Source organism: Pteropus medius, unplaced genomic scaffold, assembly GCF_902729225.1.
Source record: "Pteropus medius unplaced genomic scaffold, Ma_sr-lr_union100, whole genome shotgun sequence".
Lineage (NCBI taxonomy): Eukaryota > Metazoa > Chordata > Mammalia > Chiroptera > Pteropodidae > Pteropus > Pteropus medius.
The window spans coordinates 13,669,606-13,741,694 of record NW_024351729.1 but is presented as its reverse complement, the minus strand read 5'-3'; the positions used below and the strand labels follow the sequence as shown (position 1 = coordinate 13,741,694).

General features: G+C 36.5%; 1 protein-coding gene across 6 annotated transcripts; it reads right to left on the bottom strand.

The window, feature by feature from the left end:
• Nucleotides 1-37,316: 37,316 nt before the first annotated feature.
• Nucleotides 37,317-63,397, bottom strand: ZDBF2 (zinc finger DBF-type containing 2). 6 transcript variants are annotated; one of them, XM_039844551.1, is made up of 7 exons: nt 63,106-63,397; nt 58,495-58,547; nt 57,702-57,777; nt 56,441-56,545; nt 54,928-55,008; nt 50,414-50,541; nt 37,317-46,329 (listed from the first exon to the last, which is right to left on the bottom strand). In XM_039844551.1, exons 5-7 carry the CDS (start codon nt 54,937-54,939, stop codon nt 39,231-39,233), a joined length of 7,239 nt encoding a protein of 2,412 aa, XP_039700485.1. In that variant the 5' UTR covers nt 54,940-55,008; nt 56,441-56,545; nt 57,702-57,777; nt 58,495-58,547; nt 63,106-63,397; the 3' UTR covers nt 37,317-39,230. The 6 variants fall into 6 exon arrangements, with proteins under 6 accessions (XP_039700485.1, XP_039700481.1, XP_039700483.1 ...); XM_039844547.1 differs by lacking the exon at nt 54,928-55,008; XM_039844549.1 differs by lacking the exons at nt 54,928-55,008; nt 63,106-63,397 and adding an exon at nt 61,964-62,987.
• Between the last annotated feature and the right edge of the window lie 8,692 nt (nt 63,398-72,089).

The following is a 72,089-nucleotide window of genomic DNA, read 5'->3' as shown; positions in this document are numbered from 1 at the left end:
GTCGGTAGTGGGCAGTACAGTGCAAGAAGGACCAGCTCTGGGGTCAGCTGGACAGGGTTTGAAACTTAACCCTGACACCTGTCATTGGGATGGTCTTAAGCAAATCACTTAACACCTCTGAACCTTGCATTTCTCTTTTGTTAAATAAAGAAAATAAATCTAGCAGGATGACGTGTTTTTAGGATTTAAGATTATAATCTATGTGAGATATGTATACATGGTACACAGTTCCCCTAGGAGCCATGAATCAGTATCCACTAAGTCAGTGGTTCCCAGACTTTATGGAACATAACCACCATAGTGACAACTGACTGTGTTTCCTTCCAGACTTTTAATATACAAAATTTTTTTGCAATGTTTTTGTTGAGATTTATATTATATATTACCCAAGGTCAACTTCTTCCTCTCCTGATTAGCTTCTCTAAGGCAGTGGTTTCAAGCAGGCTGTACATTGGAATTATCTGGGGAACTCTCACAAAACACCGATGCTCAGACCGCATCCCCAGAGATCCTGACTCAATTGTTAGAAGGTGGGACCCAGGTATCGGTAGCTTTCTAAAGCTCAGTGAACAACCTGGGGTGGAACCTCTATTTAATCTATTTGGAGAAGAAACTAATGGTCTCACTGCACTTTGGAGGCAGCCAGTTAGCAGTTCTCTCTCCCTTTGAAGGACTACTGCCCATTCCCTGCTCAGCACTGGCCATGCCTCATTCCTCCGCCTGCCAGTGCTAGGAACTCAGGCCTCATGTCCTTCCCAATGCTGAGGTGAGAAAGGCCCCACAGCTCCTATGCTGAATAGCCCCTTAATCTCCCTTCACAGTACCACACAGGCTGGAAGAGAATAGGAGCTTTCTGGAAGACTGGAGTTAGTGAAAGGGAATTGCAAAACAAAAGAAAAGATGCAAACCATGTGCCAGATATGACTCCTCCAATGGTCCAGAAAAAGAACCATTGTCACCAAATGAATCTGCATGTAGACCCAGATCCCTGACCTCCTCCCGCAGGCAGGCCATAGGACACACCCACAGGAGAACACTTCTCAAAGTCTGAGTTCTTCAGTCTATAATAATAACCCATGAAAGATGGAAAGGGGTCTGTCTATCCTTGTGAAGTAAAAATATGCCTCTTCTTTCTTCCTGATAGATTCAGCAGGTAACTATTGAATCAAAGGCACATGCACGCACACACACAAATCCTCAGGTAGAGTAGTCTCAGTTCATACCAAGGAATTAGAGAAACATTTTCCTAAAAGAGTTAACATGGTCCCCATATAAACTGAAGATAACATTTACCCTAGTATGCAAAGCAACATCAGCCTCACCACCCCGCAACAGTTTCTTATACGCCTGCTTACAAAACCTTCCCAGAGGTCTGCCAGTGGTTAACTGGACCATTTCTGTGCTTTTTTCAAGCATTAGAGTCACCTGCCTCCAATGACCACACTCTAATTCCACGAAGAAAGAGCAAAGCCTTGAAAATACCTCTTTCTTTCTTATTACATCAAATCATTTTCTTAGGCAGAGCATTTCCAAAACTAGCTTTTATCAGTGGTTAAAGGCAACATGAGGTTTATTTTTCTCTCATGGAGACCAGTTTCCTACCTCACCTCAGGGTAGGATGATGGAGATGAAAGTAGAAAAGGAAAGGTTTTAACTCTTTTTCTGTATTTTATGTTTTTGTATTTTTAATAGAGTTTTGCAATATGTTTACTGGACATTATTGCATAGCCCTTTCTATGCTATAAAACAGTGACATTATTTTCGGATGCTAAAAAAACATTTCATTGGATATTCCACAGCTACTTAACTATACCCCTATGTGTATGTTCATTAATTTTGTTTCCAACTTTTCATTATTCTAAACAATGCTGCATTAAATATCTCTGTATATAAAGCATGTTGCTTAGGACTACTTGCTGAGGATGGATGCTGAGAAAGAAAAATTCTGTCACAGACAGGTAGTTTTTTTAATTTTTGATAAATATTGGCAAACACTTTTCAAAAGACATATACAAACTTGCACCTTCGTATTACACTTCATTGAATGGGAATAATTTTTAAATGAGGAAAGGACATGACCAGATCTTCATTTTAGAAAAATTAGTCTGGCGTTAAAAAAAAAAAAAAAAGCTTAGAAATGTAAGTCTGGCTTCATATCCAGGCCTGGTTTGATGGAGTTATAGCAGTCCAGGTATAGATGGTAGACTTGGTAAAAAAAAAAAAAAAGCTAGAGAGAAACCTTCATTAAGTGACTTGGCCATCAGACAACAAGGAAATAAGTGAGGTCCCTGTTGGCCTTAAAATCACCATAAATAAATCACAATGTTAAAGGGAACCTGAAGAGTTATCTCCCTTTCTACCACAATTGAGACATCATACAGTGTCTGCTATCATTAGTTAGAGATTACTAAAGCACATAAAGACCCTTGAGAATGTTTTCTGTTCACATAAAGTTACATTACGCAGATATGTGATGTCCATGGATATTAGAGTAGTAAGAAGCATACAAAGAGTCAGATATTTTCTATAGTAAAGCTTTTGGTTTAAAAAAAATTTTTTTTCCCTCACTTTTTTTCTGATTGCAAAAATAAGCCATGCTCACTCTTCTACTTCTAATTGTGTTAATTCTACCATGTTCTAGAGAGCTGTAATGTCTTTTTGATAGTCCATACAGCTTCAGAATAAATTTCCCTCAAGAGCATTTCAGAACCTAAAAATAGTAGCTATAGCACTAGAGCTGTCTTTCACTTGAGTAAAAAATGTAACCTTTATAAATCATTTTAAATTGTCCATTTACAACTAACTAGAACTTATATCTCTATTTTAAAGTCATTAAAATTTGCTTTTTAAATTCAAATACACAACATATACTGGTCCAAACCTTGAATCTTGGATATATTAACTCTAAAGCAATAATTTCAACCAAAGAGAATAATAACCATCTAAAAATCATCAAAATGATAATAAGCATCAAAAGAAGAAGAATGCTTATTTTATGTAGTTTTACTGAATTTGGTTTATCTTTCGCACTATGGAAACTTGCCTTAAGATTAAAAAAAAAAAAAGTTGTCAATGAGGAAGACATGCAACAACATTTCTTAGGATAAATCTTAGATATTACTCCATCTATCATGTCTTACGTATCTGTCTAAATTGGTTCTTGTAAATGTGGTGCTTTTTGTAAAAACTGAAATGATTGTTTTTACAACTAGCTACCTCATTTTTGCTTTGCCCCACTGTTATAGAATCTGCTCATTTGAATATCCTTCAAATGTTCGTCTCATTTGAAGATACACCAAAAGCTATGGAGTGTTGGGCACCTTCAAGAACATAGCCATCTTCTTCAGCTAATTTTCCACAGACTATAACTTGGGTTTCCTCTAATACCAACTCTAGTTCGTATTACACTGAAGAATAAGAGGTTAGGGGTTTTTATTGACCATTCTTTTGACTATCAACTACCAAGGAGGCAACGTACATATACTGTGTCATAATTCTGAAATACAAAAATTGCTTTTCTTGACAAATATACTAAGGGTCACACTTTATCAGATAGCAGTGGATAATTGCCCAGGAGCCTATGGGAGGAATTTTCACTTAAAAACAAAAAACAAACAAACAAAAAAACCATGTTTCCCAAGATAGAAATAGAAGCAGAAATGGTCAGCTACCATTGAAATTTCTACCTATAGTCCCAGAAGCATAATTAGTCAGCTTCCTTTTGTGGACCTCGTCTAACCCTGTTGTTTTTGTTGAAAGCCACTGATGTATAAATCATGTGTCATACAGGCCTTAACTGCCCAGCACTACTCTGTTATCCTAGTTGCTCCCCACTGCGACCCAGATGTGCCGTTCCCAAATGAAAGTTACTTCCTAATTTAAGATAAAGAGAAAAAATTGAATAAAAATAATTTTCTTAGCAATTTTCAAAATTTAGCATAAAGAGTAGATTCAGAGGAAGAAAGACCTAATCTACAAGCTTGCTCCTAATCCATAGGTCTCTGTTCCCCACACAATCCTATTGCCTTCCAAGTCTTGAGAGGTTGGCAGTGGCCAATAGATACCTTTGGGAGTTGGAGGTGGTAGTAGACATGAGTGAAGAAGCAACACAGTAAGCACAGTATGTTAGCTACTCTCGTCATCGGGATTATTAATGTTGGCTTTCTTATTAACAGAAAATGCTGGATAAGTCTCATCCCTTCTCAGTAACACTGGGACATTCTGGAAATTCTGGGCCATTGAAGGAGACCCCAGAGTGTTTCATCTCAAGTAGATGTCAGCGTTCTTAGGTGCCTCTAATCTTCTTCATTGACAAGTCAGAGCTTCTGGTGGTTTTCTCATGAGAGGCTGTTACAGCTTTCTTGCTGCTTCTTTAACACCAGCACCACCAGCTCTCTGCTCTACCACAGTGTGGGCACAACTAGTAGGCACAACTTCCACAAGAGCTGCCATTCTCATCTGTTGCTGCTGATATGGTCTTTGCCATTTCTATCAAGATGGCCAAAGGTGATCCATCACCGGGATTACGGCCATTTTACGTGGCTCATTGAAGTATAGTCTGACTTCTCTTTTACAGGTTATTATCTCGAAGAAATAGTGAAACATGTCCCTAAGGCTGGATCAGAACACTTTCACATGACATCATGTGATGCCTCCCTCCCTACAAACCCTAAATCTTAACTATTAATCCCAAAATGCCTAATGAGTCTTCATGAGAATAGATGTGCTGGAGGTTTTTTATGAGATAACAACATTTATTTCATTATTATACAGATTACAGTTCTTCCCTTCATCCTCAGAAATATCCTCACTGTGTTTACAACCTGTTTATAATGAAAGTATCAAAGATGACTGAGAAGGAAACTCCATGGTTGTCTTAAATTATAACACAGTGTGACAAATGAAAGAATACCTTTGAGACAGGCAGATGAGGTCAATGTTGGCATTTTTCAGAATAACAGACTTCTGGAGATAAATGTAAAAAAAATGAAAAACAACAAGAAATGATCATTTTTAAGAATCCAAGAACATTCTGAGAAGTTAATAATAGATAAAAATCTTTGAGATAGAGACATACTTAATAAAAGTCTTAAAATTATAATCCAACTTCTTTGAATATCACTGTCTCATTTTCATGCCCATTGAAACATTTTGAACTCCCTACAAACATTCTGTGATGAGAAAGTGAAACTTTTTAACTAACTTTTTTTTTTTCAAACAATGGAACTTCTGGAGTATTCAGAAACATGATAGAGGCAAACTTGATGTGAATGTGGGCAGAGAATAGAAAAAATATTTTCATTTAAGATTTGATAGTTATACATCTTAAAACATTTAAATTATCTCAAAAAAATCATAGTCTGACAATATTGGATGTTTTATGAGAAAATGTGCCTCACAATTTTTACCTCTCTGATCAGACATTAGAAGCCTCAAAGTCTGTAAATCTCCCTGTGAATCTCCTTTTTAATTGTTTGGTCTATCCTGTGAAATCCAGAATAAAATTCCTTATCTTTCTGGAGTAGAGATTCTCTGAAGAAATGTGAAGAATAACTAAGTCTTGCTTCAGAGTTGGTGGGGGCCATAACAGAAGGAGAGACAACCACTACCTGATTAAATATACAATGTGCTATGGAAATTCTGAGGAAGGAGATATGAAAGGTTTGTATGGATAAAGTAAAAGTAACATCAAGAATAGTGAGCAATCTTACTAAGGCAATAAATGGCAGTAGGTACCAATCAGTAGTACTAATATTTGTGTGTTTCCAGAGACCTTCCAGAGAATGACTTGATGTAATGGCTATCATGATAAGGATTTTAGGTACAATGTCAAACTGGAATGGCAAAAATTGGGGAGCAAGTGGACATTTCAGTATCTCTTAAATCACACCTTATGCATAGGTGACTGATAATTAAGGAGAGATAAATAAGGAAAACTTTTTTGGATCAGTCATATATTTAGCACATACTTACATATCAGGCATTCAACAATTAGTAAACATAGGTTCTAGTTTCAAGAATCTCACAGTATATAGCTATCATATTTTCATCTTGTTTTATTCCTATAGAAGAATATAGCTGCTAAATAGCTGCTGAAAAGCTCTCCAATGTGACCAAATTACTATGCTCTAGAACAGGCTGGTCTCTTAGCTAAAATATAGCTGAGCTCCTTTGAGCTCCAAAGATCTATGACCCAACCATGATCTGAGAAGTTTATATGCCCAAAAGATGATTATGATAATTGTGTTTACTGTAAAATATGTACATCCTGTAGAAACTATATTATTTCTAATTATATTCCAACCATTTTATATCTTTTCCAAAATAGAAGTAATATCCCAATTGGAAGTAACTCCAATTAGCTCAGCAATGAAGATATTGAATTAAGCCAGAATAGGGAACAAGACAGAAAAGACAGTTTCAGGAACCTCTCATTTAAAATGGAAATGAGATGTTAAGCTGAGGACAAGGGGAAGAAAATTTGTTCGAAAGACAACATTTCAGTTATGATAGCTTTAATGTGGTGCCATAATGACAGACTTCTAACCTGTGATTAATTTAACCAGTCACATGAGTCAACCTGCCAGTTATGCCAAAATGAGTTGGCCTGAACAATGAATTCTGAAAACTGGTTCCAGCAGAAGTGAGAGCAAGTGAGAAGAGAGGCAGAGAGAAAGGGGAGGGGAAATTAGTTAGGAGAAAGGTAGGCCTTGAATATGAAACAATTCTATTCTCATGTCAATTCACTGGCTTTACTTCAGCACAATGAACTTTTCAATATAGGCTTCAATTCAATGTGCCTCATAAAGTGAAATGTATTCTAACTCCCAGTAAGACATTGCTTGTTTAGATTTGAAACCAATTGTTCATAAATTCAAAACTAGTAGTCATCTACCTATATGATATAATTTGAGAGATACTGAAAGGTCCATTTGTCTGCAAATCTTTACACTTCCAACTTGACATAGGACCTGAAATCCTCACTATTATAACCCTTCCATTAAATTACATCATTCTCTGGAAGGTCTCTTAGAAAATTTAAATATTAGTACTTATGCCTGGCACCTACAGACCATTTTATTATCTTCTTGCCTAGATAGGCTTCTATTGAGTGGGGCTGAGGCTTTTGAGTTGCCTGGGATAATTCTGTGAATATGTGAGGCCTACAGATTTGGGCCGATCTACAACTGACTAAGCCAAGAGCGTATGCATATTGATAAACATGTGGCTCCCTAAGAGCTATAAGTAAAGTACGTTTCCATCTCTTTTAAAAATTAAAGGAAAGACTGCTTGTGAGTAATCAAGTCTTGCAGCAATAAAAATAAAGGAACTACAACTACATATATAAATGTGGGCGACTCCCATGGACAAATGTTGAGCAAAAGAAGTCAGACATAAAAAATACATATTGTACAATTTCATTAATATAAAGTTCGAAAATTGGCAGAAATATAGTATTAGAGGGCATGAAGATAATCATGACCTTTGGAGAGATGAAGAAATGGCAATTAGGAGGGGACAAAAAAGGGTCTTCTAGGGCACTGGCAATGTTCTATTTCTTGAATTGAGTGATTTTTCTGATGTACATACTTTGTGATATTTCTTGATAATTCATTTATTTCATTTACTTTTTTGTTATATAATTTAATGCAATTTAAAATGTTTAAGTTAAAAAGTGAACTGCATATATAGAATCTCAAAGGGCCTCAAATAGCCAAAACAATCTTGAAAAGAAAAGAAAATTGAAAGACTCACATTTCCTACAAAACTACAGTAATCAAAACAATTTGGTGCTGAAATAAAGACAAACATAGAGATGAAAGGAATAGAATACAAAGCCCAGAAATAAACCTTCATGTATTTGATCACAGAATTTTCAATAAGGGTGCCAAGAACACTCAATGAGAAAATGACAATCTTTTTAACAAAATAGTATGGGGAAACTGGATATCTACATGCAAATAAATGAAGTCGGACTCTTACCTTAGACCATATACAAAAATTAATTTGAAATAGATCAAGGACCTAACTAAACATAAGAGCTAAACTATAAAACTAAGAGAAAAAAGAAAACAGAAAAAATTTCATGACACTGAACTTGGAGATGATTTCTTGGACCAAAAGCACAGGCAACAAAAGAAAAAACAGACAAGTCGGACTTTATCAAAATTAAAAACTTGTGCATCAAGGGACATTATCAAAAGAGTGAAAAGGCGGAGAGCTGGTCAAGATAGCATAGAAGGTAGATGCTGTGCTAGCCTCCTCTCACAACCACATCAAAATTACAATGAGTCTACGGAACAACCATCATTGGAAATCACCTGAGGTCTAGCTGAACAAAAGTCCTACAATGAGGACTCACATGAAAGGCCACCTTGAGACTGTTAGGAGGGGTGACGACGTGCAACAGGCCAGTCCCACAACTGTGTGGGAGGGTTATCTTGGCTGCAGAGTCTCCCCCTAGTGGAGCAAGGGGTCCCAGCTTCATACTGGGCTCCCTATCCCAGGGTTCTAGTGCCAGAGAAGAGAAGTCCCCATAACCTCTGACTGTGAAAACCAGCAGAGACTATGGATGAATAGACGGAGGGCTGTAGGAGCCGCAGACATTCCTCTTAAAGGGCCCATGCATTAACTTACTGCTGACACATTCACTTCCTGAGCTCCAACGCTGGGGAAGCTGCTTGAAAAGCACCAGGGACACATGGGGAGGAACTGAATTGTCTGGCTTCAGTCAAAGGCTAGAGTGGTGTCTTTCTCCCAGACAGAAGTGTGAGCAGTATCCATTGTTCCTTTGTTGAGCTCTCCCTCACTCCCAGCATGTGGATGCATGCAGCCACCATATCTGAGTCTCTATCAACCTGGTTAACACAGGTTGGTCTACCCAGGTGATTACCTGAGACTCTGCCTCTCCCAACCTGTGGCCAACCCAAGCTGCTTCCAGTGTCTTTTTTTCATACAAATGGCCTGTCTTGGCTCATGTCGCGGACTTAACTAAAATCTCTCAAAGGCTCACAAAACCCAAAGAAGAGGCATCTGGCCTCAGCTTGCCCCATACCTCTTGCTGAGCAGCCCCAAACCTGACACTAGTGGCAGCCAACCTCAGTTCCTGGCTTGACCTCTCGAGGTACCAATAAGCCCAGCCCAGGTGGCAGCCATCTAAGGATCTCCTGATAACTCTTACCAAGTGGCCCTGGAAATGCACAGGCTGCAGCTGAACTTGGTCTACAGCTGGGCCTCTCCCAGGAAGCCCTTGGGCCAGCACACCTGGTGGCTTGCTTCAACCAGACCTGGAGCACCATCCAGGGCTATATGTGAGAAGGATACCCAAAGGCCAGACTGGCAAGCACTAGAGTTCTGCTAAAGTGAATCCTGCTTCAGGGGGTTGGCCCCTCACCAGCCAGTCCTCACAGCCAATTAGACCAAGAGTCAACCCCTCCCATCAATATGCAAACAGCAACCAAGGCTCAACTACACAACCCACGCAAGACACACACCTTGAGCACCTCACTCAGGTGACCAGGGAAGACTGTGCCACTGGGATCCACAGGACACCTACTACATAAAGCCACTCTACTTAGACTGGGAGACTTAGCAGCCCTACCTAATACATAGAAACAAACATGGGGGTAAGGGGCAGGGAAAATGGGGAGACGAAGAAAAATGTCCCACATAAAGGAACAGAACAAAGCTCTAGAAAAAGAATTCACCAAAGTGGAGGAAATCAATATACTATACACGGAGTTCAAAGCACTGGTTATAAGGATGCTCAAAGAACTTAAGGGAAGAGTAGATGTACACAGTGAGAACTTTAACAAAGAGATAAAAAAACATAAAAATGGAGATGGAATACATAAAAAGGAACCAGTCAGAGATGAAGAATACAATATCTGAGATGAAGAGTACATTAGAGAGAATAAACAAATTGGACAAAACAGAGGATTGAATCAGCAATTTAAAGGATGGGGTAGCAGAGGACGCCCAATCAGAACAGCAACAAGAAATAAGGATCCAATAAAATGAAGATAGTTTAAGGGGCCTCTGGGACAACATCAAGAGTAACAACATTTGCATCATAGGGATACCAGAAGGAGAAGGAAGAAAGCAAGAAATTGAAAACTTAATAGAAGAAATAATGACAGAAAACTTCCCTAACCTGGTGAAGGAAATAGATATACAAGCCCAAGAAGCTCAGCGAGTTCCAAACAAGATAAACCCAGATACAAAGAGGCCCACACCAAGATACATCATAATTAAAATGCCAAAGGTTAAAGTCAGAGAATCTTAAAAGCAGCAAGAGAAAAGCAGTTAGTTACCTAGAAGGAAACTCCCATAAGACTGTCGGCTGATTTCTCAACAGAAACTTTGCAGACCAGAAGGGATAGGCATGAAATATTCAAAGTGATGAAAAGTAAGGACCTAAAACCAAGATTACTCTACCCAGCAAAGCTATTATTTAGAAATGAAGAACAGATAAAGAGCTTCCCAGACAAGGAAAAGCTAAAGGAGTTCATCACCACCACACCAGTATTACAACAAATGTTGGAGGGACTTATTTAAGAAAAAAATATGTATCAAAAGTATGAATAATAAAATGGCAATAATTACATATCTATCAACAAATACTTCAAATGGAAAAGGATTAAATTCTCTAGTAAAAAGATAAGATGCCTGAATGAATAAGAAAACAAGACCTTGTATATGCTGCCTACAAGAGACTCACTTGAGATCAAACAAAACACACAGACTGAAAGTAAAAAGATGGAAAGAGATATTTCATAAAAATGGAAAGGAAAAGATTCTGGGGTAGCAATACTTATACCAGACAAAATGGACTTTAAAACAAAGGCTATATCAAGAGACAAAGAAGGACCCAGTAATCCCACTTCTGGGTATTTATTCAAAGAAACCTAAAATGCTACTTTGAAGGGACATGTACATCTATATGTTCATTGCAGCACTATTTACAATAGCCAAAATATAGAGGCAACCTGGGTGTCCATCAATGGATGAATGGATAGAGAAGTGGTACATATATACAATGGAATATTACTCAGCCATAAAAATAAATAACTAAACAAACAAACAAACAAACAAATAAATAAAATCTTTATGTCTGCAACAACCAGATGGACCTAGAGGGTATTGTGCTAAGTGGAGTAAATCAGATAGAGAAAGACAAATGCCATATGATTTCACTTACATGTGAAATCTAAAGAACAAAATAAATAAAACAGAAACAAAGTCATAGATACAGAGAACTATTTGAGGGTTATCAGATGGGAGGGGGTTGAGAGGATGGGTAAAAAAGGGGAGCGGGATTAAGAAGTACAAATTGGTAGTTACAAAATAGTCATGAAGATGTAAAATATAGCATAAGAAATATAGTTAATAATATTGTGATAACTATGTATGGCATCAGATGGGTACTAGATTTATCGAAGTGACCACTTTGTAAATTATATAAATGTCTAATCACTATGTTGTACACCTGAAACTAACATGATATTGTATACCAAATATAATTGAAAAATAAAAAATTTTATTTAAAAAAGAGAATGAGAGAAAATATTTGCAAATGATAAATCTGACAGGGGATTGATATCCAGAATATATAAAGATCTCGACAACAACAGCAACACCCAAACCCAAGCAATCTGATTTTTAACATGGGCGAAGACCAAGTGACATCAGCAGATGACGGAATAGAAGTTTTCTACCATCATTCCCCAACAGAATATTGATTTTTGACAACCAACCACAGATGAAAACACCTTCATGATACTTCAGGAGTCCAGAGGAGTAGTTCCAGCACGCCATTGGGATAAAAATCCAAAAATAAGTGCATTGAAGAGGGTAAGAAAAATAATTTCACTTTACCCATGTCAGCACAACACAGTACCAATAGAGACCCTCTCAGTCTGCAATTTCTTCCTAAAAGAGAAAGTGAGAGAGTAGTATGTGAGCACATGGGTTCCTTAGCCATGTAAAACACTGACCAAAAGGCCCACTTCTTTTTCGCTCCACCCAGAATACTGAGGTGGATCAGCACAACTGAAAGACTGGAAAAAGCTGGGAGTGCAGCAAGCAGGGCTCAGAATTCATCAGAGGAGCACAGATTCTACTAACCTCTTCATGAATCCCAAAGAAGCCTGCCCACCCACCACTTATGACACTTTGACTGTAGACCTCCTCAACCGACGCATGGGCACCTCCAATGCTCCAAGTGCCTCACGCACATGCCTTGCCATGGTACGCTCCCTATGTGCACCCTGGGGATGGCAAGAGTGAGTCTTTATAGATAGTATTCAAGCCTGTGAAGAAAACCAGCCCAAATCTGCTAGATCGAGATTGGGAGAAGGTGCACAAACTTTAGCAACTCAGGGTACTGTCCTAGAGAAAATAAATGAGAGGCTCTCAGCACCAAGCCTGGCTTTGTGGGATTGAGAGTAAGCATGCAGTTTTAAGAATTCCCCCTCAAGAGGGAATGATAGGTATAAAATGAGCACATCCCTAGAAAAGATCTGAGAGAGCCTCAGAATCCCTAGCTGGGCTGAAAGTATTTCTCTACCGAAGCCAGTCAGTAATACTAGAGATGGTGACTGCTTCTTCAAACATGAAGACAGCAATGCACACTTTCAGGGAACATGAAATATCAAGAATGAATGATACCACCAAAGGAATACAATACTTTTCCAGTACCCAACTCCAAAGAAACAGATATCTACAAATTGCCTGTCAAGTAATTCCAACTAACTGTTTTAAGGAAGCTCAGTGAGCTACAAGAGAACACAGATAGACAACCCAATGGAATCAGTAAGTAATATATGAACAAAATGAGAAGTTCAACAGAGATAGAAATCATTTAAAAAGTACCAAATAGAAATTCTGGAGCTAAAGGATACAATAAATTAAATAAAAAATACAATCACGAAGGTGGTGACATAGGTTGTTCCTGACTTCAGTCCGCCTTACAAGAAAAACAACTAACGACTACCCATAGACAAGAAACCATTGTGAAAATCTCCAAATACAGGGATGAGAGTGAAGCACCCCCTCGAACCACAGAGACTGAGAAAGACCACATAAGGAGGGTAAGACGAGGGGCTTCACTCTGACGACATTGCCCCTCTGCCAGGCTGGCGCAGCACCACACCAAGAAGAACTCCTGGCCTATGGTTTCCCCAATGAGGAAAAGAGACCCCAAGGTTGACATCCAGCTCTCTCAGCATTGTGGGTCACTTTCTGGGAGGCCCACTCAGGTCTTGCTTCACAGGGATCTTGAGGGGAATCTGTAGGACTTGAGTACTGGAGATCAGATTGTGATGGCAAAAGGAACAAAGCTTACAGCAACCAGCACTTGGACCTTGGCAGATCAAGTTCCTACTTGCATCTTAGCCCAAGTAGAAATTCCAACCACAGGCTTTTCACCTGTGCAAGGGCAAGACAGTGGCCACATCTGGCTAGGAAACTTGGTGAACAGCTCTGCCTGATCCAGACCACAAACAACAAGCCTTGCTGGCCTTGAAACCTGTTGTGCTGCCCCACCTAGGGAAAAAATGCTTTTTCATAGCCCTGCCTACTGCTGAGGGTCCCCCACACCACCCTGTTCCTACCAATTGGGAAGCCTGACCAGGGAATCTGGGCAACTGCAGAGCCCATCCTATAGCTGCACTTGGGCAGAAAACCAAGCCAGCATTCCCATCCAACTATTCCTAGCCAGCAACACACCCCCTCTCCTCAGAGCTCCGGCAGTGGTTTTGCCCCAAAATAGACCCCATAGCAAGCCCTACCTGCCCAAGGACACTACCAGCTGACCTGTCCAAAACCTCAGACTGACTAGTGAAGGAACTTCTCTGCTAAAACAAACCTATAAAGTCTGGAAGAGGGAACTGTTTACTCAAATGCACAGATACCTATATAGGGAATTAAGGATTACGAAAAATCAGGTGAACATGACACCACCAAAGGAAACTAATAAAGCTCCTATAACTGACCCAAAAGAAATGGAAATCTATGAGTTTTCTGACAAAGAATTCAGAATAATCCTCTTAAAGAAGTTTAGTGAACTTCTTCAACAGCAGACTCGACCACACAGAAGAAAGAATCCTGCCATTTGCTACAACATGGATGAACTTGAAGGGCATTATGCTAAGTGAAATAAGCCAGACTCAAAAAGACAAATACTGCACCATCTTACTTACATGAAGAATCTGAAAAAGTCAAACTTATAGTAACAGAGTAGAATGGTGGTTGCCAGGGGCTGAGGGGTAAGGGAGATGGGGAGATATTGGTCAAAGGGTACAAAGTTTCTATTATAAGATGGATATGTTCTGGAAATCTAATGTACAGCATTGTGACTATCATTAATAATAATGTGTTATATAATTAAATTTTGTTAAGAGATTACTCTCAAGTGTTCTCACTTTACATACATAAAAATAATAACTATCATTTATTAGGTGAAGAGATGGATATGTAATTAACTTGATTGTGGTGATCATTTCATAATGTATATATATTTTAAAACATGTTGTACACCTTAAATTTATATACTTTAATATGTGAATCATACTTTAATAAACCTGGAAAAAAATAGGCAAATGACTTGAACAGACATTTCTCCAAAGAAGATAATACAAACGGCCAATAAGCACACAAAAAGATGCTTTATATCACAAATTATAGAAATACAAATCAAAATCACAATGAGATACTACTTCATACCCATTAGTATGGCTATTATTTTTTAAAAAATAATAGAAAATAACAAGTGTTAGTGATAATGTGAGAAAAATTAGAACACTTGCCCATTACTGGTGTGAATGTAAAATAATGCAACTGCTGTGGAAAATGTTATGGTGATTCCTCAAAAAGTTAAAACTAGAATTCTATATGATCAAGCAATTCTACTTCTGGTATGTTCCCAAAAGAATTAAAAGCAGAGACTCAAGCAGATATATGTAAACCCATTTTCAAGCAGCATTATTCACAAAACCAAAAGGTAGAAGAAAAAAAAAAAAAGTAAAAGAAATCTCAAGTGCCTACCTAAGATGTGGTACATATATACAATGGACTATTATTTAGTCTTAAAAAGAAAGGCAACTCTGAAACATGCTACAATGTGGATGAACACTGAAGACATGATGCTAAGTGAAATAATCCAATCACAAAGGGATAAATATTGCGTGATCCAGTTATATGAGGAACCTAGAATAGTCAAATTCACAGAGACAGAAAATAGAATTACGGTTGCCAGGTATTGAGGATAGGAGAGAATGGTGAGTTATTGTTTAGTGGGTGCAAAGTTTCAGATGGGGAAAATGAAAATGTCTGGAGATTGGTGGTGGTGATGCCTGCACAACATCGTGAATGTACTTAACGTTCCTGAACTGTACATTTAACTTTGGTTCAAATGGCACATTTTATATTATATACATTATCATAATAAGAAAAAAAAAATACAACAAAACATGGCCTGCAACTGAGCTGTCCTCTATGCCAGCACTTCCCCAAAATAAATCAGGACACTAGACTAGTGCCTGGCTAGTCACATAAGAATTAGTTTAGGAGTTTGGGCTCATATCAAAATTCTAACTTCTAATATCCTAGGTGGAGCCTGAACATTTTTTTCTGTTCCCCAGGAGATTCTAAGGTGCAGCCGTGTGTGAAGACAGCTATTCTGCAATGTCATCATATCAGATTTAGAGGCAAAAAAGAGATTATCTTTTGTTTATAACAGACTCAACTCTTAGTGTACTAATTTTATATAACGAAACAGAGATTTTTTGGTTTTTTACATAATGCTATATCAATATTCAAGAAAAGCCCCAAATTGAATAAATCAAAGTTTGAAACGTTGGCTTCACAGACATTTTTTAATAAAAAAAAAATGACATGTCAAATGAATCTTTTAAAATTAAGTTTTTAGACACATTTTTCTCAACTCATTCTGTTAACTTTGTGTTGAAATTTCTTAGATGTCCACAGAATACTTCCTAAGCAGCAGGGAAATGTCATCTCACATTTTGTCTTGGCAAATGCTGGCGTTTATAAAAATGTCTGATTCTTTCCTCATGGGCACATGACAACTTATATTTTAAAAGTCAGCATCCACCTGAAATAATCAGTGTCTCTTCAATGAAAACACTACACAGTAATTATATCCCATTTGCATCTACAGATTCATTCATTATTAACAACTTTGTGATCTTACATTATCGACCAGCATCTTTTTGGAGCTAGAAAATTTATTTAATTACATGCTAAATCAAAAGCTTAAAGATGTCTATGGGCAATTCTTGATAAGTAGTGACACATGGTATCATAGAAACTGAACTGAAATCCAAAGACCTGGTATGCTAGACCGTGTGCCACCCAGAGCCCTTCTTCAGGACCAAACACTCATTGTCTTGGATGAATGAAAGAAAGTGCCCTTAGCCAAAAGGTTATGCTTCCTCTCAGTGTCATCTCACAGACAATTACTGGTGGACCCAGACCTCTTGCCTCAATCCTCACATCTCTGCAGGTCCATTGCCACAGTTTCCTGGCTAAGGCTTGCCTATGACACAGCTGCATCACATTTCAACCTCTCTCTGCCCAACCCCGCTTCCCTAAGTCCAAAGAGCTAGCGCTAATAAATCCTTGGCAACAGAATCTTCGTTGCAGTCTGTTTCCATGGAAACCAGACCTGCATCACCTATTCTCTCAACCAGCTCTGTAACCATAGCAAAGTCACTTAATCATGCCACCCTCTGTAACTGAACAAGTCTCGCTGGGCTTACGGCTGCTAGAAATCTTCAGTGCCACACCCAGCAATGTTCTGCAGTGGCAGAGCCCTGTCCTCAGGACTGCTGTGACCAAGTTTATATATTTTACAACCTATCCTTTTGTATTCCACCCTCTTTAAATGGCAAGGAGGGGAGAGTCAGTATCACTATGAGGTTCCTATTTGAGGTTCATCAATTCCAAAAGAGCCTATGGCCTTTTTCTGGAGAGAAAATGTCCTGGGACGGGGTTTGCTTAGCATGATCGACTCATCTGGGTTTACCGAGGACTTCTCCAGTTTTAGCACTAACAGTTCCAAGTCCCAGGAAGCCCCTCGGCCCCAAGCAAACCTGAACAGTTGGTCACCCTAATGTGGCTTCATATGTGCCCTGGTCCTTGGACCTGCATGATTAGTCATCATTTTGGTCTGGCTGCCTGACCTGTACACAAAGCAGAATGCAAGTCCCAACCCATAAGGCTAGGTCATACCTCCTGCTGGACACTTCCATGGCTTTTTTCTCTTTTCTTCATAAGGCTTATCAGAACTGTAGATAGCAATGCAATTATTTGTCTAACTTTTGTCTCAACCAGACTGCAAGTGCCCAATGGACCTGTCTGCCTTGTTTATGGTTATATCCTTAGTGCCTAGCAGAAAGCTAGCACGCAAGCACTGACCAGTGAATGTTTATTAAATAAACGAATGAAGTGGGAAGGAAGGAGATGGGAAATATCTGGGACCCAGGCAGAAGGTGAAAGACTAAGAAGAGGGTAAAGTGTAGATTGGGCATCATGAAAGAAAACAAACAAGGAGTGAAGGACTGTATATGTGCCTTTGACCTTGGAGTACGTGTCTATTTCCTGCATCATATCACTATATTGCTGAACTATCGTTAAATGTTTGGTTAATTCTGACACCTAAATTTGATACCTATTCATAATTTTTATCAGATCAAATACATTGTGCCTGGAATATAGAAGGCCCTCAATTGCAAAGAAAACTAAACATAACAAAACAATAAGTAGCTGAATGAACGAGCCGTGTCATCATTTTCAGGATCCCTGTTTCAGATCAGTTCCCTGACAAGATTTCAAATTCTTAGGATCAGAGCACTTTATCTGGAAGAAACTCTAGCAAGGATTTGATCAAACCTTCCCATTTGTCTCTTAAGGCAACTGCATATGACATCTTTGTTCCCTTTAAGTGGGAACAAAGTTTCTATTTTTTTCTCACTGGCTACTACTGGAATAAAGCGAGTCCTTTTATATCACTTAAAAACACATTGAAATTCCATTTTTGTATATCCTCAGGACCATAATAAAAATCTTTATAGTATAAGTTCCCACCCACATAACAGCTTTTTGATCTTGTTGATGCTTAAACTGGAATTGGCCTAAATAAATTGAAACATATGCTTTAAAAAATACAGGAATGTCTGTGTCTCACGAAGTTAATTATTAATAGTAAATGTTATCCATTTTGAACAGCAATTCATAGAAACAGAATTCATGTGGAAAATGTCATCCTTAGATTGTTATAAAATTGCTTTTGAAACATGAACATGCATTTTGCCAGCATGAGATACCAGAAATGATTTCTGTCCTTGTTCTGTGCTTTTATATGTGACTTTTATCCCTGAATTACTTACAGTTCTATAAAAACTGAACAGCTTCATTTATCAAGCTGAAAGATTATCTTTATCTCATCAATCTATTTCACATCAACTATAAAATATTTATAAAATTTATTGATGAGTTCATTGCTGTAGCTTGCAATATAAACCATGTAAACCAAGGGATTATAAATAAATAGCAAACAAGCCAGATGATAAATAGATAGTTGGTAGATTAAACAGATTAAAGCTTTTTTGTCTCATGCCTAACTTCAATGCAAAATTGTAACATTTACAGCCCCCGACCTGCACTATCAGGGCTCCTTGGCTGAGATGATGAGGGCTTAAAGCTCTGAGGAGTATTGATTGCATTTGGGAAAAAAGATGCTCTAAGACAGCGGTTCTCAGAACATGATCCATGGACCACTGGGATCTGGGAGACCCTTTTGTGGGGTCCATGAGATGAAAAAGCAATTTCATAATATTACTAAGACATTATTTGAGGTTTTTGCCCTACCATGTTAACATTTCTATTAATAGCACGAAACAATAGTGAATGAAACTGCTGGTCCCTAAGTACATGTCATGACAGATGCACCAAATTGTGTTAGGGGTCATTATATTCTTTACCAAAATGCACATACTGGGAAAAATTTTTTCACTTAACAATGTCCCTAAAATAAAAAATAAAAAAAGAATATCCCTGATGAATCAGTAAAAATGATTCATTTTATTAAACTTTATGAAATGGGAAGTACACATAAAGAACTACTGTATATTAAAGTAAAATAGTTGTCTACAGGAAGAGTGATTGTGCATTGATTTATGAACTAGACTAGCTGCTTTCTCATGTAATACTGTTTTATTTAAAAGAACAGCTGGCAGCAAAGCACACTTATTGAGATTGGGATCTTTGGCAGACATTTTATTGAAAATAAAGTGCACCGTTAGCTTCAAGGAAAACAACTGACAATATTGTTGCCAAGGATAAAATGCAAGCTTTCAAGCGAAAATTGGGATTTTAGAAATCTGTATCCTACACTGTGAGCTTAACAGGTTACCAATATTTAAAGGCTTTTCTGATGAAATTGGTAGCAGTATAAACAAATGTGATGTTTTAATATTGTATAATAAAATGTGTGAACATTTGAAAGATCTGCATAATGTAGTGACGTGATATTTTCCAAATGACCAATGAATGATGTTACAAAATCATGCACAGGTCAAAGATCCTGTGCATGATATGCCAATAGATTTTAGTTTAATAAAGTATAAAACATTACTGGTATGTTTGTAGATCCTACATTGCAACTATTCCTTTAAGAAACCACTGTTTGTCAACTTTTGGTGTAATTTCAAAGACAAATATCAACAACTACCTGATAAGGCTGTTAAAACACTCCTCTTTTGTTTCAATTTACATCTCTGTGAGACCAAAATTTTTTTCATAATTCAGTGAAAGCCACAGATTGAAAGCAGGAGGACATATGAAAATCCAACTGTCTTTTATTAAACTTTAAAAAGATTTGAAAAATTGTAAAACAATGCCACTCTTCTCACTAATGTTTTTGTTTTGTAAAATATAGTTATATGTCATTAAAAATGTGTTGTTTATGTTAGCATGATGTGGGATTATTATTGCTATTATTAATTGAATTAATAAATATTTTAACATTTCTGAGTTTTAATTTTTAATGCAATAAATCTCCATAGATATAACCCATGTAAACAAAACCTCTTCGGGATCCTCAATAATTTTTAAGAGCATAAAGAAGTTCTAGGTCCAAAATGTTTGAGAATCACTGCTCAAAATGCTAAAATCCTTCCTTTACTTAAGCCAGTTGAGTTTGTTTTTTGTCACTTGCAACAAAAATTGGCAATAAAATAGAGGAAAAGGAAAGGAGTTGAGTTCCAAGTTGGACATCACATCGATACAGATATAAAGAATCAGCCTCAATATTCAGAACAAAAAACAATAATTCAGTCAATTCAGGATATAAGAACCAGAAGTGACTGAAAATTTAAGCTCTCTTCAGTCCCTTACTTAAGAATCTATAGGGGATACTTAGATTTGGAATTGGGATTTATTCAAAATATTAATACAAAGGGTGATTCAAACTGACATCTGGGTAACATAAGGTTCTAATAAAAAAAAACTTCCCCCATAAAAATTTGATTTCAAGTATTTATACTCAATATCCATCACTGATGAATGGGTAAACAAAACGTGGAATATCCATACAATGGACTATTATTTGGCTATAAAAAGAAATGAACTAGTAACTCATGTTAAAACATGGATGAACCTTGAAAACATTAGGCTAAGCAAAAGAAGCCAGACCAAAAGGCCACATTCGTATGACTCCATTTACATGAAAGTTTCAGATCAGGCAAACCATAGAGATATAAAATAAGTTAGTGATTGCTAGGAACTGGGGTAAGGAGAAAGGAGGAGTTGCTGATAATGGACATGGGGGTTATGAAAATGTTCTGGAATTAGATGGTGGTAAAAGCTGTACAACCTTGTGACTATACTGTAAAATCACTTAATTATACATTTTTAAAGGGCGAATTTTATGATATGTGAATTATACTTCAATAAAAAATTACGTAAAATAAAAATTATAAACCTGGCATATCAGTATCCTGCAGCTGCTGTAACAAACAACCACAAATTTATGGTTTAAAATAACAGAAATTTATTCTCTCACAGTTCTGGAGGCCAAAATCTGAAATCAAGGTGTCAGTAGGGCTGCATTCTTCTAATAAGGACACTTGTGATGGCACTTAGGGACCACCTGGATAATATTATCTCAAAGTCCTTAATCATATCTGCAAAGACTTTTTGCAAAACAGGTATTTCACAAGTTCCAGGGGTTAGGAGGTGAACCCTCTAAGAGAGTCATTATCAACCTACCACACCCGGGTTTATATGTAAATAACTAACATGGTATGGCAGCCACAGATGTGTGCCACTTGGATCTGCCTTTGAAAAAGAACTTACCAGTCAGCAAAAGGAGTGCAGTTAGCTGACAGCCTCCAGGATGTGCCTTCAGGATGTGCCACACTCTTTCTGGCAGCCCCAAGCCAATAACTGAGCATAGCTGGTGTATAAGGGGCTGGTCATCTGCACAACATAAGACCCTCTGCCAGCAGTCTTTATGCTAGAGCTCTCCACTGAGTTGACTGAACCTTGGCTCTTCCTACTTAATTGATCTTCCTTTTACCTCTCTTTACCTACCTATTCCTAGCCCTCTTTCTTTTATATTTCACAGGTTTACTCCCATGAATCCCTTGCTGTGCTGATTTAGGCTTGACATCTTCTTCTCAGAGAATCCAAACTCAGTTGATACTGAGAGTGGTCCAAGACAGCAGACAGCAAGATGGGTTTTTGGGGCTAGATTACTCCCTGATCAGCTGCAAATGATTATCTCTTGCCCTAGCGGCACTCATGATCCCTGGCACAGAGTAGCAGCCTATTCACTAAACACTTACCAATGGTGACTCAAGAGAGGGTTCTGGTGGAGACTTCTCTGGCCAGTGCAATAATAATTCAGGCGTTTGAGAGTGAGCAATGCACATAAAGACAGTGGAATTGGCTAGTTATTATTAAGGGGATATCAAGAGATAATGGGAAACTGAAAGCAGTTAACATTTAAAAACTAAGCGTGCAAGCCAAAGACCTCTCTAACAACTTACAAAGAGACTTATCTCCTCCAGTGAGAGAACAAACTCAGCTGTGGAATAAATTCAGGGTAGCCAAACTTCAAAGACTACTGAATGCTCAGGCAAGACAAGTCTGTTATGCTAAGATCAAGGCTCTAGCTAGAAAATGCAGGACCATGAAACATGGGATAGAGTTGGCTCCCTAAAAGTCTTTGGCTCTGTAGACCACCCTGAACTCTCAGAGACATCAGAGGCCACCTTCTCCTCCCTATTAGGAGTTAACATCTCCTCTATGAGGCCTTATTCTGCATTAGGACTTCCCCAGTGCAGAAAGACACTGCAGTGACCTCTTGCAAGACAACCGGTCCCCCCTCAGAAGCTGTCCACACCACCTCACCTGACTGCCAGATCAACAACTAGAGTGAAATCCCAGAATAATACAACTGGGCATGTGCTGGAAATGAAGGGAAGAAGAGACTACATCCTAAAGGACCTGCAAGGATTCGCTAGGATGTACTAGCAAAAGCCATAGGATTGGATTTTGAGTGTATTTGATCAACTCCTATATAAGCAAGAGTTTATTGACATAAGTCACTATTACAGAACACAGGATTTAATGCCCTGGCAAGGACCCAAAAGTGTGAAACAAACTCACTACTAGGGTGGATTTAAAAACCTGGAGAAAGTAATGGCCCATGCTAAGTGATTTAGAATGCATGAGTTGCCATGGCACGCAGTGGAGAAAGTAATTAAAATCCTCAGGGAATTGGACATGCTGAGATGCATATATTATGTGGGGCCAGAAGACCAATCAGAGGATTATGTTCCACAGGAAAACCTAGAACACATACTATTCACAAAGGCTACCAAAAATACAGTGATGAGTAGGGCACTGACATCACTAAGAAATTCAGTGGTGATCCTCCTGCGCAAGTTAGGGCTGATTAGAAAAGAGGCAGTCACAGAGAGTGGCCAGTTAATAGCAATGGTGATAATGGGTCTCTGAAATAGTAGAGACCAGATAGTAGCATTGATATGTAACTGCCCAGCAAAAGTCCCTTATAAAATGGAAAAGATACACCTGGGATCGAGCTCAAACATGACGAGAGAGAATGTGTAAGCTGTACAAGGACGTAGTCTAGATGCCCATTTTCCTTCTATGGTGGCACCAGTGCTTCTCCTTCAGCTATACCTCATCCTTATCTAGGCGACCCCACATTACCAGCTGAAGTGAGAGGAGAAAACCTGAGTTTGATTTACAAATAGATTGACTCTGAATGTGGGTGAAGCTGAAAATAAATGAAGGCTACATTACAGTCCCAAATAAATGGAGGTGACGTCAAAAGACAGCAGTGGCAGAAAATCTTTACAATGCCCAGAGATTTCAACTGGTACACATGACCATTCACTTTGTGTGGAAGGAGAAATGGTCCAAGGTGAGAATATACATAGAGTCACGGATGGTAAAGAATAGCCTGATAAGCTGGTCAAGGGCCCAGAAGGAAGATTCTGGGAGTTAGAAGCAAAAAGTTCCAGAGTAGAGGCAAGTGGATAGACATATGGGAATGGGCACAAAGTATAAAGATTTTTGTATCACATGTTAATGCCCTCTCAGAAAGCATCCACCACAGAGGACATAAAAAACAACCAAGGAGGGGAAAATAAAATGGCATAGACGATAGAGGCTGTGCTCATCACTCTGGCAACCAAACTGAAGTTGTGACGGAAACCAGGAGCAAACAGCAAGGAAAAATCGCCTATGATCTAGATGAACAAGCCATACAACTAGGGAGAAATCTGAGAAATCTAAGAAATCACCCTGCAACGGCAGAAGGTATGACAGGGCTAAGTGGGACAGAGGCAGCGGCAGACGCCTCTTAAAGGGGCCGAGTCTGTGAGCAGACTTTAGTGGTGATGGACCTGCCTCGCTCTGAGCACCAGTGCCAATTTGGCTGCGCAGGGACTTACAGGGCAACACTGAGTTGTCAGAGTGAGGGCCAGGATGAGTCTCCCAACCTCTCCCCGACCCCATAGAATTGCCCGCGGTGTCCATGGTTCCTCTGTTGAGCCCTCCCAACTCCCAGTGGCAGATGCAGCGCTGCCATAGCCCAGATGTCATCAAACTGGATAACAGAGGTTGCTCTGCCCAAAGCCATACAACTAGGAGGAGTCCCTGAAACTCTGCCTCCCCCAGCTTGTGGCTCCACCCAAGCCATGTTCAGGTGTATCCCCAGTGAGTCAGGTGCTCCTTGCTGAGCAGCTCCTAGACTCACGCTGGTGGCAGATGGGCTCAGTTTCTGGTGTGGCCTTTTGAGGCAACTATAAGCACAGCATCTGTGGATTGCTTGTTGAATCTTGACAGGTAGCCCCGGAGGGGTAGAGGCTTGGGCTAAATTTGGCCTACAGCTGAATCCCTCTCAGGACTGTGTGACTGGACACCTACCACACAAAGCCACATAATAAGACTGGGAGACTCAGGAGCTTTGCTTAGTACATAGAAACAGACACAGAAAAGCAGCCAAAATGGGAAGACAAAGAATCAGAAAACATATGAGAGAACAGAACAGACATCCAGAAACAACGGAGTCAAACAATCTAACAGATGCAGAGTCAAAACATTGGTTATAAAGATGCTCAGTGAACTTATGGGTAGTGTAGATAAATTCAATGAGAACTTCGACAAAGAGGTAAAAAACATAAAAATGGAAATGAAAATTATAAAAGAGAACCAGTCAGAAATGAAGAACACGTTATCTGAGATGAAAAGTAGATTGAATGGAAAAAATAAAGTGAATAAAGAAGAGGATCAAATGACCTATATAAAGGATGGGAAAGCCAAGGACACGCAATCAGAATAGCAAGAAAAAAGAAGCCAAGACTATAATAATAATTTAAGGAGCCTATGGAATACTATTAAAGGTCAACATATCCGGGTCATCGGGGTACCTGAAGGAAAACAAGATGTTGAACAGCTATTTGAAAAAATAATGATGGAAAATTTCCCTAACCTGGTGAAGGAAATAAACACAAAACCCAAGAAGCTCAGAGGGTCCCCAAATACAGGAACCCAAAGAAGCCCACACCAAGGCTTATCGTAATTAAAATGCCAAAGGTTAAATACTAAGAGAGAATCTTAAAAGCAGCTAGAGAAAAGTGGATAGTTACCTGCAAGGGAGTACCCATAAGATTGACAGCTGATTTCTCAAAAGAAACTTATGCAAGACAGAAGGGCTTGGCACAAATATTCAAAGTGATGAAGACCCAGGATCTACAACCAAGAATATTTTACCCAGCAAAACTATAATTTAGAATTGAAGGACAGACAAAGAGCTTCTCAGACAAAAATAAGCTAAAGGAATTTATTACCACCAAGCCAGTATCCAGTATTACAGGAAATGTTGGAGGGACTTTAAAAAAAAAAAAAAAAAGCATGTATCAAAAACAGGAATAAAGAATGCTAACAACTACATTCCTATCAATAAGTACCTCAAAGGGAAAAGAATTAAGTGCTCCAACTAAAAGACAGAGTGGACGAATGGATAAGAAAACAAGACCCCTACAAGCTGTCTACAAGAGACTCACTTCCAATTAAAAGACACCCACAGACTAAAAGGAAGGGGATGAAAAAAGATATTGCCTTGATGGACCTAGAAGATATTTAAGTCAGACAGAAAAAGATAAATACTATATGATTTCACTTATGTGGAATCTAGGGAACAAAAAGAACAAACTAATCAAAAAGAGACTCACAGATATAGGGGACAATTTGGTGACAGGGGAGGGGGATAGGGGGCTGGGAGAATGGGATGAAAGGTTAAAGAAGTACAAATTGGTAGTTGATGGATGGTCATGGGGATGGGGAGCACAGCACAGGAATGCAATTAGCACTAATATGTTGGCTAGGTGGAGAGCCAGGGGAGGGAGGTAGCAATTGGGGGATCATTTTATGAACTATATAGATGTCTAACCAATGTACTGTATACTTGAAACTAATTAAAATAAATTAATTAATTTTATAAAAAGGAGATAAAATGGCTCAGCCAGTAGATATTAACCAGTCTTCACCATCAATCACTTGAGATCTGAAAGACGGGCATGCAAATAGAGTAGCCACCATGTCAGAGATGGACACTACACAGGGGCCTGTTGTTTACCAAAGCCAATCTATGTACTATTACCTCTAACCTGCAAACAATAGAGAACACGTTTAACCTCTAGCTACAACATTGTCAGGATCCACTATGTGTTTGAGCTGAGCCCACGAGCCTCCTGTACAGCCCCCAGCCAATGACTGAGCCATCATCGCCCAGTATGGAACTCTTACGTTAGTCATCTTTATACTGGAGCTCCATTTTGGGCTGGCCCAGACTTTATCATACTGCACCATGGTCTGTGACTCTTCCTACCCAAAACTCCTTCTTCTTCCCTCTCCTTTCACAGATGTCAGACATACACTGCATCTGAAGACTCTGCCTACTCCTGCTTACCCCTCTCTTTATGTTTTGGACAGCTATGTTTCACAATAAGTCTCTTGCATTTCTAACTCTATTCCAGCGTTTCTTCCTGAAGGACCTGAACTGTTACAGGAGATAATTAAGTTTTTCTTACCAGTATAATAAAATTAACTTACATTTCCTGCCTCACCACAACCTCACCTACTTAACACCATGAAATTCAAGCACTCATTAATGACTTCAATTTGTATTGTTAGTTATCATAATACAAAAGCCTAGAGCCATTCATTCATCCCTTCAACAATTATTTATTTAGTATCTACTCTGTGCTAGATATAGGTACTGAAAACACAGTAATAGAGAAACAAGAAAAAAAGTCCTTCTATTCATGGAACTTACTTTCTAATGGGACAAAAACACAAAAAAGATAGACCACCAGAAAAATCATATCTGTACTATATTGCTTTTTTTTTCCCCTCAGTGGAACTGCCTTTCACAATATGACAGCACAAAAGTTAGCCTCAGAATTTTTTTATGAACCAGTATAAGAAAGAGCTATATGTAAAATCTCTGCTGGGTTTTTTTGGTAGAACAACTAATCATAAAACCAATTTGGTCTATATTAGAAAAAGCACATTTTAAAAATGCACATATACTTTGTTCCAACTATTTCATTTCTAGGAATTTATCTCAAGAAAATAATCATGAATATTCAACGAGCTTTATCCATAGTAGTAGGAATAGTAGTTGCAGGGTTTTTATACTTGTAAAAAATAAACTGAAAACAACAACCCAGGACCATTTAAATAAGCATTTTATCATCCATGCAATGGAATACTGCACAGCCAATAAAAAGAATGTTGTAAAAAAGCATGGCAAGGAAAGATGTTCATAGTATATTCAGTGGGAGGAAAAGCTAGTTACAAAACAATACTGCATATACCATTTACAGGGTAATCTCATTAAAATGTGTATCTGGAAGAAAAAACACAAAAATACCAACTATTTTATTTCTGGATGGTAGAATTACGGATAATTTTCATTTTCTCAGTTTGCTTGCCTATGGTTTCAAAATATTCTACAATAAGCAGGTAAATTAATTTTATCTGCTACCTTAAATTTCTTAAAAGTTGTGTTTTCATTTTTGTTTTTGGTCGCTCAGCATCTCTGACCTGAATATCAAAAAGCAAATTTTTCAAATGATTTTCAGGTAGTTGGAGGTGTTCTAGAAATAAATATTCTGATGGCCATAGCACTCCCCGCTCACAGAACTTTACCTGGGAAGCAGTTAAAAGTGTCCTGTGCACCCTAATAACTAGCTTAAATGAAAACTAGTCCCCAAACACAGTGTCCTCAGAAGCCCATGATACAGATGCACAGGTGCAGAATAGGCACATCAGAAATGCTGCTGAGAAATACAATGTTCCTTCAACATTTATTGATTATTGATTAAGTATAATTGATCTAGCTTCTCTATATCACAATTTTCTCCCATAAAAGAGGTCTTTTCCTCTCCGTTACCTCTCCTACTTAAGAAAATACACATGTGAACACATACACACTCACACGCTCATAGACTTCTGCAATGGCAATTTATTAGAGAGGAATTTTTAATGAAATTCAAGGAAGAAAGAAAAAAAATCCCTCTTTTGCATAAGCAGACAAAAGCTGCATGGGAATTGACAATAGCTCTTCCAGAATCTAAATGCTAGGGTTTGAATGTTAACATATATTTTATAAGTATATATTTTATGTATTTTTATATTACATAGAAATATATATTAATGTGTAATAAATTATAAATTTTATAATTTGTTAAATTATATAGCCTATACTATTCATTAAATATAAATTAATTTTATATATAATAATATAAACAAATCATTTATATATAATTTATTATATACAATTATATGTAATAATTTATATCATAGTATATGAATTATATATATAATTTACGTATATGTATAATTTTTTCGAAGTGTTAATAATAAAAAAAAACAGAAGAAAAAACAAGCTGCCACTTCAAGTGTAAACCCCTCAGTGAAGTTTCCTCAGGATTTTTTCTACTCAACTTTCAAAATTGAAAAAGAAAGCGACTCACACCCCACACCGAAGTCTGGAAAATTAACAGGTATCAAGGAGAAATAACTAAGATCTGAAGTTCAAAGTCTATGGGCTGAGTCCTACAGAGGAGAGAGGGCAAAGCCAAGGGAAGCAGGGCTCTGTAAAGCACACAGCAGAAAGGCGGCCAGGGCCAAGACTGGCTTACAGATTCAACTAGTAAAAACACACAAAGCCTTTTTAGATTTTAGACAGTTTATTATTTACATTAACAGCAAAAGAGTAGCCAGAACTCCAGCTCCCTGTTATCCATGACCCCCAAACAACAGGAACCAGAATATTGCAACACAAGCTATGGGGCATCCCATTGCTGCAGAGCTAACTCTAGACTATACCTAGGTGTTTTTTATAGTCTGAAGCCATATTCCAAGGGGGCAAAGCAGAAAACTTCATGCCTTAGTAGTACCCCAAGGCCATGAGAAACTCGAGGGTGATGGCCTTGGACCAGACCTCTTATCCTCTTGTGTTATGGGAGAATAATAAGGCATTCTGCCAAAACTCATATTAGCTGTGGGTCAGGCCTTTGTCTGCACAATCTATGCAGTTTATATAAGGTTGCCAGGGTGCCATATGGGGTTGTTCTCCTACAGGCCTTATGTGGATTCTAATATCGTGAATCGTATGTAAAGACTCAGATAAAGTTTAGGAGTTCTGTGGATGTCCAGTTGCAAATGGCAGGAGGAAATGAATCACTCAACTAATCATATTCAGTAGGGGGAACCAGGAAGGCCCAGAGTCTCCTGGCCTAGGTATCATCTGAATATTAACAGTATGCTAACAAAACCAATTTTACTAATGGTCTTTCTCATCTCCAAGATAAGAAAGTCAGTGACTGGATTATAGGAATAATGATACCCATCCTAGAGAAGCTGTGAAGACTAAATTAGATAATATATAGTGCATAATATGTAGCAGATGCTCATCAAATGATAGTTCCCTTCATTCATTAATTTATGATTTAATTTAACATATACTTCTTGAAAACTTACTATCAGCCAGATATTAAGTCAGATGCTGCATAGATATTAGTGAATAAAGTAGACAAAACCCCATTCTCATGAAGTCTCCAAGATAGTAGGGAGATGGGCATACAATAAATATATATTTGTAAATTATATTTGCTAAGTGCTAAGCAGGAATATTACATATGACACTAGACATATTGTGGGACTCAAAATGTAATGCACACAATAACTATTACACCTTAAAGGAGGCTACATAACCTAGGACAAGATATATAAGCTTTTATAGAAAAATATATGAAAACATTTTTAACTCCAAAATTTTTATTTGGTTCTTTTTTCCAATTTCTCTTTGATAGTTCCTATTTATTGAAACATTGTTCTCATACTTTAATTCTTTAGACCTGGTTTCCTTTAGTTCTTTATGATATTAATATTCATTAATATTAATTTCTATATTTAAATTTTTTATCTATATTATGTATTTGACTGATCTAAGGTCTTGATCTACCCCTTAGGGGTAGTTTCTAAGACTGGTTTTTTCCTGTGTATAGGCCATAGTTTCCTGTTTCTTTGAAAATATTTTTAAAATTGTTATTAAAAACTGGACATTTTAGATAATATAATGTGACAACTCCGGAGATCAAATTTTCCTCACCCTTAGGATCTGTTATTACTTTTTTATTGTTGTTGCTGCTACTGTTTGTTTACTTTAGTGACCTTCTGGACTAAATCTATAAATTATTTTTCTCTGTACTATACAGCCACTGAATTCTCTGCTCAATTAGCTTAGTGGTCAGCTAGTGATTGGTCAGAGATTTTCTTAAATGCCTGGAACTAATATATATTCTATTCTTTTCTGAGAAGCTCTATCTGTAGGTATGTTATGGCATGAACTTGACACTCAGGCAGTTTACAACTCTGCCTTAGCCATAACTTCCTGATTGTGGAGGGCCTCCAGTCAGCCAAATGTGAGAGGCTAGGGTCCTCTTGAGTCTTGCCCAGGAATGCACACAGCCTTGCACATTTGTAAAGTTTTTTAGATCCCCAGAAATATATGAGAGCTTTTCAAACTCATCTATGGACATCTCATTCCCAAGATCTGCCTTTTAAGTTTTGGTTAGGCTCCTGTTTGTCCCCGCTGGTCTCACAGCTATAATGTTAAACAACTGTCACTGATTGTTTTCAATAAATGCCCTAATGATGGGGCTTTTCCACAGTTTAAATTCAAAGTCAAGACAAAATTAACAACTCTCATGGAACTTTTCCAGGGAGCTGCAAGACAGACCAAATAGTGTCAATGATCTAGAGATAGGACTTTCTGAGGAGTTCCATCCATGGTCTGCTCCCTCCGGTAGCTGCAAGGCTGCTGGTTTTCCCAGCTACAGGGATGCTGGAGAGAGGGTAATGGGAACAGGACAGGTTAAAAAGTCACAAAACTCACTGTTTTTTAATAAACATTCCTCATTTTATTGCATGCTTCATTTTATCAATGTCCAGAGTTCTAAAAAAGTTGATTGTGATCACTTTTGCCAGTGTCCTTGTTTTTATAGAAGGGAAGATCTACAGAGGTCTTCATTCCATTATTCTAGAAACCCTCACCTCTTTTAGAATAAATTAGGCATGAGATGATGAAGTTCTACACTAGGTTAGTGGCCACAGGAGTAGAGATGACCAATGTTGGAGAAAATTTAAGTAAATATTTATAGCAACTTTGTATTAGGTTATAGTGGCCAAGAAAGAAATGAGGAGACAGAGATGATGCTGAGCCTACTGTGTTATTTTCCCTGACCCCACTGCAGGGTTGTTATGTTCATTCAGAGGCTGGGGTAATTCACGGACAGACTGGACTCTGCTTAAGGAATGGACTCTAATCCTTTATTTAGGATGAGCTCTCAATGCCTTCGCTTAAGATCATGCACTTGCATTTCAAGCATATATTTGAATGATTTCCATACGGTCTTATTGTGGTTGAGAAGGAAAAGAAAATGGCTTTGGCATGAATGCTAAGCCTTAAGTACTATATGATGTAAACCCTCTGTATGTCCAAGAGAAAGAAAGGTCATGTATTAAAAACTAAATCAGAAGTTTTTCCATTGGACAGGAGTTGAGGAAGGATATCAGCCTTCATGATCATTTCATGATCAATTCACAGAATCTATACTAAAAATACTTCAAGCACTTACCCTGTTATATAAAAGATCCATTGCCACAATATACCTGCAGATAACTAAAAGGAATATGCATAGTCTCACCTTTGGGAAGTAAAATTAGCCGTTTTCATAATTGAAAAGGACATAGAAAAAAGAATATGCCTATTTCAGAGTTTAAATTTACATAACTTAAGCCATATCATTTGGAAATGGTATAATCAACATTATCTGAGAAGCTAGTCATCCTTGATTAACACTTAAAATGAAGTAGCCATTTTTCTTCAAAAAATTCTCATCAACATCTTTAATTCAGCAGAAATCTTATACATTTTCTATTTGAGAAAAATTATCTCCAAATATAGGAATGTTTGTCTGAATCAGAGAAAGTGCCCTGTGGGGACCCATCCTTGGCTGTCCTGTGTGGGCTTTGTGCTTTTGTTCAGAAGCCTTCAGACATGGTTGCTTAAAAATAATCACATAACACATTCTTGCCACTTTCCCTAAAAAAAATTCTCCCTCAAAAAAGGAAGGAAAGAGGGGAAGGAATATGGCTAAGATTGATGATCAAAAAGAACAGAAATTATTAAAAATTTTAATTTTTTGTAAAAAAGAAAGGAAGTGACTTGAAGGAAATATAACACTGTTAGCAACCTGGATGGAAACATGGATATTTACTAAGTACTTTTTTCTTTATTTTATAAATCTCTCACAATAAATGATACAGATGGCACGCAGATGTGCAAAGGGGGACATCCAGAAGGGACAGCTGAAGGTGGGCAACACTAAGGTATGCCAGTTTCCAAGTTTCAGAGATGCAAAAATAAAAGGCACGTACCTACCTTCACAGTATTATATTCAAGTGGTAGACAAAGAAAGGAAATTTTCACAATGCTGTGATAGTGGTGAGCCAGAAAAGGCTTCCTGGGAGGTGACACCAGAACTGACATTAAGAATAAGGTCTGGGACCCATCGACTGATGAACAGATAAATAAAATGTGATGTAGCCGTACAGTGGAATATTACTTGGCAATAAAAAGTAAGAAAGTACTGATATGTGCTACAACATAGATGAACCTTAATAACATTATGCTAAGTGAAAGAAGCCAGTCACAAAAGGCCACACATCGCATGATTCGTTTTTATAAAATGGCCAGAACAGGCAAATCTTTAGAGATGGAACGTAGATCAGGGACTGCCAGGGACTGGGATGGGGGTAGGTTGGGGAAGTATGGTGGGGTGAGGCGGCGAGGCCAACTGTTAATGGGTAGGACTTGTTTCTTTTGGGTTTCAAATGCATAATGAAGCAAATGAACTTACCTGCGTATTGACTGTTAATGCGCATCAAGTCTCATGGATGAAAATGTTCTAAAACTGACCGCGGTGGTAGTTGCACAACACTGTAAATATACTAAAACCATGAATAGTCTTTAAATAGGTGAATTCTATCTCAATAAAGCCGTTATGTAAAAAATAAAATTTTAAGTGCTAATTTAAATGGATGATCTAAATAGACTAAAAATGGCCCAGCTATCATCAATTTTTAAAAGGACCACTTGATTATAATAGGAAATTTAGTTTTGTTTTTATTCTGCCATCATAACTATCTTCATGTTCAAAATGATCATGCAGTGCAGTTGAAGAAATGTCCTGCCTCTGAATGCCATCTGGCAGTTGGTACTGATTATACTGAGAAATTCAGGGTTATTGTGATGTTTCTCAAGACTGTCACACATCATCACGCCACATTTTACATTAGACTTGAGATTCTTTCTCTGTAGAAACAGAAAAGAAATTGTGTAACTGTGCTAGGTTACAAATGTGCTACTTCGCCCAGTAAGGAAACCTAAAGGTGATCAGTTAATAAGGATCAAGCGGTTTCTCTAATTTTATAGACATCAATGCTACCTCAAATATTCACTTAAATACATCTTAGATGTAAGAAGGCCACTGTGTAAAACTGCAGTAAGGAGCTACCATTTGGTACAGTGAAATAATCATGTTGGAACACATATTTTCAAGTAGTCATTCACCTAGTAAAACAGTTTTAACTCGATGGATGGTAAATATCATTTATTTCATTATATGACTAGTAATAACTCTCCAAATAAAAATAAACCCCCTAATTTTCCAGTTCAAAAGAGCTGACAATATTTCAAAAACTAAACATCTGATGGATATACCAACTTGTCCTTAGGAAGTCACTTCCATGCCGTGATAAGATGGGTAACAAAGTGAGTCTATGTAACACTCCATCTTAGTGCATCAAACCAACAAAAAAAGAGACGATTTTTAATAATGCAAACACAGGAAAACAATCCTTCTAGATAATGTTGAGAAATGCCTTGCAATGAGCCTCTGTGCATTAAGTTGAGGAATTTTTCTATGTCCAATAGCAGTATTTGTGTTATAGGTTTATTGATGATCTTTTGAAAGCAGAATTGTTACAAGTCCGCTAACTAAACACTATTAAAATTCTCTTTCACTCATTATCGGTTAATGAAAGGAAGCAAGAAACCTCTTTGGTTGATACTTATATCCTTGGCACCCATCAGAGGGCCAGGCACATAGTAGGGCTATAAGTAACATTTGTTAAATGTATGAATAAGCTACTGTCTTGTCTATAATGAGTTAGATGATAAAATTTTCACAATCACAATCATCTCAAAATTCAGTTGCAAAAAAATGTAACTATTTATTGATAACTCATCCTCTATGACAGGCCCCCATTTCAGATTATGAAAAGGTTTTTTTTCTAAGATAAGGACAAAGACTGGATATCTTTAATCACCACTTTATTCAAACAGACATCACATGGTTGCTGTTATGATACACTGAGAAGTCCACAGAATTTCCCGTCCCCCACCCCCCGCCACATACACACACAAAAAGCATTAACTATAAAGAAACATCAGACGAACTCAAATTGAGGGACATTCCACAAAGAAACTGGTTTGTACACTTCAAAATGTCAAGTTATTAAATACAAAGAAAGGCTGAGGAACTGCTCCATACTGAAGGAAACCAGAATTATGACAGTGTGCGATGCTGGAGCAAAGGCTGAACCTACAGAGCACATTTTGGGACAATCTGTAAAATCTGAATAAGGTATGTGGAGTAGAAGGTTATATCAATGTTAATTATATCATATCAACGGTTTTGACAATGTGACAGTGGTTATGTAGGAGAGTAATTTTTAAAAAGAATGTTCACTATGACAAGTACCATCATCAACACTTCCTGTCTCTACAGCACGTGTAGCTTAGCGTAACGGGCAACTTGGATATGATTCTCAGTTTGGTTACCTGAAGGCAATCCGTTGCAAAGAACTGAGAACACTAACATGTTGCCACTGAAAATGAGAGAATTCACAAAGCACACTAAAAAGAACCCCAAGATGGGCAGTAAAGGGAATGAGTCAAAGACAGAGGAAGCATAAAGCATTCAAGTATCAGATAAGAGCACTCAAAAAGGCAGATAGCTTGTTGGTCTTGGAACTGGGGTAGTAATCAAGGATAACAGGTATGAGGCAAAAACAGCCAGCCTCAAGCCTAACAGCTTTTATCATATTTGTTATTAGGAGACAGCAATCTGTTACCAGCTTCATTAAAAACTAATTATAAATACTATTAAGCAATCAAAAAGAACAAAATACTGATACAAACCACAACCTGAAAGACCCTCAAAAACGTTACAGTAAACGAAAAGAAGCCAGACACAAAACACCACATGTTGTACGATGCCATTTACATGAAACATCCAGAAAAGGCTAAACTGTAAAGAGAAACAGAAGGTAACTGGTGACCTGGGGCTGGGGATGGGAATGGGGATTAACTGTGATCCTCATTTGATTATAGTAAATAACAACTCACTTTTAATCCCAAAATCGAGGCTCTATGCCTCAATTTTCTCATCTGCTATTTAGCAACAATTACAGTACCTAACTCATAAGGGCTCTTTGAAGATCAAATGAGATAATACAGGTTAAAAGCTTAGAACAATGCTTGGCACTTAGTAAGGGCTCAAGATGTACACATACACACACATACGTGTCCAGCTTAAAAACTTAAAAAATAAAAGGCATGTACAAAAACAACATGCATGTAATAAATTATAAACACAGAAAAAAAGTAAATTCATACTTATTTAAAGATTCTGCAAGAAACTATAGTTGATCCTAGACCTATTTCTTAATCAAGGGAAATAGTTCAAATTACAGAGAACTTTTTAAATATACATATAAAAAGAACAAAGGAAACATATTACATGTGTTATTTCCCTAATATTTAGGGCCTAAAGAAGTATAAGGAAATGTTGAGATTCTTCCTCAGCCCCTCATCTTCGTAAACTGACATTTTGATGTGTAATTCCCTAATTACATGATTTTTCAGCATTTTCCACATTTTCTTTCTTTCCACATTTCCATTATGGGAAAAGAACTCTCATTTTATATTTTTACTCTAGTAATTTTTTATTATAAAGAGTAGGCTGCTGTTCATCTTAATAATATAATCCTGCACCAAAAAACCCCAGAAGTCACTACTACCAAGGCCAAAGGCACCTACCTCACCAACATATATACCTTCCTCCATGTTTTCTCATCCTTTATGACATATGTTAATGGTACTGGAGGCATCAAAGTTCCCTTCCCAGCAGGTGTCGAATGATGATACAGATATTGCCTCCTGAACTCAGTCCTGTTCACTAACTTTCAATACAGGTATACAAAGTGAAAAGTTGCTAACCCACCACTCCACCATACAAATAAATAGTCATTTAATTTTAATCTTTGAAATAGCTACTCCATTGAACATAACCTGTATATCTTTGGTTAAACAGTATTTTCTCACCAGCATCAACATTTATATTCTCTTATTATCTCTAAGACCATTTATAAAATGAACTTCTGTTTTCATTATTCTCTAATTCCTTAAGTATTCCCAGAAAAAGTTCCTAACTTGAGAAAGTAGAGACAAATTTCATTATTTGATAAATTTTATCTTGATAACTTCGAAAACAAATTTACTCTTTAAATTGCATTATAAAAAATACATTAGTCTTCACATTAGTTTTACATGGAAATATATAATTGTTTGAATATTTAAATATAGTTTCTCTTTACCAAAAAAGTGTCACTCAAAGCCCTACTTACACAAATAATTTAAATGCACAAATGCAAAACACACTTTACACAATATTGTCCACATACTGTATAACTTGGGACAATTATAATAAAAATCTATGCAAGATACTGAACAAGTACAAGACTATTAAAATATTCATTGTGGCTGTAAATTCAATTTTCCACTATTAAAAGAAATTAATGCACTCTTGAATATACAAAAAACATCCAACTTTAATATAATCTGCAAATTAAGCCAAAATGTATCTTGACAAAGGGGCACATCTTATAACCTATCAAATTCTGAAAGTAATTCATTTCTAATTTAATGTAATTATAATTTTTACAATTTCAAGTTTTCAAGCTTGTCTAAAATAATGATTACAGAAATTTAGCAAGTAGTCCCAAAATGTTTTTTAAAACATCAGGACTGTATACTTTTATATTTTTAGTAATATAAATTTTAAATATAAACCTTTTCCTCTCAAAAAAAATGGAACCTAGAAGAGTTTCCAATGTGAAAAAGGCAGTAAATTTTTTAAGTTTTTGATCACTTGAATTATATGAACTGTCCTCTTTGCATGATGTAATCACAACAGATATATCATAATTACATAGTACATTATTTCCATATGATCTCTTGCCTTTTAAACTTACACTAAAAGTATGCAGAATGCCTAACAGTACTTAAGGGAATTGTGTGTCTATTTCATAAAAAGAAAAGACACCAATACCCGCAAATAGAATATTTTTATATATTAGCTACTTGTTTACTTTCCAATCAGTATGGCAGTATTCTTCCTAAATTAAAACTGGGGAATTACTTTAAACTAGTGACCTGTAGTGATATTTTAAGAAAGGAAATTAAAATGTTTGTATCTGAGGCAAGGTTAAAGTTGCTTTACAATTAAAAATATAAACATCTGTCCATTTTTTCAATATAATTACTGTTTTGAGTTTAGAAGTAAAGAAATTAGAACATAACACCATCACAACATACCCACAGGTTAAATAATGGCCCCTGAAATAAAACTACATTTAGAAATCAACTGTCACAACACTATATTCGTTAATTCTAAGGTAACACATTTTTATCTCTGAAATCATGGCACACTGATAAAGTTTCAAACATGGTTTATACAATAGTTGAAATTCATGTTTTCCTTTAACATTATTGATAGAAAACGATCCACAATCCTTGCTTTAGCAGAGTAACTGGACACATCTGTATCAGCCCAACCAGTATCCCTGAATAAAGGCTCTAAACATATTCTGAGTACCTCAGACCTAAGCTGTGTATCTTAACATCTTTTATTTGAACTATTAAAATAGTTAGCAAGTTTAAGGAAAGCCAAACCAATGTATATAGTTTTTCATCTGTAAAACGGACCTCCACTTAGGTTGTCAGCTTTATTAGATCTTTTCAAATATAAAGATTATAAATAATTCGTTAATGACAATTAATTGTCTGTCCAAATTACCAAACCAATAATTTCAGTTCAAGCAATTGAAAAATACGGTAGTATCTAGAATATTTTTAAGAGATGAGGCCATAAGATAACCTGGATTTTCATATTAAACCACCAACCCTTGTGGTAGAAGGGAATAAAGGTGGTACAAAAGTACGGTCACACCGGCAAGATCATTTTCCCCTTAAGATATAATAATGCTAAAGAAAAACAGAGACTGTATATTACAGAGATTGTATACGTGCATGTGTCCAAATGTGGAAAGTCAGACACTTGCAGATCCATTTTAAATAAAGCAGAAGTTTGTGTTATGTATATAAAATCAACAGGCAGTTTTAAAAAACTGGATTAAAGATTATGGAATCTCATTCTCTGGAATGCTTTTAAAAGACAGGTAAATTATATTTTGTTTGGTATTAAGTCATCTCAACTTAAAAGTTGAGCCAGTTTCTTCTTTTTAATTATCCAGTTAGAACACAAATATTGACAATGCCACTCTGAAACACACTGAAAATAAGTACATATTCATTGTTCCAATTTTTAAAAAGTAAAAATAAGATAGCGGTTTGCCATATCCATTCTTGTAATATTATAACCTGCTGACATGATACAACCATAAAAAATAAATAAAAAGGGACATGACTTGAGGGAGAAAAGCATATATACTGATAAATTATGTGACAAATTAAGATGAAGCTCTTCTGTAGCAAATGGACAAAGGGTCTTTTGAATCTTAAAAAAAAGACCTTAAACACTAATTTTAAAATATAAAAGTTCTGAAAATGATGTCTATAGCAAAATAGTTGAAGGTTAATTTTTTTGCCAAAGTTGGGAGAGCCATGAGCACTAAGTACCAAATATTTTTCAATTAAAGTTCTGAATCGTCATCTAGCTTTAACACAAACACTTCTAGTGTGCCTTACTAAGTAACAATTTGTGTAATAGCCGAGTCATCATTCTATCCGAATATGGCACCTGAGAATATAAACTTCTCAAATCATATATTTTAACAGGTTTAGGACGCCTCTTTTTCTTTCTAGGTTTCTTTTTATTACCACTCTTCTTATTTCCTGCCTTGCTGGAAGAATCCTGCAAAGGTTGCTTGGGAGAAGAGCTCGCTATAGCTCTTAACTGCTCTTCACCACCAGCTGATGGAACTGAGTTTGAAAGCATGTTGGCCGGTCTCTGCACCTCCTTTAACCTACTGACATCAGGTTTTTTCTTCTTACGATGCATACTAATAAAAGCGCTCCTGGACTGATATTTACGACGCAAAAACATGGAGTATTTTGAAAGATACTTTCTGATTATATCATTTGGTTTGGTCTGAATCCAAATTGACTGTTTTTCTGAAGTGATTCTGGTTTTTTGCTGGAGAATAATTGGTCTGTGAACTTTTTTGAGAAATCCTGGTTTATTATTTGTCATCTTCCTTCTCCGAATTTTCTTTTTACTTTCTAAAGACTTATTTCTAACCGATTTTGGCGAGATCTTGACATCACCATTTAAAAGAGTTAACTGGAATTTACTTTCCTGTATATCATCACTAGAATTCAAGATCTCTGCTTTTTCCAGAAACACACAAGATCCACTGGCCCCCGGGTGTGACATTAATTCATGTCTTACCGACAGTGTCATAAAAGGTATTGTAGCAGAGCTTTGTACATGAGCATCGTTGTCTCCTGCGCTGGAGTTTAGGTCACTAAAATGAATTTGAACCCAGTTGTTCCTGTCAGACTCTGGTACTTCTATGTTCAGAGGAGGATTAATTACAATTTGTTTACTCAATAGGTCGTAATTAAAGGAACTCTGTTTATATTTGCACTGTATGCTAAAATCCTGATTTTTATCACTGCAGTGCCTCATTTTAGAGAAGTTGAAGGAATCTCCTTCCTTCAGCTTAATATTTGAAGAAAGAACGTAGACTAAGGCATTGGGGTGCAAAGGCTTCAAAATGTTAGTACATGATTCAAGAAATTCGACTGTTCCAATTTTGATTTTTTTTGGTTTTGTGTCATTGTGTAAAAGTAAACGCTTCCTTGGCGAGTCTTCTTCTTGTCCATTTATTCCTTTCGTCACTAGGTAACTCATGAGATTGGTTTGAGTTCCATGGCTAACTTTCACAGCCTGACATCGAGAAGCCACTCGCCATGTTTGTTCATAAGGCCTCTTTTCTGTGGGATGATGGCTAGGTTTATCTAAGGCTACTGAAAAGTCATCAATAATATCATCACAGTCTAATAGAACTTGAATTAATGCAGTGTCATTAAGGTCAGCCGAGGTAATCTTTTTTTCTTCATTCAAATTTTTTTTTTTTACTTTCCTGGTCTCACAGTCATCATCAAAGTAACAGTGGAAACGACCTTCCTTAAACTCCTTCACGAGAGCATTAATTTTCATGTCATCTTCTTTCATTATCTGAGACCACGTTTTCCCCACAAATGAAGGAGGGACATGAGGCAAGGCTTCAAGAACGGGTTCATCAGTATTATCTTCTACGACCCCCTTTGCTTTCTTCCGGTTCTTTACAGGATCAACCTTGGCAACTGAGCTTGAGCGGGAATCATGCTTCGTTTCTTTCACATCAACAGATATTTTCTTAAATAGGTCTACTTTATTAACAGCTTCCTGAGGCTGGTCAGTGGCAGACTGAAAAGAGGGATCACACTGAAAATTCATCCCAGAACCACAAGGTTCACAGCTCATACTTTCTGTACATTTCAACTTCAAAAGGTTGTCTTCATCAGCCATTTGAAGAATTGCTGACTCGGGAGAAGCATTACAATCCACTGCAGAAACACTACATTCACAGTTCTTATCTTTTGGGCCAGTAGTTTCTAGATCTTTCCAAAAGTTGACTTCTTCTGGATGATGAGTCACTGGCTGAGAAATATCTTCCCATTTAAAATTTCTTTTAGGACTATTAGGTTCACAGCTTTTATCGTCTGGGTCAATATAGCTGATCACTTTTTTATCAGACCCTGGCGATTGGCAATCCAAGGACTGATGAGTGTCATCAATTTGAAAATTTATTTCAGAACCATAAGATTCACAGCCTGACTCTTCCAGAATAATATAGTCTTTCTTCTGGTTTATTACTTTAAAAGTCTTTTTGGATTGGTTTGACACTGATCGAGGAGACGCTTCACAAACATACCCTAATTCAGAATCACAACAGTCATAGCACTCACCTTCTAGATCAAAACTTTTTGCATTTATACAGTCAATTCCTTCAACAGCCATTTGAGGTGAGTCAATCACTGGCTGAAAAGGGATACCGGAATCAGAAATCATTTCACAATCACTATCACTGGTCACCAGATCCACAAACAGCATCTTTTGAAGATTCGCTTCTTTGACCGACACTTGAAATTCATTAACGACGATTTGAAGAGGGACATCAGAATCAGACATTACTTCAGAATCACTAGTCTTTTCTTCCATGCCAAGATGCGCTATCCTCTGAAGGTTTATTTCTTTGCAAACCATTTGAGGGTGATCGACTTCCAACTGAAGATGAATACCAGAATCACATTTTATTTCAGAAACACTAGGTTCACAGTTCTTATTTTCTAGGTCATTATGATCTTTCTTTTGCAAGTCTGTTTGTTTGACAACTACGGGAGGTTGATCTGCCACTAAGGGGACATCGGAATCATAACTTACTTCAAAATCACCTAGTTTATAGCTCTTGTCTCCCAGGTAAATGCGGTCTTCCTTCCAAAGGCTTATTACTTTAACGGCTTTTTGGAGCTGGTCAGCCACAGACTGAAGAGGGCCATCAGAAGCAAAGCTTACTTCAGGACAAGGGTCATTGCTCTTATCTTCCAAATTGACATGATCATCTTCCAAAACATGTGAGTGCTCAACCAATGACTGAAGAGGGACATCTGAAACATAAATTACCTCGGAATCATTGGGTTCATAGTCTTTATCATCCAGACAGATATGTCCCTCCCTTAAGAGATTTATTTGTGTAGTAGCCTCTTGAATTTCATTGGTCACAGGCTGAAGAGGTCCATCAGAAACAAAATTTATTTTAGAATCACTGAGTTTGACAATCTTACCTTCCAAGTCTACGTGCTTCTTCCAAAGGTTGATCTCCTTAATGACTTCCTCAGTTTGGCCAGCCACTGACTGAAAAGGGACATTAGAATCATACATAATTTCAAAGCCCTGAGATTTATCTCCCCTATCTTCCACATCTTCATCCTTCCAAAGGCTTATTTCTTTAACAGTTTCTCTAAGCTGGTCAGCCACTGACTGAAGAGGGTCATCAGAATCAAAACTTATTTCAGAACCACAAGTTTGATTGTGCTTATCTTCTAGCTCAATATGCTGCTTCTCCAAAATAGTTACTTGAGATTGATCAACTACTGACTGAGCCAAGTAATCAGAATCCAAACTCATTTCAGAACTACTGTATCGGCTGTTATTGTCTTCGAAATACACATGACCTTCATTCTCAAGGTTTATTTGTTTAGCAGCTGTTTCAGGTTGATCAGGCAAAGACCGAAGAGAAATATCAGAATCCTGTATTAATTTGGAACCATCAGGTTCGACTTTATTTTCCAGGCCAATATCCTCTACCTTCCACATGTTTGTTTGTTTAACCACTTCCTGAAATTGTTCAGTCAATGGCTGAAGAAGGTCATTAGAATCAAAACGTACTTTATAAACACTGGATTCTCTGTTTGTGCCTTCCAGATCGACATGTTTTTCCTTCAAAAGAGCTACGCGAGACTGGTCAATGACTGAAGGACGAGGGGTATCAACATGAAAATTTATTTCAAAACCTCTTGATTCAGTACTTTCATCTTCTGGGTCAACATGGTCCTCCTTCGAAACAGCTATTTGAGGCTTTCCAGTCATTGACTGAGGAAGGACATGAGAATTTAAATTTATTTCAGAACCACTACTTTTGTTACTGCTGTTTTCTAAAACATGTTCTTCCTTCTGAACCTTTCTTTCTTTAACAGCTATTTCAGGTTCAGTCACTGAATAATGAGGGCCATCAGAACCTAAAGTTATTTCAGAACCACTGTATTTAACACTTCTGTCTTTGAATTTAAGTTGCTTTTCTTTCTGAAGCCACATTTCTTTAACAGCTGCTGCAGTTTTGTGAATCACTGATTGAAAAGGGATACGAAAATTCACACCTCTTTCAGAAACACTTAATTCACTCCCCTTATGTTCTATGTTTGTGTGGTCTCCTTTTTGATGGTTTATTTCTTTTACAGCTATGTCAGGACGATCGGTCACTAGATGAGAAGGATAAGATTTCAAATTCATTTCAGAAACACGAGATCCACTATCTGTGTTTTCTAACTGTACATGTTCTTCTTTCTGAAGGTTTCTTTCTTTAATGACATCTGCAGAATGTCCAATTACTGAATGAAAAATATTATAGTTCAAACTTAACTCAGAACCAGTAGGTTCATTTTCCTTACCTTCACAGTATACCTGTTCTTCTTGAAGATTTAACCTTTTAACAGCTACTTCAGGAGGATTTGTCACTGAATGAAGAGGGGCATAAGAATCCAAACTTATTTCAGAACCAATAGGTTCATTATTTGTCTTCCCTAAGTTGACATAGTTTTCTTTCTGAATAATTATTTCTCTAACTACTCCAGGGTGATCAGTACCTGAATGAAGAGGTTTATTAGAATCAAAAGCTATTTCAGAAACACAAGATTCATTACCCTTATATCGCAAACCAACAGGCTCCTCCCCATAAATAGCTGCTCGAGACTGGTCAACTACTGAGCAATGAGGAATATCAGAATCAAAAGTTATTTCAGAACTATTTGACCCATAGCTTTCGTCTTCCAGGTTAATGTGCTTTTTTCTTATTTCTTCAACATCCAGCTCAGAATGTTTAGTAACTGACAGAACAGGGGGATCAGAATCAAAAGTCAACTCAGAACTGGAGCATCCATTGCTCCTAACTTCCATGTCAACACTTAACTCCTTCAGATTTATATCACTCAGAGTTCCAAGAGGTTCCTTAGATGACTGATAAAGAGAAGCATGAGAATCAAAACTTAGATCAGAAACGCTAGAGTTAGCACTCTTATTCTGTAGGTCAGTAGCTACTTCTTGAGGTTTTACTTCCTGAACCGCTACTTGGGGTTGGTCAGCCACTAACTGAGCATCAGTGTGAAAACTCATTTCAGAACCATAATATTCACAGTTCATATCCACAAGGTCATTCTTCTCTTTCAGAAGATTTATTTCTTCAACAGCCCTCTGAGGTTCATGAGTCACTGTCTCAACAGAGAGCTCACAATCAAAATGTGCTCTAGCACTACTGGATCTATGGGTCTCATCTTTCAGGTAGACATGCCTATCTTTTAGGTTTCTTTCTTTGCCAGCCAGCTGGGGATAGACAACTACTGACTCTTTGCCAGCCCGCTGGGGATGGACAACTACTGACTGGAGAGAAACATCAGAATCGAAACTTGTTTCAGAACAACTCGATCCATAGTTCATATCGACCAAGCCAATGTGAACATTCTTCTGAAGTTCTGTTTCTGTGACAGCCACAGGGAGTTCAACTGACTGAAGTGGAAAAATAGAATCGGTACTTATTTCAGAACCACTAGATCCATAGTTCTTATCAACCAAGTCAATGTGTGCCCCATTAGGAAGGTCTACTTCTTTTGCAGGCTGTTGGGGGTAGTCATCAGTTGACTGAAGTGAGGTATCACAATCAAAATTCATCTCAGAATCACTAGAATCATAGCATTCATCAACCAGGCTAATAGGTACTGCCTTCTGAACACTAATGCCTTTAACGATTACTTGAGTTCGGTTGGTAGCCAGCTGAAGCGGGCCATCACAATCAGAACTTACTTCAGAAACATAAGATTTATTACTCTTAGGCTGCAAAGCAACATGTACTTCCTTTGAAAGGTGTATTTCTTTGGTAGTCACTTTAGATTGGCCAGTTAGTGAGTGAAAAGAGGAACTGCAATCAAAACTCATTTCAGAACCTCTTGATTCATAGTTCTTATTTTCTTGGTCAATTTGCTCCTCACTCCAAAGGTCTCGTACAGCCTCGTCTTGTTGATCAGACACTGACTGAGGAGAGCTACAAGCAAACTCCATTTCGGAACTCGCTGAGCTCTTCTGTCCCAAAAAGGCTGACTTCTTAAAAACCAAATGCTTTACTTCTTGGTTACGATCCATATTAAAGAATTTCTCATGGTGCTTAGGAATGGCATCTTCAAAGATTCTTTTATTAGACGGTGTATCAGTTTTATTTAGGTTGACTGCTGGGTTTACTGCGGATTTGTAAAGAGATTCAAATTTTAAGGAGCCTGCAGTACCCTCACATTCATGAGGTTTAAAGCCAGTTGACAAAGTTTTACCCCGAGATTTTACATCTTCCTGAATTCTCAATTTATCTGACTTTATAAATCCAGATTTCCTATTTGATTCTTTAGATTTCTGACATATAACTGAAGAAGCTGCTAGATGGGATGAGAACATAGGATTTCTAGAGCCCCTGTCTCGCTGTTCAAGATATCTGTCAACTTTGTTTGGGTCACATTTGATAACTGAATCCGAATGGGCTGCTAGTGGTAACCTAGTACTATTAGTTGTAACTGGTCGATCGTAAGAACTTTCAGCTAAACGACTAGCAGGAGCAGTAGAAATCACTGAGGGATATAATAAGTTTTGTCTGTTATTTGTAGTTTGACCAATACCTACTGGATTAAATTCTTTCAAGCCACTCCCAATTTTATAAACAAACTCCAAGGGCTGCTGCTGCCCCTTCTCCAACTTTTGAATAACTGATGGTCTAACTGGAACACCCTGCATATATTCTTGAGATTTACTAGGTCTAGAATATAACTCTTCAAGAGGTTCAAAACTTTTGGTGGCTATCTCTCCTCTGACTCCAGTAGCATCATCGGCCATTTCTTCAGGAACAGAATCATCAATAGGAACCACTTCAGAAGATGGTGCAGTATTCCTAAGAAGTCTCTCATTTTGCCTTGATCTATAAAGGGAGAAAAAAAAATCACAAAAATATTCTAATATCTGTTTAAGATGTTAAAATAAAGGCATAATAAATGTTTTTTTTTTTTTCTCCTGGGCCAGATTCTTAGAGAACAAAGATCAAGGTAATCACACCAGGCTGTATAATAATGTATTTCAGGAAGATAATCAGTGCAAAAGAAGAAAGTAGCTCCACCAACTGCTACTTAATAAACATGAATGGCTATACTATCTTGACAATTTTTCTATAAATCTAAATCTGTCCTAAAAAAAAAAGAGCCTATTAAAAATAATAAATAAAAAACATTTAAATAGATTAACACCTAAAAAAATACTTTCATTAAATATTTTTCAATTAGAGATAGCACAGTTGTCTAAGAGAATATTGCATACATGTGTTGACCACATGTAACTTCTTTTAACATGTCATATTACTATTGTTCTCTTTCCCATAAAAATTTATTACATAATTAATACCAAGATAATGTTTGTTGGTATTTGTAAAATAAAAAAGTTAACCCAGTATCAAAGTAATATCATGATGGGGCAAAAATATCCATAATTTTTCATACTTCTGAATTTTAATTAGTAAAATTGCAGTCCAATCATCACTTTATCATAGTTTTTGAGAACCCTAGGAGAATATCTCTATTTATCTTAAAGACTATCACAACTTCCTAAAACTAATATCAATTTTGTAGTATTTGGCTAAGAAAGGAAGAAAAGAAAGACAAGCAGAATCACAAAAACCAACAAGCTGGCAAAATCGTCAAAAGGTTAGGAATCATCAATATATATACTTTGATTTGCACTGGTATTGTATGTGTGTGTTTAAAGTTAACAAATCGCAACCTGTATTTCTACTCATTTTAGCCCATTTGTGCTAAAAAGTGAAAATTTTTAACTACCTATAAATACAACTATAAATTAAAATCTATGAGATGTGATCAAAATGAAAACTTCACATGTTTAAACCTTCCATTAAAAAAGAATTAGTAAAGACAAATGAACTAAATGAGCACGTAATTCAAGAGGATAGAAAAATAACCAAATTCCTCCCCCAAGAAAGTTGAAGAAATAAATTAAGAAAAAACCACTAAGTAGGAAACAAAAATAAAGCAAGAGCTGCTTTTTCAGGCTAAAATAGTAGAAAAACCTACAATGTCTAAACAAGGAGGGAAGAGAAAAGAAATTTTTTTTAAAAACTATAATTTAGAGAGCTTATAAATAATGTGGTGCTGGCATGCGATTAAAAAAACTAGAGGAAAGAAAATTGTATTCAAAATCAAATATGTAGATATAAACAGAGATCAATACACTCAAATGTAGAAATTTAGTTTATGTTACAGGTGATAATTTTATATTAGTGGAGATAATTAATATATTTTTATATTAGTGGAGATAATTAATATATTTTTTGTAAAAAATAAGAAGTCCTGTCTCACACCACATATTAAAAAAATTCCAGGAAGATTATAAATATTTAAAAGAAGAAACAAGGGCATAATTCCCCTTATAGCTGATGATATCAAAATGTTTAATTTCTGTATCATAAAAAATAACCCACACAATTTAAAGATATAACAGATTCTGAGAAAATATTTATAACATACTTAAAATACAAAGGACTATTATTCATAAATATTGCATACAAATCCAAAATATACAAATAATTCAATAGAAAAATAGACAAAATATATTCACAGAATAAATACATGGCTAAAAGAAGTTCTATGTTACCCATAAATAAATAAAGGCTGATTAAGAAATACACTTTTTTGGACTATTATGTTGGGGAGAAAAAAAAGTTGTTGATAATTCCAGTGTTGGCAAGAATGACCGCAAAATGAGTACTCTCATATACTGTTGGTGTGTATGTATCTACACCAATTGTATACATTGTATATAAATTGGTACAGTCTTCTAGGAAGTGTCTATCAAGAATTTAAAATTTCCTTAAACAATTTAAGCAATAAAAGAAATAATAGTAATGGATTAAAACCCACAGAGCAAGAGACATATCCATGATTTTATAATGATATAAATAGATAACTGAATAAATGAGGAAATGAGAAAACTCTTTATAGTAGAATTCTGATTAATACATGTCAAAACTGTTTCAGGAAAGAATTATTAATGAATGCTTAAATTAAATTAAGTCGGTGAAAGTAAGAAAAGAAACAGGATATTTACATAGTCTCAAAGTACTTTCCTATGAGTTTTACTAATTACATTGTGAATGAGACATGGCAACATCATGGGTCTCCTGATTTGATACACTGAGGAGGGCAAGACACCAATTATTATCAATTATAATTAATTTTTGCCCCAAATGTATAATCTAAGTTTAGTCATGAGAAAGCATAATCAGGTATACCCAAATTTAGGGATATCATACATAATAACTAGCCAGTACTCTTTTAAAAGTGTCAAGGTCTTGAAAGCAAAAACAGACTGAGGAACTGTTCATGATTAAGGGAGTCTAAAAGAGATGTGGCAACTAAATGCAATGTGTGATCCTGGACTAAATCACTGGTCAAAAAACAGGACATCAGTAAGACAACTAACAAAATTTGAATAAGGTCTATAAATAGTATGGTATCAATGTAATTTCATGGATTTGTGGTTATTTTAGATTTAACATCTGGGGAAGCCAGATTAAAGTTATACAAGAATTCCTTGCACGAGTTTTGCAACTTTTGTGTAAACCTGAAATTATTCCAAAATGAAATGGTAAAAAACAAAAAAAAACATTTTTAATGTCCATAAACTTTAGCCCAGAAGTTCAACTATAGAAATCTACACCACAAAAATAGTTACATGTACAAATACGTTTGCTGAATCATTGCTTATACAAGCTATAAACTGGAAATTTATACTGACCCTAAGATAGATTAATTCTATCAGCTAAAAAAAAACATATTTTTTCTAACTTTTCCCATTAAAACCTTTTCTACATTTGCTAAATTCTAGGTTGGTGACTTGCAAAGCATACTTGCAAGGCAAGGTAGAAAAGTTTGTCCTTTTTTTCTACCTTTGGTGCTTAACTAATTCTACACAGATGTGTTAATGATCTATTTGCCTTATCTTGTGCAGCTGCAGCTACAAACTCACCACAGTACTTAATCCTATTTTCTATCAATGTTTTTCTTTAACATAGGATATTAACTTTTAAATGTTACAAAAATATTTTTTATTAAAATAACCAAAATAAACTGATACACGAGAAAGCTATCAAGATACTGACAGATTATAAAAAGAGCCAACTCTATTTGATACCTTAGTGTGAGCAAATAGTTTCATTGATGTGGAACTCAGTGTTTACTTTGACCGCACTTACTCTGCTACTGTCACCAGCTTTTCTGTTAATAATCTTTTAAAAGCTCTTTTTGCTCCCACCTTTTCCCCCTGCTTAATTTAAGCCTATGACATACTTATAAAACATCTTAATGACATATGATTATTTACTGGCCTAAAAGTTTCAATTGAAAAAAGCATTATGTAGTCCCTATCTTTTATAGCGAAACTTCTTAAGCTAGGAAAAATTTTTTGCAGTAATTGCAAAGGGAAGTTACTACAGAAAACTTCATTTTAAATTGTGATTCAAAGATTCACTTTAAAATAAGTCAGAAAGAGAAAAACAAATAACATATGCTTTCACTTATATGTGGAATCTAAAGAACAAAATAAGTGAACAAACAAAACAAAAAGAGATTCGTAGATACAAACTGATGATTGCCAAATGGGAGAGGGGTGAAAAAAGGTGAAGGGATTAAGAAATACAAAATGGCAGTTACAAAATAGTCATGGGATGTGAAGTACAGCATAGAGAATATAGCCAATAATATTGTAATAATTATGCATGGTGCCAGGTGGGTACTAGGCTTACCGGAGGGATCACTTCACAAATTATGTAAACATCTAACCATTATGCTGTATACCCGAAACTAATATAATGTTAAATGTCAACTGTAATTGAAAATAAAATAAACAAATATTCACTTTAAGAAGTACTGAAATGTTAACAAAAATATCTACTGTAACATATAACTATGTACGAGTATTATTCTACTCAGTTACTTTACCTGCTCTCCTGATAATGATACGGGTGGTGTCGCAGTACATCCTGCAAGAAACGTTCCATCAAGCTACTGGTACCCATCCGTTGTCTATTCTGTGTGGTCAAGTATCTGTGCTGAGCACTGGACATATGCTATAAAGAAAAAAGAAACTGAACATTTTAAAATGGATAATACTATCAGTGAGTTTTCTGAAACAGGTTCATTTACATCCTCCTGGCAGAAGTATAAATTGATATACTCTTTCTATAAAACAAATCTAAAATGTACATCTAAAATCCAAAAAAGTATCTTTCCATTAGATATAATATTACATTTCTCTAAATCTCCCCTAAGGGAATCATTTTAAATGTGGATGGTTTATGCAAAAAGAAAAAGATGCTTATCAAAGCATAACAAAAAACTGGAAATCTCAAATCCTTAAATTATAATATACCTTAAGATGTAATACTATGCAGCTACCTAAAATAATAATAGAATTTTTAACAACATGGAGAACTGTTACATATTAAAGGGAAAATGGGGGATATGAATATCTTATGTATGCTTTTATTTCTACTAGTTTAAAAATGTATAGGCAAATAAATGGAATATACCAGAATCTATAAAGTATTTATATCTGTGTGGTATGATTATAGGAAATTTAAAATTTGCTCTTATAAAGTCTCATAGTTTTCAATAAGTAAACACTTTTAATAAAAAGTTGTTTAAAGAGGATCACTGTATTTGTAAAAAGTCGAAGATTAATTCACAAAAAGGCCATCATTTTCTTTCAGAGATTAAAAAATCCTTCCTTAAAATGAATAATGGAGTAAGTACACTATGTTTTTCAGTTTTATAATTCTTTCCAGTTAGAAAGATTCTTTGGTGACAGAAAGAAATTTAACTATGGGCAGTGAACATACAATGCAAAATATATATGACTTATTGTTGAATTACACACTTGAAACTTACTGGATTTTGTTAACCAACGTCACAATAAAAAAATGAAAAATAAAAAAAAAAAAGGAAAGAAAAGAAAGCAAGAAAGATTCTTCCTTTACTAGTAAATTACCAAGAGGGAAGGAAAAGAAGTCTGATACCTACAGAACACATATAACATGTCAGAGTGTTATTACATTTACACGGTAATCTCATTGAATTTTCACTGAGTATAAATCTTGTCCCCATTTTGATATGAAGGGATTAAAGCACAAATTTTTAAATTGACCAACGTTGTGTACCTAGCAAAATAAGTGAATCTGTGTTACAGCTTATTCTCTTTTCACTGTATCATGTTAATGCTAGTACTAATGCCATATTTCTAACATAATTTAGACAATTTAGTATATGTGCTACAGAAGTGAGCATTAAGTTAAACCATTTAATAACATGTTTGAACAATACCTGGGGAAAGTCATGTTTTAAATACTACTGTAAATGTGTCAAAAGAACTTAAAACTGGATATTAGCTCCTGACCACTATTACAACTCAGAATTATTTCCTTCCATGCTGATTTCAGGAGTCTACTCTGGTGCTGCTGCCTTAGCCCCAGTAACAACCTAAATTACAATCAAGATTCTCTGGCTACAGAACTCCCCACCGTCCAGTACCCATGACCAGAGCTAGACTGCCTGGTGATGAATGGAACAAATGCACAAGGAAACAAATCCAATCTTGTCCTCCCTCTGCCTAGATAAAAAGTTAAAAAGCAATGTGAATGGAAAAGCACACTTACATAAACCACAGTAAACACTACACTATATATCCCAGAAAAAGGTGTCAGTGTCTTTAAATTTTCTGAACTGACATATAACTTACATAAAGTCTACAAAACACAAAGTAAAGCACATCCATAACCATCTAATCATGAAAAACTAATAAGCACCCAGAACCCCCTAATGTCCCAATCTAATATTCCCTCTGCTCCAAAAGTAACTATTATCCTAAGTTTTAATACTATAATTTTAAAAGTTTCTGAATTTATATAAATAAAATCATACCTTTTTTTGCATTCAGGTCTTTCACTCAACATTTTACTTGTGATACTTATCCAATTAGCTGTAGTCTATTTTCATTTCTGTGTAGTATTTCATTGTATGATTATACCATATTTTATTCAGTCTGCTCTTGATGGACATTTGTGCTTGTTTGCAGCTTTTGGCTATGACCAATAATGCTGCAAAAACTTTCTTATATGTATTTTGGTGCCCGTGTGCACATACTTTGTTGAGTATATTACTAGGAGTGGAACTTCGGGGCCATAAGGTTTGCATATGTTCAGCTTTAGTACTCACTGCTAACTAGTCTCCCAAAGTGGTTGTTCCATTTTATACCCCCACAAGCAGTGAATCATAGTCTCCATTGCTCTACTCACTCATCAACACTTGATATTGTCAGTCTCTTTAATTTTAGCGATTGTAGAGGGGGTTTAATGTTATATCACTGTGGCTTTAATGTGTAATTTTTGTGATAGCTTTTTGTATGTAGTGGCCACTTTTTCGTCTGTACATATCCCCTTTTATGATGTGCTTAAAGTCTCTTCCTGTTTTTCAAATAGATTTTTTTAATGAATTATAGGAATTATTTATTGTGAACATGAGCTCTTTTGTTGAATTGTGTGTTTCAAGTATTATCTTCCTCTATGAGGCTTGCCTTTACACTTCATGTATACGTGTATCTGTATGTGTTCATAAATAAAATTTTACCGGTATACACACACACACACACACAACACACACACACACACACATACACACACACACACAGTACATCTGATATCTTTTCCAAGAATAGTTGCAGGGTACCTTTTCGCTTTCTTAATCATCTTCTATTGTTTTTTAACTGTAGTCCAGTTTACCAATTTTTTTGTCAGTGCTTCTTGTGACCAGTTTAAGAAATCTCCATCTCAAGTCATGAAGATTTTCTATTTGTTTCTAGAAGTGTTGTTCTGCCTACAATATTTATATCTACAATGTACTTGCAATAGATATTTATATCCGAAATGATTTAGCAAGTTTCATTTTTCCCCCATATGAATATTCAATTGACCCAGTATCATTTATTGAAAAAAGTGTTGTCATCACTGCTCTTTAGTGCCACCTTTGTCACACAAATCAAATATCCACATATTTATTTCTGGAGTTTCTGATTTATTTCCATGGCCTTTCTATCTTGGTACTATTGTCTTAATAACTATAATTTAATAATAAGTTTTGTAGCTGGTACAGTAAGTCCTCTTTGTTCATCTTTAAGATTATTCTGGTTCTTTTCAGCCTTTTCCATGTCCATACACATTTTTAGACTTGGCTTATTTTTAAAAATCTGCTGGAATTTTTATTGGAATGTCACTGAATCACTGTATCAGTTTGGACAAAACTGAAGTGTTTACAACATTTATTTTTCCAATCCATAAACATGATCTATCACACCAATTATGTAATTTTTCTTAAATTTCTCTAAATGTTTATAGTTTTCTTTATAAAGATATTTTATTATATTTATTTCCTAAAAATTGGTTTCTCTGAAGCCATTATATATTTTTTAAATCTCATTTTCTGTGTGGTATTTGTGTATAAAAATACAATTTTTTATGCTGGTTGAACAAGCTTTTTAAACTCACTTATCAATTCAGTTTATTTAGATATCTCTAGAACTGTCTATTCCACAATCACGTTATACACAAACAATAGTTTTATTTATTCTTACATAATCTTTATCATTTTTATTTATTTCCCTAGCTAGACCCTCTGATAAAATATTGCATATAGTTTAATTCAAGCATCAAGTCTATTTTCACTTAATATATTTGGATTTAATCTTTGTTTTTATTTTTAAATGTTTTTAGTATTCTTGCCAATACGATGTCCCTATTTCTCTTTCTTGCCTTCTTGTGAACTATTTTTTATTATTCCAATTTTTCCCTTTCTATTATCTTAGCAGTTACAGACTTTTTTCCTAGTCCATTAGTGTTAACAGATTACAACAAGCAACGTTGACCTAGCAAAGTCTATAACTACTTGTTACTTTTACTCTCTCCTTGAACAATAAAAGATCTTTAGGAATTAACTCAATTTACATCCCTTCCAATTTATATGCCATTGTTGTTAATCCCACAAGATATTATTCAGTTAGACTGCTACATATTTACCTTTCCATTGCTCTTCATTCCTTCCCGTAACTCTGAGCTTCCACCTGGAATCATTTTCCTTCTACCTGAAGAACTCCTATTGCTATTTCCTTAGAAAGGATCGGCTGGTGACAAATTCCCTTAATTTTTGTTTTCTGAAAATGTCTCTTTTCATCTTCTTTTTTAAAGGATGTACTTATTGAATAGAGAATTCTCAGTTAGTAGTTGTTTTCTTTCTTTAGGCTTCATTGTTTCCGTTGAATATTCGGCTAGATCTGAACCACGTACTTCTTCACTGCCTTAACAGTTCTCAAAGCCTTGAAATATATATATGCACACACATACATATATATATGTGTATATACATATATATACACATACACACAATCTTTTATAATTAGTACAAATTACCTTGGCTGTCATCAACAGAGTCTTTTTAAATGTCAGTTTAGTACAGGAGTATCCAAATGTCCAAAACTTATTGTTTTAAACCTTAAGCAAAAAAATTATATGAAAGCTTATTGAACAGAAGTTATAGTTAAAAGATTAATATGTTTTATCATTATCAAAGGTTCAACAAATAATCTCCCAGTCAAGTGATAATAATTTATGAAATATTAAAGAGAGCTTTGAGATTATCTGCCTCCTCATGTTTATAACCAGCATTAAAAAGTATTTCTTTTTTAAAGGGCCAGAGGTATGGCAATCACAATAAAAAAGATTCTTTAGTATGAATTTAAGTGATTACTATTAGATAATTAAACAAAACAAATACCACTAAATAGAGGAATTTTTACATATTATAAGCCTGTATTTGACATCATCTGAGATGAAACAGTTTAGCTCTAGCAGAACCAGAATTTCATTATATTACTTTAGCTCTGACAAAATTCCCTTATGAATATAGATGCAAAAATCTTCAACAAAGCAAATCCGGCAACATATAAAAAGGATTATATACCATGACCAAGTGACATTTATCCCAGGATTGAAAAATTGGTTTAACATCTCAAACTCAATGTAATTGCTATAGGCTGAATTCTGTACCTCCAAAATTCAGATGTTGACAATCTAACCACCAATGTGACTGTTTTTGGACACAGAGCTTTTAGGAGGTAATTAAATCACATCATATACAAAGACCTAAATGGAAGAGCTAAAACTAAACAACTCTTAGAGGAAAACACAGGCATAAATCCTCATGACTTTAGATTGGGCAATCTTTATGACACCGAAAACACAAGAAACAAAGTGTGTGTTTGGGTGGGTGCGGGGCGGGGGAGCTAAATGGAATTACAGCAAAATTTAACATTTTGCATCAAACCATAAAATTCAAAGTCCTTACTTTATTTTACAATGTCTTACAGAATCTAATTCTCTAAATTCTTCACTGATCACCCATCTAACCCCCACCCTACGTCCAATGCAACCACACTGGCCTCCTGGCTTTTGGTTAGCATGCCAACCATCCTTCTGCTTCAGGGTCTCTGTCCTTCCTCTCTCTTCCCTCTACCTAGAAATTCTTCCCCCAAATATAAGCAAGCCTGGCTCCCACACTTCATTCAAATACCAACTCTACTGTCACTTCCTTACCTGGCTGCTCTACCTAATATTGTACTCCCTTCCTTATTTTATTTTCCTCATAACATCTATCACAATCTGATATATTATGTACTAAATTTATATGACTATTTTGTTTTATTGCACTATAACAAAAGCTTTATAAATAAAGGGATCTGGTTTTGTTCATGGTCATATCCCTAGAACCTTAAACGGTGTCTGCCAACTGGTTTTTTTTTTTGCAGCTGATATATTCTTAATATGACCTGTTCAATGAATGAATAAATGCACTTAATAAAATGTAAAAGGAGAGAAAATTATGGCTATGTCCTCTGAGGTATATACATTAATAGGATCCTCTCACCTGTTCCAGATTAGTATAGCGCACACAGCAATAGCTGCAATATCCTTGTCTGCTCTGCATATTGAATAACCAAAGTCAAATGGATGTTGTCGTTGACTACCAAAACTGAAGGAAAAAAGGCAAAATCACAGTAATTCCTTACAATCACGAGGAAAATAGCTACGATAATATCACAGAACAGAAATACATTCTTAAGTTCTACCCACTCTTATTTCTCATTATTATGAAAATAGATAAGACTTCCATGAGCTATGGAATCAATCAGTGATCCTGGAGTAGAGATGATAGCGTTGCATCTTCTAAGAAAATAGCTTGTTGCCAATATTTGAAATCTAAATGACTAAATTTTTAATCAATTTTCTGATAACTTGTTAGCATTTTGAGAATTCAGTATTGAAGAATACAGTACTCAATTTTAAAGACAAATTACTGTTTCTAAGTTTTTATTATAGTATATTTACTATATGTTATGAAACTCATTAATTTTCCCATTACGTTTCTATACAAAATCTCAGATGACTTCAACTGTCAGTGTCATATATAACATCTAATTCTCTATCACTTGTATTTTCTGCTTAATTCAGAAAGGGGAAGATTTTAAAATAATTTATCCAACGAAGTTGCTAAAAATCAAAATAACAACTAATTTAGTCTCTGAAACACAAGATAGTTCTCCCTGACAATTACATAAACCAAATAAATATAAGGAATTTTTTCCAATTGGTCTAATGAGATTTCTCTACAAATAGTTTCCAATTTTCTACCCCTTAAAAATACAATCCTTCAACATTACAGACTGCAGTGGTTCCCAAATCAAAAGAACTATCAAAATCATACCCCAAAATTCTGACTTTGTAGAGCGGAGATCGAGTCTAGAATTCAGAATTTTTTAAACTCCCAGGTAATTTTGATTCACTCTCAATTCATTCACTGACATAAAGTGTATATAGTTTATGAGTATTTTAAGTAACAAATGCAATACAGTGCAGTTTTTTTGGCTGTTTTCTTAAAGTGAAAACAGAATTGTAAGAAATAATTTCATCAACTTTTTAATTCTAATTATTTTATACATCTTCTGTCAGAATATATATTAACAGAATGAGCCTATAATGTGTTATATTTCTGATAAGGATGACCCTGCAACAAAAAAGTTTACTCATTAAAATCAATGTTTAAAAAATGAAATCACAGCCTTAAAAACCAATAAAATGAGAATAGAAAAACTTTATTAAATCAAAATGCTATCATAACATTCACTTACCGATTACCTTTAATTATGAGAAATTGACTTTTTGACTTCTCACGCTTACGGGAAAATAAATCAATTAAACCAGCCTCTGAAATAAAGAATATATAAGAAATTACTTACTTAAAATTTGGTCTTATTTCCATTAATTTACTTCATTTGTAATCTGAAGCAACAAAATCAAACAAGCTTTAAGTTGTATTTATAGCTATGGTAATTTTCAGGCTGAGAGAACCCTAGAGCTTAAACCTAAATTTTGAAAGTCATAATATACAACTTTTCAGTGCTTTATTTAAAATACAATTTAATCATTCACTGAATGAACGGCAAAACAAAAGTATGAATCTAACATCACACACACGCACAAATTTAAATACTTTAGATAATATTTTGATCTTTAACCCTTATTTCCTTTAACTCTCATAGCATTATTACTTGCAATTCCGTTATCTCTAGTGTCATTTACATGCTACAATAAGAATGAGCTACAATAAAGCACCTGATGGCTTTTTTAAAACTTCACATGCTAGGACCCCATCTGAAAAATCTTACTGTATCAAAATCTGCTGGTGGAGAACCAGGCACATGCACTGTACGCATATTTAAAATGCTCCCAGGTAATTCCAATATAGGCTGAACCAATAATATAAATCACCACTTTTAAGTACTAATAAAATTCTTACTTACTAATGAGATCATTTCTTTGGGGTTCAGTCTTATATTACATTGCATGACAGAATAGGTCTTTTTATATAAACTCTGAGCGCTACTGGTACCTGCTGTTTTTATAAAGTAATAAATCATTTACCTTAAGCAGAAAAGAGTAAGTATTTCATCAGCTATATTAGTCTTGGCAAACATCTGTAAAATAAAATAAAACAATTTTTTAAAAAAGATAAGCCCCATGTCTACCATTAGCCAAACGAGTACCTCCAAGTCATATTTAAGTTTGAAAAGTGACACAATTTTGTTTCCAATAATAATAAAAGAAAAAATATTAACTCTTGAACACAAAGCACTTTACATACTATGACTCGCTGACTCCAACATGACCTCCTAAGATGGTCAGTAGCAGAGTAACTGATGGCCCATATAACCCCTCATCAAATACATCAAATTTCTGGGGTCCAGAAATAGCAGCTGTAAGAGAATGTCAGGCAAAACTGTGCCTCTGGTAAGGTTAAGAGCAAAGATAATATCAAACCCAAAATAAGCTTCATGAGAAACTTCTGAAAGAGATATTTATGTGAAATTAAGTTCAGGTCCTTGACTAACCCAACTCTTAGCTTCTGTGTTAGTTTTAATGAAAAATACTGTCAATTCTTCATCATCTATTTATATCAATTGACAATTAGGCCAAATTATCATTTTTTTTTTATTTTTCCACATTGTTGTAGGCAAAGTGTTGACTCCTATCCAGGATTACTGATTAACAAAAAATTCTAACTCAAATGAGCCAGTGACACTACTGTATAATCAAGGAATAAATACTTATTAGCACCTATCCTGTGCAGGGTTCCATGCCAGAAGCTCTAAGAGACAGAAATGTAAGACAAACTGTCTTGCTCTCAAGGACTTTAAAATAGAATTGGGAAATTAATACAAAAATACCACATGGTATCTGAGAAATGTCTAAGCACAAATAATAAGTGCTAATGGGTTCAGCTGCAAAATTCAGTATTAGCTCGAGGGGCCAGGATGTCACTGTAGATACAGTTTTTTAACCCGACATTGTAAAATGGGTAGAATTTCCTTACACAGAGGTCAAGAAAAGATATGCTAAGAAGTCAAGTAGCAAAGAAGCAAATGTATAAAAGCAACAAAGCACAAGGTGTATTTGGAGATAATAAGTTGACAAATTCAGGTGCAGCTAAAGTTTCATTTAAGAATTTAAGGGGAAACAAAGCAAGAAAAGTAAATTTGAGTTTTGACATGATAGGGTTTAAAAGCAGACTAAAGAATCTAGACCATATCTTTAGGCAGTGTGGAAATATTTTGTAAAGCAATATACTATACTGAAAGAGTGCTTTAAGAAAATTCTGGAACAACAGTGCTTTCCTACTCAAAGGAGCTTTTCACTGAATATAAACTATTCGGCACCATTTCCTAGAATACTGGAGAATTAGTTTATACCCAAAATATCCAAGTTCAAAGAATCACTATCCCTTAGAGCAAAGATTTAGTCTCATTACACTTGTAAATTAGAAAAACGCTAATTTTTCTTTAAAAAATGACTTTTACTTATTTTAATTATGAAAGTAAAACACTTACTATAATACAATTATAAAACTAAAATAAAGAGCATAAAAATCAGCCATACTCCCACCATCCACCATTAACATTTATCATATATTCTCCTTTGTTCTAAACATGTTTTTACAAAAATGGAATGGTACTATACGGCCTATTCTATAGCCTCCTCTCTCACTTAACTGTATATGATGAGCTCTACTGTATGACATTATATCATTCCAAAATGGAATGTTTAATAATTGCATAATATTTCATTTTATCAGTGTAAAAGCCCTCTTATCTGACAAGCGCTAGTAATTGGTGAGTTAACGTTTTAAAAATTAGTCAATAAGATGATTTTAAAAATTCATCTTAATATTTTATCTAATGTAAAATACAGAAATGTATGTTTTAGGTTAGGCTTTTTTGTTTCACCAAGGTTTTTTAAATTTTTTTGTGTGTGTGCGCATAGGACAGCTAGAGTTCCAAGTTATATTTTTTTCATATTTTCAAAAATCTCATTTACATTCAACAAGTTTCCATTTTTGTTCCTCTAAGGCAGAACAAGAACTTAAAGACATTTTCAAAACTGTGAGCACTACTGTGATTAAGATTTTATCCAACCTTTTACAATTGTCACATCCAATTTATTTTTGCTTTCCTTTTTTAGTTGAAAGCATATTTTTATTTCATAAAAATAACAATGCTTACACTCTTATTTCATTGGTTTAGGTAACATTGAAAACTGCATAAAACGTTCTGAGGCAGTGAACAGAGATCTCTGAATTGTCTGAGAAGACTTCAGCATAATTGTCTCTGAACAGATAAAGTTGCATTTTTTTTTAAGATTATTTCTTGCACACTTGAGATCTGTACCTGCTGCAGAGATAAACGCATTGTTGAAATGAGTTCAGAGTTGTACTGTGTTTCTCAAGCTGACTACCGTGCTGAAATAAGAGCTAATAAAATTCAGAATCCCTATGGGAAATAATTTTCAATTGCCTGACAAGAGAGACACCAATTTACTAGAAAAGACAATAGAAGGGCATTTGGTTTATTGAATGAGATCATCTAAATTACCTGTCTAGGAACAGGAATACAATTGGGGAGCAACCAGAAAACAATGGCCAAATGATGTAAAAAATCATAATTTAGCATCCCTTTCGTTACGTTAGCCTGATTTTCAACTTCTCACTTTTTTCGATTACCCCCATTATGCTAGTTTACCTCTGGTGACAAACATTATCCTGGATACCTCTCATTCAGTCTTATTAAAATAATAATGGCTAACTTTTAGTTAGTATTTAATCTGGACCAGGCTCTGTCCACAGTTTCACAAGCATTATCTTATCTAAAAATCAAACAGCTTTATGAAGCTGGTGTTATGATAACTCCCACTTTACAAATCAGGAAACTGAGGTTTAGAAAGCAGCAGTGTCTTGTTCCAGATCACACACCAATAACCAGTGTAGCTGGGATTTGACCATAGGTCAATCTGACCAGTTTATGTATGCTCTTAACCTCTTATTTTCTATAAAACGCTTCCTTCTCTGCATTTTCAGAAATGCTAATTACTTGTTTTAATATTAGGTGAAAGCAAACAATTAGGAATCTAATTTGCTACAATAAACCCTATAATATATTCCAAAGAAGAGAGTAAAACTAATGTTTTACTCTCTTACTTGTATCACTGCTCCCATTCCGAGATGAGTACTGACAGTACCTTGGATTAGGGACTTTCAAACTTAAATATCGTGGCACAAGAAAACAATACATTTTATATCACAAACCAGCACGCACACGCGGGTACACATGCACACACACACCCCTGTGCACACAGTTTTGCAAAACAATACCCTCATTACACGTAATGTAATGAATTCTGGTATTTTCTATACTATCTTATTTCGTTTTTTTAAGTGCTAGTTATGACTCATCAAATGAATTTTACAATTCACCAATGGATTGAAAACTGCAATCTGTCTGAAAAAACATTGCCTCAAATTATTAAGCAAAAAAATATTTTTTACAAAAGATGGTGTTACCCTGAATTCAGCTTATTTCTATCCAATATGTTGGCCATTACGGTGATACCTCATCAAATCTTTAACAAGCGTCTTTACTTGTAAGGCTGACCATTAGCCAAGATGCAGGGTGAAGAGAATTACTGCCTCCCACGCTTTAGGTCCAAATCAGTGCAAGTGGAAAAATGTTTATGCATCGATATAGAAAAAGTCTTCAATGTATTAAGTTAAAAAAGCAGATCGCATTAGTATCCCAATTATGTAACATACGAATATAGTTTATGTACCCAAAACTGTTAATAGTGGCTCTCTTGAAGATGAAACTGCTATGAGCTTTTTCAGGTTTTTTTTTTCCTAATAGTATATATTTGTTGTAAAATAGATAAATAAATAAATATGATTCTATTCTGGGGATAAAAAACGTTTTAGTTCCTTGAGAACCAGTATCTCGTTATGCATTTCTTCCACGCGCTGCCAGAATCTTCGCGACGGATGTTAGGAGCTAGAAAGGGCCTTTTTAGGAGCACGTAATAACGACGGCGTAATTTGAACAGATTTACACAACTGTTGCACGGCGAATAGTAAGTTGATCGTTAACACAAAAATCTAACGTTTCCAAAATAAATTCTAATCGCAGGATGGTGGTAAAGGCCTAGATCTAGGGACAGCTGGACATAGCGCAGGGCATTGGGGGAAGGGGATTTGTAGACAGGTGGTTCCGATCTCGGCCCCACAGGTGCCCGTGCAAGTCCCCGCGAGTACAAAGCCCTAAATCCGACCTCCGCATGCCGCACCCTCCCCAGGCCCCAGCCCAAGGCCTCGTCCGCCGGCCCCTCCGACCCAGGGCGCCCGACAGAAGCACAAGGCAGTCCGCGCCCCACCTCCACTCCACGCCCCAGCCACCGCGATCCCGGCCGGGAGACGCCAGCCCCGCTCACGCAGGAGGGGCAGGAAGGGTCTGGGGTGAAGGGAAGCTGAGGACCTGCGAAGCGGGTGCGGGAGCCGGGCGAGCGGTCCGTGCGTCCCTTGGAAGGAAGAAGGCGCCCGGGGCGCGAGGCGAGCAGGCCCCACCCCCGGCCGCGCGCACAGAGCCCGCGGGCGTCGCCCCGGCTGCGCGCCGCCTCGGCCCGCTGGCCCGCGCCCGCCCCCGCCGCCGTTCTCACCTCCGCGGAGGCCGCCCGGATTCCTTCCGGGCCTCGGTGGAGGCCGAGGACCGGTGGGTGCGCTCCCTTCCTATTCCGGTTCCATGGCGGTGCCCGGACCCCCGAGCCGTCCAGAGCGCCGCGGCCGCCCGCGCCTGCTGCCTGCTGCCCGCGCAGCCAGATATGGGAGCCACCGGCCTCTCCCGCCGGTGCGAGAGGAGAAGCGAAGTGAGAGCGTCACTTGCAGGACCCGGACCCCAGTCACGACTCAGCCCACGTAGTCCTCCAGGGGCAACGCCGCGTTGCAGCCCTGATTGAGGTTTGACGTCAGGGAAGGTGCGAAAACAAGGCCCCTTCTGACGCAGGAGGAGCGGCACCGCCCCCTGCCCACCCCCAACCCGGGCTCAGGAGCCCCCTTCCTCCCGCCCCCAACCCTCCCCTCCCCGACATCTTTTAAAGCGAACACTTCCTCCAGGGTCAGGGCCCCACTCCGAGCCTGTGAAATCAAACCTGTTCTAAACAAAATGACTAGACTCATAGCGCAGTTAGGACGCTAGAAAGACACCAAGGTTTGATTATCTGAGGGGCTAAATAGAAAACGCTTGCCAATTCAAAGCAACACATGAACTGTAGAAAAGAAAATGGGGCTTAGAGGGGCTAGTCTGCACTGATCCGGCGTGTTTCCCGCAGTGAGCTGCATCTAACAAAAGCTCCTGTTCAATGAGTTCTTGCTTTGTGCTAAGGCACGGTGTTTAAGGTTTATATGTCTATTCTTGCATTTCATCCTCAGGGCACCCCTTTTATAGGATCTTATGATGAGTCCTATTATATCTTTTTGAGAAACGAAAACACTGAGGCTTAAGGTTAGGTATTCGAAGACCTACACTGCACACGAAAGGGTTACAAATATTAATCAAAATCTACTCAGTCAGTCAGTGATATTCTGTACTACCCACTGCGAATATAGTGGTGTGCAAAAACAGCGTAGTGTAATGGGGGATACAAACCGAAATCAATCACACTACTGAACGTATCATGATCATCTGTAATAAGGAAAATAATCATACCTAAATTGAAGAGAACCTCCAACTGGCGACCTTATGTCTTCTTATGTGAAAATAATCTTAGAATGAGCTACCTTGCTCTTTGATTATTGCTATAATTATTACGGTTTCCCGATAAGCTTGTGGCTTTGTCCCCCCCCCTTTTTTTTTAACTTGCCCATTGCTTTTGCATTCATAGTTTCCATTCTTTGTGTATTTTTCAGCTCCCGTCTTCCCCACTACGTCTTTCTCCCACTTTAAATCTGTCTATTGCAACTGTTTGGTTTACAATCCCCTTCAGATTTTTTTTTCAAAACACACACAAAAAAAGTACCGATTTCTCTTAAGGCAAGCTTTTCCACATCCTAACCTTGGAATTGGTGAAAGAAAATCCATTATATATTAACCCACCCACCATGACATAATGTATTTCACAGATGCTAAGACACACATTTTTCACACTTTAATGTCTCTGAAATCAGTCCTAGTCTCTTAATATTGGCCGGTGGGGGGTGGGGGAGCTGTATTAAACCTAGTTACCATTGCCTCTGTATATGGAAAGCTGGATGTAGCTAGCTGTTCACATGGTCTTTATTTCAAATGAATTAAGTGCATTGTTTAATAAAAGCCATAACCCTACAGAGGAGGGAATTAACAGGTATAGGAGTCTCTCAAACTTGAACAGAGTTTTTCCTAGAAAAATAGGAAAGATTTTCCTAGGAAGAAAAGGTGATTCCTCCAGCACTTAGAAAAGATAGATACGGGACTGGCTAAAAGCTATTAGACTTATGGGAGACCTGAGTTATTCTGCAAGTACGTTCCTAATGCGTTTTTGGAAAGCTGTATCTGGACAGTTCAATAATAAGCCTAACGCTCCCACCAGAAAATATTGAAATGATTTAGTTATTATTCCCAATGATATGGTTAGTCAATTACAACCCAAGTTTTAGTCAAAAAAAAAAATTATCAAAGAAGGAAAATGAATCCCAAATGTTATCTTTAAAAAAAAAAATCCATTGACTTCTGATTAGATCAAGAAAATGCCGGTATGAAAACGTGCAGAATAGGATCAGCAGCATGGGAAATAAAAACAGCAGAGCACTCTTAAGACTTGCAGAAGACAATCCTGTATGGAAACCACAGCCATCAACAACTGACTTAAAAAGTGATTTAGAAAAATGCGAAGTTGTGTTTGGAATATCTTGACCAATTTTATTTGCATTTCCCTTTTTTGCATGCACAAGATTGATATGTAACAATAATCTGTTTCTAAGTCTGAAAATTATTTCACTAAGTATGAAATAAAAATACTAAATGACAAGAAATCATTGCATTGTTGTTTAGTTGGCAGCATTTTTTATCTCAACATGTTATTCTCATGTAAAATTAGATGCAGTGCCATCCTGCATTAGACGAGCAATCCTTCCAGACAAGACTTCTGGCTAGTGGCAATGGGTACTTTTCTGGCAGAGCTTCATTATAAGGTTAAGCTCTAAAAGCTGAAATTTCTCCCCAATCCTTTATTAACCCATTATAGATATAAACCCATTTATTCAGCAAATACTTATTCAAAGGACCCTAGGAGTCAAAATAGGCTTTTGCATCCTTGTATGGACCCCATTCCCTGCCCCAGAGAGAAAAAGAATCCTATGTATGTGTTATTTCGCATTCCTTCTTCAATGGAAGCATAAGAACTGCTTTTTTATGTCCAGAAATCATTCTGATAATGCCTATATTTGTTAAGCTGTTTACGCTAACATTAGGCTAATGCCTTAAGGGAAACGCTATAAGAAAAACCTAGATCTCATTCCCAAATCATAAAAGAATTTAAATACTATCAGTTTAGAGTTTGAATTATTTTTCCCCAAAATTCTATTACTGTGCACATCTAGACACAGTCAGGTGAGATCATTATGAAACTTTTACCCTTTAGCCTAGCATTTCACTTCTTTAAAGAATATAATGTCATTTTTAAGGGAAAAAGATTCATTCATATGCCCCATCCAAATAATAATTTTAAAATAAATGAGAAGAGGACAAAATACTTCTATTCGTTTTGTCTTGTTCTTGATTCTGCCCAGTAAGATAATCTCCACCCTTGATGAAAATTTCATATGAAAGGTGAGAGAAGGATAGTAGTGCTAATGATAGTAGTGCTTACTGATTGTTGGAACAAGAAGGAAAAAAAAGGTTCATGAAAAAGGAATGCAAGTTACCTTAAAGTTGCAGAGGTGTATGGTGGACATATGGCAGATGGCAGTATAAATGTGGAAAGGAGTGTGCAGGGGGAGATTGTACATATGGATTAAATCCTCATCCAGCATAGAAGAATTTAACATATACTGTCTAAAGTTGGCAAATCACTAAATAGCAATATAAGCCTATTTTTAACTAAACATACAGATGATCCACCAGAACTAAAGACAATAAATTTGTTTTTAATAGTTGCTTCCATGTGTCAGGAGTAGATGTGGGCAAAGCATAGCAGTGGTGCAGGCAACAACTAAATAACATTTCCTCCATCGATTTAAAATCATATACAATAAGATGGAACCTCTCTGTTATAGTCTTCCCATCCTATTCTTCGTTCCATCTAGTCAAACCAATTCTTTTCCACTTTTACATTCTGTGGATACACCTGTAGTACACCTTCATACAAAGATATAACTGAGATATAGTTTGATATAATTTGTTTCCAATATGTAATACTTTACAAATTCTTATCATATTCTACTCCTTTTTCTTTTTTATGTCTCTCCCCCTCTTTTGATTCTATGCACCCTTTTTTTTTTAATTTTTCTTTTTTCTTGCTAGCAGAAATACAATATGTAGCACTTAAAAGACAGTGCTTTTAACTTCTGGTGATAATCTGGACTGAAAACGTTACTAACTTCACATGTGTTCATTCCTTTAATTCAAAAGTAATTTCAAAGCTTATATCCTCTAGAGTTTTAACGTTCTTAAAAAAATTACTATTGCCTTTTTATGTGACAAAGTCATAAATATGAGAACTGTGTTTTTGAGCTTTTCCCTCTGTTTAAACTCCCTAAAGTCTTCAGTGGTTGACTTGCAAGAGTATAAATTATTCCATTGCTAAGGGATCTCTCATATTTACCAACAAAACCTCTACAAGATGCCTGAATACAACAGGGTCAATTATATTAACTATGTTTTCTTATTTTATGTATTCCTGATGCTCTTACAGTTGGAGCCCAGACCCAGGGAATCCACCTTCCCAGGATTAACTAATTCCAAGAGATAACAATTTGCCTGCCAGCAAAGCTTAAGTAGAAAGCAAACCAATCCCATAGTCCATACCCACCACCTGGCTTCTTTTATCAGACTTCTACTGTCCAAGATTCTAACTCCAGCCTTTCAGACAACTGGGGATCGACCCTATAGCACAGAGTCCACAGAAACTACTTAAACTTTCCAATGATAGTTTGTACCCCAGGCTTACCTTGCTTAGCCCATTCTTTCCCCACTTCTCCAGTAGCTCTTTGTGTACTGACCTGCCATCTGTTTCTAGGAGACCATGAGTATAATGAAAATATTTTCCTTCATGGCAATCATTTTCACATCTGTCTGCTTGCTTTTTCTGCTCAAAGCAAGTACAGGGTACATTTTAGAACAATATGCACACCAAGCAGAATGGTTTCGCGCCAGGGTGATTTCACATGAGAGGAGGTGGCATATCCTTAGACAGTTTTGGTACACCAACTGGACCCACCAGAGGAGCCATTGACTAAAGGGCACTGCTGGTTGTTCTCACGCTTGCTGCTTAATAGCTACTGCATTGTTCTGTTTTTTTAATAGGGTAATGCAATGACTTCCAGGACATATTGGGGAGCTCAAGAAGCTGAGTGCTCCCTGAGCTGCCATGTAGAGAGCCACTGCAATGCCAAACACGATGCCGCTGCAATAGTGTCCCCTAAAGCACCATAGAGTGACTGAAAGGTGGACTGCAGTGTCAAGACTGGATTCACACAAGTATCTTTTCTGATCACACTAGTATGAAGATAGAACTTACTGGTGAGAGAAAAAATGGAAAATTCACAACATGTAGAAATTAAACCACAACTCTAGAAAAACCAATGGGTCCAATAGGAAATAATAAGGGAAATCACAAAGTATCCTGACACAAACAAAAATGAAAAAACAACAAGCCAAAGCTTATGAGATGCAGCAAAAGCAATTCTAAGAGGGACGTCGATAATGAAAAACACTACGTTAAGAATAACGAAAGATCTAAAAAACCCTAACTTGAACCTCAAGGAATAATGCAGAGAACAACACACTGAGAAAAGTCAGCAGAAGGAAGGAGATGATACAGATTCGAGCAGAAATCAACGAAATAATGACCGGAAAGACAACAGAAAATATCAACGAAATAAGAGTTGCCTTTTTGAAAAGAAGGCAACTCTTTTTGAAACGCTTTAGTTAGACCAACCAAGACAAAAAGAAAGAGGACTCAAATCAATAAAATCAGAAATGAAAGAAGAGACGTTACAACTCTTACCAGAGAAATACAAAGAACCATAAGAGACTACTAAAACATTTGCGTGCCAACAAATTAGACAACATAGAAGAAATGGATAAATCATAAATTCGTACCTCTTGTTTACCTTACTTTGCTCATTCCTTCTGAGAGAAACCGTATAAGGTCTCCTGCCCACGTCACTCTCTTCTTCCCTGCCATCTGATCTTGAAGGCCGCTCTCCCTCGTGGCCCTCCATGGCCTGCCGTGCCTCCTGTTTCTAGGGTACTGTGAGTATAATACAAACTTCCCCCTTCATGGCAATCATTTTCGTATCTGTTTGTTATTGTTTCTGTTCAAAATGAGTCCAGGACATGCGTATAGAATAATTAGCATTGCCAAGCGGAGTGGATTACACCAAACAGAGAGGATCCACCCTTAGACTGTTTGCACCTGCCAACTAGACGCAATAGCAATGGCCACTCCAAAGGTGACATTTCTGGTTGTAGCACAGTCGCTACATGATGGGTACTTCATTGTTTTGTTTTGTTGTTTTTAATCAGATGTTGCCGGGACTTCCCATACTATATGGAGGAGCGCCTGTAGCTGAGTCCTACTTTCAAAACTGGAAGAGTGCCGTAAAGACCGCCAAGCCCAGCAGAGCTGCGCAAAATGTGTGAAGGAGCCCGAAAGTGCGGGTCTCAGTGTGCAGAGGTGCTGCGTCTAACGCGGCTTACTGCACTCAGGTCTGGAGATGTAATACAGTGCAGCTGCAGTGTGTCGCAGCATGCAATGACACTTGTTTAAACTGATAAGACGTGTATTATTCGGGATTGCAACAGGTAGGGACAGGGACCTCTCCAATTGGGACTTCATTCATAGTGGGAGAGAGACTGCACTTAACTCCTCATACAACATGGGCAAGTGAGGAATTTGTAGCCAAGGTTCAGGGTGGAAACAGTGCACAAAAAATGACTGAGAGGAAACATCAGGGATACCGTGGGGTCTAAACCAACCCAATACAGTTCATGCTGAAGCAGTCCAGGGTGATCAGTTATCACCTGGGAATAGTGAAGAGTGAAGATCCTGATCAGATAGCAAAGGTGTTCAGAATTGAAGGCTGAGGTTCTGGTGAAAATGATTTAGCAGGGTTCTTATTAAAACTGGATTTTACAAGGAGATACACATATGAGCCTAAGAGAAGGTCCAGAACCCCGACTAAAGTATGGTGAAGCAAAGAATCTTTGTCACCAAAGAATGCTATACTACAGAACTACTGTCTGGTACCTAAATATTGTACCATCTATGGAGCCACATTCGATGCCACTTATAGTGCCGCATACAATGCAAAGGTAAGGTACTGCATATGGAACAGAGGTACAACGTCTACACACAATCAATGTAAAGGAAAAAAAGATATTCAATGACACTTGTTAAAAGGATAAGACAGACTTTATTCAGATCATAAGAATAGGTATAGGGAGCTCTGCAATTGAGATTTTAGAGTGGAGGAGAAACTGGATTCAATTCCAAATATGGCATGAGTAATTCTGACTACAGATCTGTGAACTAATAAATGGGTTTAATTTAAGCCACTAAGTTTGTGGCAATTTGTTTCAGAGCAATAGAAAACTTACAGTAATCAATGTAAATTCAATTATGTTTATTACACAAGAAATTCACAAACACATCATCTTTAGAAATTTGGGGGAAATAGACAACTGGGACTGACTACATCAAACTTTAAAACTTCTGCAAGTCAAAGGAAACAGAATAAAAGGTAACCTATGGAATGAATGAAAATAATTGCAAAGGATATATCTGATAAGGGGTTTCCTATCCAGCATATTTAAGGAACTTGTACAAATAACAATAAAACAAATAAGTCGATTTAAAAGGGGGACAGTGTTTGAATAGATATATCTCCAAAGAAGATATACAAATGACCAGAAAGCATATGAAAAGATGCTCATCATCACTAATGATCAGGGCAATACATATCAAAACCACAATGACATCACCTCACATGCATCAGGATGGCAACTATCAAAAGAACAGAAAATAACAATTGTTGCTAGAGAAATAGAGAAGTTGGAACCCAAGAGTACTTTTGTTGAGAAAGTAAAATAGTGTAGCCGTTGTAGAAAATAGTATGGAGATTTCTGCAAAATATAAAAAGATAGAATACTATATGCTTCACCAATCCATCCCACTTTTGGATATTCACCCAAAACTACTCAAAGTAGGATCTCAAGGAGATATTTGAACCCAATGTACGTCAAAAAAAATATTCACATTAGCCAAGAGGTAGGACCAATTCAAACATCCATGCATGGATGAATAGAAAGAGAAAAAGGGGTAAATATGGAAGATTATGAAGCCTTAAGAAAAATCCTGTCACATGCTTCTGCATGAATGGACATCAAGGAAATTATGCTAAAAAAATAAGCCAATCATAAGGAACAAAAATACTGTATGATCACACTTATATGTATAAAATGGAGATCACCAAATATTAGGGGAGCATATTCGTGCTTATTGGTTATACAGTTTCAGGATTGCCAAGTATTAGGGAAGCATATTCATGCTTATTGGTTATACAGTTTCAGGACTGCAGGATGAAAAAGTTTTAGAGATCTGATGAACAACAATATGAATATAGTTAACTCTAACAAGCTATGCACTTAAAATAGTTAAGATGATAGATTTAATATTGTCTATCTTTTACACAATGAAAAATATGGGGAAAAAATAAAGGACAGAGAATGAGGGGAAGTCAAACTTGAAAGGATTTGTATCACAAGCTCCAATCTAAGGCTTATTGACCAGAGAAATAGCTATTAGCCATGATAGATGAGTCCTAAGATTCAGAATTTACTTCTGAGGTCCTCAGACTCTCCCTGACCTGGTTTTACACAGCAGAGTACATACAACTGAGGAGCAGCTTGGTGACAGTGGATGAAATCTTACTAAGAGAAAACATCAGAGAAAAGGGCTGGGGAAGGTTCTGGCTAAATGAACATAACACAATTCTTGCCGAAGACAGGATAGGGTGATGGGAAGGGGGCAGAGGAAGATAGGTAAAGGTAAAGGGGGTGATGGAAGGAACCTTACTTTAGGTGGTCAACACACAATGCAATACACTATGACGTGTTATGGAATCATACCTGTGAAACATATAAATTTACTAACCAATGCCACCCACAAAAATGTAATTTTTATAAAAGGATAGGGTGATCGAATCTCACCTGGAAGATGGTGAAGGATGAGGATGAAGGATGAAGGATCAGTTATTCATAGTAATCACATATGGAGGGCGGCGGGATTCTGGTGAAACTGACGTAGCAGTGTTCTTTTTTAAACTAGATTTTACAAGAAATAGCACAGATGAGTGTAGGAGAAAGTTAAGGGGCAAGCCTGACTAAAAAGTATAATGAAACAAAGAATCATCACAAAAGAGTACCATGGTAAGGCTTGAAAGTAAA

Excerpts from the sequence above, each read along its gene's own strand:
- ZDBF2 (XM_039844547.1), bottom strand. The coding sequence starts at position 56,500 with ATGCAGAGCAGACAAGGATATTGCAGCTATTGCTGTGTGCGCTATACT. Across the intron at positions 50,542-56,440 it reads GCTATACTAATCTGGAACAG|CATATGTCCAGTGCTCAGCA; the intron begins GTGAGAGGATCC and ends TTTTCTTTATAG. Across the intron at positions 46,330-50,413 it reads TATCATTATCAGGAGAGCAG|ATCAAGGCAAAATGAGAGAC; the intron begins GTAAAGTAACTG and ends CTCCCTTTATAG.